This window comes from Carcharodon carcharias, chromosome 39 (genome assembly GCF_017639515.1).
Source record: "Carcharodon carcharias isolate sCarCar2 chromosome 39, sCarCar2.pri, whole genome shotgun sequence".
NCBI lineage: Eukaryota > Metazoa > Chordata > Chondrichthyes > Lamniformes > Lamnidae > Carcharodon > Carcharodon carcharias.
Genome location: NC_054505.1, coordinates 1436923 through 1509011, shown reverse-complemented (window position 1 = coordinate 1509011; position 72089 = coordinate 1436923). Strand labels below are relative to the sequence as shown.

The following is a 72089-nucleotide window of genomic DNA, read 5'->3' as shown; positions in this document are numbered from 1 at the left end:
GTGGCTTCTTCTGCCTGTAACCTGGAATGACCCAATGTTTCTCTTTGTGTCAATTTGCAGGGAGGACAGCTGATTGTCATCTTTATATAATTGGAAAAATTTATCCCGATATGCTTCAGTCACGGTGCAGGTAATGGTGGCCGGCTCTCCCATTAAATACACGCCTGTTGCTTGATCAAGAGACACAGCTGGTTTTGCCTGTGGATCTGTTTTAAAATGTACATTCAAAGCAATTGTAAACGGCTGAGTTAGATAGAATTTTGACTGACAAGGAAGTGAAGAGTAATGGGGAGGGGTAGGAATGTGGAGTTAAGGACACAATAAGATCATCTATGACCTTTCCGAATGACAGAACATTATCGAGCGCCCGGATAGCCTACTTCGAATCTAATTCCTTTTGTTTTAATATTCTGGTGATTGGGATTCTGCCAAAACAATACACATCCCACAAGGATCCCTTCCCAGTGAAGTGAAAAAAGCTTGTGCGGGGAGTGGTGAGGGTGGGCTGGCGAGATGGTGGCAGGTGTGGGGGGGGGGCGGTGAGGCGGAGGAGTACTGGTAGGGGTGGGGTACTTATCGCTCAGGTCGTAAATTCCTCAACTCTTTGGAATCTCCTGTTTCCCTGCCTCTGCTGGCGAGTCCCTACTTGTTATTGCGAGAAACAGCTGCCCTCTGGGCTAATAACTTCACTGAGAAAAGGAATAAGAAGCAGACAATCAATGCCCTTTAGCATTGAGGTCTGCTCCATATTAGCATCTGTTCACAAGATCAAACGCGCTGCTGAGTTTTTGCTTCTTTCTGCTCCCTTCATCTGCTGATAGAATTTCGTGAATTTTTATCAGATGTTAAGACGATTGCTGAATTTCTGACCAATTGCACGATTCCTTTCATCATCAGTGTCAGCGAGATACCAGCCATGCCCAGAGTGAGGAGTGCACCCTCTATGCAGCGGTGAAGCTGTAGAACAATCCCAGAGCTCCTGAGACCTCAGTGAGAAGCCCAGTCCCGATCTGCCTAATGACCATGAAGGAGTCACCCTGTTCCACGATTATGCAAGGAAACTCTTGATTTACAGGTAGTTTTAACGAGAACTCCAAGCTCAGGTGATGTTCTAGCCCACTCACTGAATATATGTCCCTGGGCGCCAGTCCCGTCTGAGATACTTACCAGAATGAAGATGAGGAGATATGGATCAGAAGACGCTTATGGAATGGGACAGATTTCAACCACTGGTACCGATGATGACCTGCCCTTTACCAACTGCCTGATTACTCCCTACCTCCGCCAGATTATCATCTCTGTGCTAAGATTAGGCAAGTTTTCACGCCCAGAAACTAAAGGCCAAAATCCATTTCCATTTCAGAGCGGGGCTTTACTGATGTTGGTTGCTGGGGAAGCGATTTCTGTTATTGCTATAATTAATAAAGATACATTGGAAGCCAGTTTAATTTTATCCCAGTCTGGTTATAAAGCAATCCCGTGCTTTCATTTTCGCAATAAATGTATTAAAATTTGACGACTGACCTTGTCCTGGTTTTACTCCAGTCACTGGAAGAGAGCAATGGGGTTCCATCCGGATCAGCTCTCAGACCAGCGTTTATATTAACGAATTAGATATTTTTGTTTTTAATATTTTTTTCTTAACTGACACGACATGAAATAAGGGGGCAGGGCCCGCACTGATTTGCACCGTAACACATTTCACAGCAGATAAAATAACTGGCAGAGTGGGGCCTGGGGCTCATGTCCAGCCCTCTCCATCCCCCCAGGGCTTAGGGCTCAGAAAACAACCCCCCACCCCCGTCCCCCCCGACCTCTCCAAGGCCTGGGGGACCTACACTTCTCTCTCTCCTCGGAGTGTGGGGCTTATCCAATGCATAGACCCCGTAACCGCTCCCCCACCCCCTCCCCAGGAGTCCCTGAGTCTAATAACCCACCACCCTAGAGCGTGACTGTGACAAGGGTATACTCTCTGAAACAAAATAAGAATGTCATTTTTAAGGAATACTATTCCATTTCAAGTTGACCCCTGATCAGTGAGCAAGCCAGAACAGGGCCTGATGGTGTGGTCAAGGGCTCCAGCCAGTTCTGACCAAACACTTTCCCGCCCGAACCTTTCAGCTCTGTGTCCTGAGGAATTGAGGAAGCGGAGAAGAGGGAAGGGCCAGGCTGAGAGAGAGCGGAAAGAGAGAGTATGTTTATTGGGTTCGAGAGCATCAAAGATCAAATGATGGAAGCATTTTGGAGAACGCGTTTGGGAGAAATGTGTCCAAGGAAAAGGACGCAGATGAACCTGGACTATCGACTCATTTAACCCGCCGAAGCGGGTTGTCCGCTGTTGTCTTCAATTTACATCTAACGCACGTTTAAATTTTGCAGCTGGTAACATAGAGATGCCGAGGATCGAAGCCTGCGAAGCATTCGCTTTACCATAGACCTACAATCCCACATCTCCATGCTTACTTCACTGTAATTTCGAAGTCTACATAGAGGCGGAGAATGTTATTGACCCTTGGAGATGCTTCAGCCACTGAGTCACTGTTTGTGAAAAAACCATTTTATTTTCACTGACAGGCCGTTAGTCTGTGGAATCCTCTTCCCCAGAGAGCAGTGGACGTTGAACATGTTCAAAGCTGATTAAGAGAGCCTGTGTTGTTTATAGGCAATGGATTCGAGGGGTATGTGTGCGGTTGGGGAAGGGTGGAGTGGGGTGCGGTGGGTTCGGGTGGGTGGGGTGGGGCTCAGACAGGGAAGTGGAGTTGAGACCCAAATCAGGTCAGCCATGTTCTTATGGAATGGAGGAACAGGTGTTAGGACAGAACGTCCTGCTCTTGCTCTTAATCCCCCCGGGGTAATTAGGGAACCCAATTAGGAGCCGGAGTAAACCACTCGTTATGTCGAGCCGGCTCTGCAATTCAATCAGATCGCGGATGATCTGATTGATAACCTAAGCCCCAGATTCCCACCAACGCCCAATAAAACCTTTCACCCCTTTGTTAATCAAGAAACTATCCACGTCTGCCTTAAAAAATATTCAAAGTCTCTGCCTCCACTGCCTTTTGAGGAAGAGTGTTCCAAAGTCTCACGGCTCCGGGATAGTGAAAAAACATTTCTCCCCACCTTTGTCTGAAATGGGCGACCCCTTATTTTCTTAGGGTGACCCATAGTTCTAGATTCTCCCTCAAGAGGAAACACCCTCTCCACATCCGCCCTGTCTACACGCCTCAGGACCTCATATGTTTCAATCAAGTCCCCTCTTACTCTTCTAAACTCCAGTGGATGCATGCCAAGCCTGTCCAGCCTTTCCTCATAAGACAACTCACTCATTCCTGGCATTAGTCTCGTAAACCTCCTCTGAACTTCTTCCAACATATTTACACACTTCCATAAATAAGGAGACCAGTACTGTACACAGTACTTCACACGTAGACTCACCAATGCGCTGTTCAACTGAAGTATGACCTCCCCATATTTGTACTCAAATCCCATCGCAATAAATTCTAACATTTTATTCGCTTTCCTAAACACTTGCTGTACCTGCATAAATATTTTTTTGTGTGACTCATGCACCAGAACACCCGGATCTCTCTGCATCTCTCATCATTTCCTAGATCTTTGCCCACTTGCCTGTCCTATCCATAACCCTTTGTTGCCTCCTTATGTCATTATCATCACTTACTTTCCCACCTACTTTTGTGCCAACAGCAAGTTTAGCAACCATTCCTTCGGTCCTTTAATCCCAGCTGTTCCTTTTTTCTCTCTTTTGAGAAATCAAATGAGAGTCAAAACAGATATGATGCGGCGAATGGCCCCTTCCTGTGCTGTAACCACTGTTTATTTCCTATATTTTGTGTCTTCCTGCATTTTAAGGTTAATGGAATGAAACACGTCCTGTGTTCTATCAACAATTTGGATGGCAATTGGAAAGCTTTCGTCCGAAACACCTTCCGCTGCTTCATAAATGACCTTCCTTCCATCATAAGGTCAGGATTGGGGATGTTCGCTGACAATTGCACAATGTACAGCACCATTCATGACTCCTCAGGCACTGAAGCAGTCCATGTCCAAATGCAGCAAGACCTGGGCAATATCAAGGCTTGAGTTGACAAGTGGCAAGTAAGATTCAACCCACAGAAGTGCCAGGCAGTGACCATCTGCAAGAAGAGAGATTATAAACATCGTCCCTTGACGTGCAATAGCATTAGCATCAATGTATCCCCCACTATCAACACCTTGGGGGTAACAATTGACCAGAAAATGAGCTGAAGTAGCCATAAAAGCTCAGGTCAGATGCTGAAAATCCAGCGGCGAGTAACTCACCTCCTGACACTACAAAACCTGTCCACTATCTGTAAGGCACAAGCGAAGAGTGTTGGAGTACTTCCCAATTGCCTGGGTGAGTGCAGATCCAAAAAGACTGAAGCAGCTTGACAACATCCATGTCAAAGCAGCCCGCTAGTTTGGCACCACATCCCGAATCATTCACTCGCTCCAACACCAACAAACACTGGCAACAATGCGTACCACCTACAAAATGATCCACAGAAACACACCAAGGCTCCGTAGACAGCACCTTCCAAACCCACGACCACCACCATCTAGAAGGACAAGGGCAGCAGACACCACCACCTGGAAGCTCCCCTTCAAGCCACTCACCGTTCTGTCTTGGAAATAGATTGGCAGTTCCTTCACTGTCGCTGTGTCAAAATCCAGGAACTCCCTCCCGAACAGCACCCTGGGTGTCCCTACACCGCATGGACTGCAGCGGTCCAAGGAGGCAGCTCACCACCAGCTTCTCAAGGGAAATAAGATTGGGCAATAAATGCTGGGCAGAGTCGGCCACGCCCACATGAGTGACAAAAGCGTGGAGATGGCAGGCCTCCTAAATGTTAAGGATGCGCTCTACCACTGAGCTCAATCCGCACTTACCAACTATACGTTAAAATAACGAATGTAGATAGGGAGATGGACCCTTTAGAGCCCCAGTCTTGTTTCTTCTTCAAATTAGACCATGAATGATTTGCAATCTGAATGCATTTAACCGCCATTGTATCATTTTGCTGGACGAACAGGCAGGGTAAGTTTACCTTTGTCTCAGTGGTGTGACATTTCTGACTGCGATATGGGCCATTTGAAAACATTGGCTGGATGTCCGGAACTCAAGGTGAGTGTGCTAAAAAAAAGTCCAGGATCTCTGGATCTTGATCTGACAATGGGATCTGTGGCCAATGCCTTTGGGTGTGAAGATGAGGGGATTTAAGATCACTGTTTTTTTCCAATTGGCAGCCTGTGGCTGCCTATATTTTGCTGTCATAACGGCACAGCGAGCACTTAGCGAGGCAAATGGTATGTTGGGCTTGAGTGGCAGAGAATTTTCTTTTTGGAGTAGATAAGACTGATGGGAATTGCATCAAATCTTGGAAACATGGGATTTTGGTAAAGTTTTGCTCTCATGACCGATGTGAGGGTTTACGGGACACAGAGGCAGAGCAATGAAAACGGCGATTTGTCGTATGACGAGAGATAGAGGAGAGTGGGCCTGTATTCTCTCGAGTGACAGGTGATCACATCGGTGCACACAACATTCTTACAGGGCTCAACAAGTTCGATGCAGGAAGGACGGTTCCTCTGGTTGGCGGGTCTGGAACCAGGAGACACCGTCTCAGAATAAGGGACAGGCCATTAAAGACTGAGATGTGGAGGGATTCCCTCACTCAGAGGGTGGTGAATATGTACAATCTCTCTCTCCCAGGGGGATGCGGAGGCTCAGTTATCGTGTGTTTTCTAAACAGATTTCAAGATATTTAAAACATCAGGGAACATGCAGATAGTGCAGCGAAATCGTGTTGAGGTACAAGATCAGCCATGAGTTGGAGGCGGTTCAGAGGAGCTTTATTAGATTTTGAGCTGGAATGAGCGGGTTGTCATATGAGGGAAGATTGGACAGACTGGGCTTGTTTCCACTGGAGTTTAGAAGAGTCAGGGGTTGCTTGATTTAAGTGCATCAGATCCTGAATTGTCTGCAAAAGTTGAATGTGGAAGTAATGTTTCTGCTGCTGAGAGAGTCTAGAACCAGGGGGCCCTGTTTTAAACTTTGGGGTCGTCCTTTTAGGGCAGAGATGTGGAGATTATCTTTTTTCTGTCAAAGGGCTGTGAGATGTTGGAACTCTCTGTCTCCGATGGAGGCCGAGGCGGGGTCACTACATACTTTTAAGGCCGAGGTAGATGGAAACTAATTAGCAAGGGAGTCAAAGGTTTTCTGACGTACATGGGAATGTGAAATTCGAAGCACAAACATATCAGTCAGAGCCTTATTTAATTTTATACAGAGGCCGAATGGCCTGCTTCTGCACTTATTTCGTATGATCGTGCGATTTATTTAATAGTGCAACAGGCTTGCTTGCCGAATGACCTCCTCCTGCTCATATTCCCTCTTCTATTCTCTTCTCGCACGTGACAAAATCATGCTCTCTACCCCAGAACCACACCCCAGATGATCCAGCCGCTTACTTTAGTAATAAACATCTGTTGACGTGTATGAGATTGTGAAGAAGAGGAGGCCGTTCAGCCTTTCGAACCTTGCCGACCATGAAATGGCTGCTCTGTGTCCTAACTGCAGGTCTGGCGTTGGCAGTTTCAGGGAGGTTCAGTAACTGGCTGGCTCGGTCTGGGCACAGGCTGATGGGGAGTGAACACTGCAAAGGGGATTGAAGTTTGCAGCGGTCGCTCGGCTGGTGCATTCGACTCTTCATCCCCGGAACAAACATTGGAAACACCCATATTTAATCGAGCGCAATTTACTTTTTACATCTTTACCACCTTTATTCACCCTGTCTCTGTGCCGAGTCAGGAGAGAAGGTTTATACCGACCTTTCCCATGTTGCAGCTCTTGTCCTGTGATCCTGTGGGTTACAGTGATACAGCCAGGCGGGCAGATTTGAAGTGAAAATGCCCCACCTCCACTCTTGACCGCCCCACCCCTACACATATTACACCGCCAGCTCTAAACCTCACCCAAATTCTCTAACAGAATTGTCAGCGAGTCTCCCTTTCGAACACTGGCGTCGACTCAGGTGAAACAGGCGAATCATCCCCCACCGCACAATAAACACACAGAGTCTCATTGATTCCCCTCATTATTTTTGGAGCTGTTAAAGCACCAAATATTATCCCCACATCTTCACCACCCGCCCCCTTCCCCAACCAATAAATGGATTATAAAAAACCCAAATATCATCGCCACACTTTCACCCGTCCCCAGTAAATGAATAAATTGATCATGGGGGAGATGGAAAGTGAAAGTTTAATTCTCCACAGGTTGGAGAAACTTTCCTGGGATGAAAGTGATCCAATGCCACCATCTGCTGGCGGTTCATGGCTACTGCAGGCGTTGCTCTATGCCATTCTCGGAGAGGTTCAGTCATTGTGTGGCTGGATCTGGACACAGGCTGATGGTGTGTGAGTGCTGTAAAGGGCATTGAAATTTGCAGCGGGCGCGCGGCAGGTGCAACCGACTCATTATCCCAGGAACAAACATTGGAAACGCCCACATTTTTTGGGGCGGAATTTATTTTTTTTCATTGTTATCACCTTAATTCACCTTGTGTCTGTGCAGGACAAGGATAGAAGATTTAAACAGACCTTTCCCATTTTACAGCTCTTGCCCTTTCATATTGTGGGTTACAGTAATACTGGCAGACGGGCGGAGTTGCAGTACAAATGTCCCACCTCAACTCCTGACACCCTGCCCCCGCCGATTTACCCCGCCAGTTCTAAACCTCACCCAAAGCCGCTAACAAAATTGTCAGTGAGAATCTCCCTTTGCAAAACTAGCGTCGACTCTGGTGAAGCAGGTGTATCTTTCCCAACGCACTATAAACACGCAGAGTCGCAAAGATACCTCCATTATCTCTGGAGGTGTTAAATCCACAAATATATTCTCCACACACTCATCCAGGGACCAGTAAATGTTTTATCAAAATCCCAAATAAAATCTCCACATATTCACCCGCCCGCCAAATTAATGATGTATTAACGCCTCAAATATAATCTCCACACATGCATCCTCCCCCATTAGATGAAGAAACTGATAATTGGGGAGATGGAATGTGAAAGTTTAATTCTCCACAGGTTGGAGAACCTTTCTGGAGATGATAGTGATCCAATGCCACCATCTGCTGGCGACGCTCAGCTACTGCAGGCGTTGCTCTTTGCCAATCTCAGAGAGGTTCAGTCACTGGTTGGCTACGTCTGGGAACAGGCTGATGGGGTGTGAACGCTGCAAAGGGAATTGGAATTTCTAGCGGACGATCGACTGCTGCATTCGCCCCTTTAGCAGCGAACACTGCCCATGAGCTCAGCTCTTCTTTCCCCATTGCAGATATTGTCTGGAGATGGTGTTTGGGGGATTCTTCCAGGCTGCAATGTGGACGTTTGCTACCGATTACAGACACTGGTCCCAGTGTCAGGATAACTTTGCTGTGCTCTGTAAATCCTCAGAAAGACATTGTCAATGTTTAACCCCATACACTTCATCTTGGTAAATGTTTCTGATGAATATATTCCCAGGATAATTTTCTCAAATTTTCACCCCATTTCTTATCACAGAAACAAGCAGTCGAAAAAACCACATTGAATGGGACGGGATGTAATTTTTACATTTTACCACGTTTATTCACCCTGTGTCTGTGCCGGACCAATAGAGAGGAATAATACAGGCCTTTATGATTTTACAGCTCTGGCCCTGTGAACCTGTGGATTACAACAATACAGCCAGTCGAAATACAAATGCCCCACCTCCACTTCCCGCCCACCTCGCCCCAACATATTCACCCTTCCAGTTCTAAACCTCACCCATAATCTCTAACGGAATTTTCAGCCAGAGTCTCCCTTTCGAAAATCCAGTGTTGACTCTGGTGAAAGACGTGAATCTTCCCCACTGCACAATAAACACACAGTTTTTAGATGATATGTCTATTATTTCAGGAGCTGTAAAAGCCACAAATAAAATTCCACACCTTCACCCCTCCCAGCAGTAAATGTTATATGAAGACGCAAATATAATCTCCATACATTCACCTTTCCCCCCCCCCCCACCCCCCACCCCCAATCCTGAAATTGTTTTAATAAGCCTGAAATGCAATCTCCACACATTCAAGCCTCCAGTAAATATTTTATTAAGCCACAGTTATAAGCTCCACACATTCACCCTCTCACAGTAAATGAATAAATTGGGGAGATGGAAAGTGAAAATTTAACTCTCCACAGGTTGGAGAAACTTTGCTGGGATCAAAATGATCCAATGCCGCCCTCGGCTGGCGGCTCAAAGCAACTACAGGCGCTGCTCTTTGTCAGTCTCAGAGAGGTTCAGTCACTGTGTGGCTGGATCTGGGCACAGGCTGATGGAGGGTGAACGCTGCAAAGGGGATTGAAATTTGCAGCCAGCGCTCGGTAGGTGCAACCGACTCTTTATCCCAGGAATAAACATTGGAAACACCCACATTTTATGGGGCGGAATTTTTTTTTTTCATTTTTATCACCTTAATTCACCATGTGTCAGTGCTGGACCAGGAGGGGCGATTTATTCTGACCTTTCCCATTTTGCAGCCCTTGCCCTTTCATCCTGTGGGTTACAGTGATACTAGCAGACGGGCAGAGTCTAAATACAAATGTCCCACCTGCACTCCTGATAGCCCTGCCCCCGCCCATTTACCCCACCTGTTCTAAATCTTACCAAAGTCTCTAACAGAATTGTCAGTGAGAATCTCCCTTTCGAAGCTTGGTATCGACTCTGGCGAAGCAGCTGAATCTTCCCCACCACACAATAAACATACAGAGTCGCAAAAATACCTCCATTATCTTTGGAGCTGTTAAATCCCCAAATATAATCTCCACACATTCACCCCGGGCCCAGTGCATGTTTTATCAAAATCCCAAATGAAATCTCCACACATTCACCCGCCCGCCAAGTAAATGGTGTTTTAACGTATCAAATATAATCTCCACACATGCATCCTCCCCCATCCCACCCCCACAGTAATTGTTTTATTCAGCCTAAGATACAATCTCCACACATTCAAGCCACCAGTAAATATTTTATTAAGCCACAATTATAAGTTGCACACATTAAGTCTCCCACAGTAAATGACTAAATTGGGGAGATGGAAAGTGAAATTTAACTCTCCATAGATTGGAGAAACTTTCCTGGGATGAAAGTGATACAATGCCACCCTCTGCTGTCGGCTCAAAGCAACTACAGGCGCTGCTCTTTGTCAGTCTCAGAGAGGTTCAGTCATTGTGTGTCTGGGTCTAGGCACAGGCTGATGGAGGGTGAACGCTGCAAAGGAGATTGAAATTTGCAGCGGGGACTCGGCTGTTGCATTCGAACCTTCAGCAGCGGACACTGCCCATGAGCTCTGCTCCTCTTTCCCCACTGGAGTTATTGTCTAGAGATGGTGTCTGGGGGGATTATTTCAGGCTGCAATGTGGACGTTTGGTACAGATTTCAAACACTGCTCCCAGTGTTAGGCTAACGTTGCTGAGATCTCTAAATACCCTGAAAGAAATTGCAATTGTTTAACCACCACGCCCGCACCTCCTCCCTCTCCCCGGCTCCACTGACACACACTGCATCTTGTTAAAGGTTTCCAATGACTACATTCCCAGGATAATTTTCTCCATTTCTCACACTGATTCTTTACCCCAGGAACTAGCATTGGAAACACCCACATTTAATGGGGCAGAATTTAATCTTTACACCTTTACCGCTTTTATTCACCTTGTCTCTTTGCCGGACCTAGAGAGAACATTTAAACAGACCTTTCCCATTTTGCGGCTTCTGTCCTGTGAATCTGTGGATTACAGCGATACAGCCAGACGGGCAGAATCGAAATACAAATGCCCCACTTCCACTTTTGCACCACCACCACCTCCCCACACCCCCGCCCCACTCCCACCCCCCACATCCAGCCCCAACTATTTGCCCCACTAGTTCTAAACCTCATCCAAATTCTCCAACAGAATTGTCAGCGAGAGTCTCACTTTTGAAAACCCAGCGTCGACTCTGGTGAAACAGGTGAATTTTCCCCTCCCCAGAATTAACACAAAGTGTCTCACCGATAACTCCAATAGTTTTGGAGCTGTTAAAGGCTCAAATATAATTCCACACCTTCACCCCACTACCCACCGGTAAATGTTTTGTGAAGACGCAAATGCAATCTCCACACATTCACCCACCCCAGTTATTGTTTTATTTAGCCCCAAATATAATCTCCACACGTTCACCATCCCCAAACCCCTACCGCCCCCCCTCCCCCACCCCCCCCCCAACCCCTGTAAATGTTGAATTTAAACCCCAATTATAATCTCCACACAATCACTGTCGCCCACTACATGCCTAGATTGGGGAGGTGGAAAATGCAAGTTTAACTCCCCACAGGTTGGGGAAACTTCCCTGAGATTAAAGTGTTCCAATGCTGCCATCTGCTGGCGCCTGCCATCCACTACAGGCAACTCATCGACACCCAACACACATCTGGGACCCTCCACCCCGGCCTGTCCCTCCGTCCCCACCCCATCTTCCAATCCCAACCCCAGCCGTGTATTCACTATACCCCTGATCTTCCCCTCTCCGATGCTGAACGTTCAGTGCTCAGCAAAGGACTTAGTTTCATACCCTTACACCCTCACCTCAATGAATTTCGGGCTCGGCATGATGCTGAACTCTTCTTCCGCCGTCTTCGTCTCCGGGCTCACTTCTTTGGGCAGGAAACCTCTCCCAGTTCAACGGATCCTTTTACCCATCTCCAATATTCTCCCTCCACCTGGACCCCTCCCTCTGGATTCTTACCTTCTCTCGATCTTGTCATTGAGAACGGTCGGCGCGACATTAGTCGTCTCAATTTCTCTGCTCCTCTCACCCATTCTAACCTGTCTCTCTCTGAACTTACTGCACTCCATTCTCTCAGGTCCAACCCTGACATTGTCATCAAGCCCTCTGACAAGGGTGGTGCTGTTGTTGTCTGGCGCACTGACCTCTACCTCGCGGAGGCTGAGCGTCAACTCACAGACACTTCCTCCTACCTCTCCCTGGACCATGACCCCACCACTGAACATCAAGCCATTGTTTCCAGAACTGTCACTGACCTCATCTCCTCTGGGGATCTCCCTCCCACAGCTTCCAACCTGATAGTCGCCCAACCTCGGACGGCCCGCTTCTATCTCCTACCCAAAATCCAAAAACAGAACTGTCCCGGTAGACCGATCATCTCAGCTTGCTCCTGCCCCACAGAACTCATTTCTTGTTATCTTGACTCCCTTCTCTCTCCCCTTGTCCAGTCCCTTCCCACCTACATCCGTGATTCCTCTGACACCTTACGTAACATCAACAATTTCCAGTTCCCTGGCCCCAACCGCTTCCTCTTCACTATGGACGTCCAATCCCTCTACACCTCCATCCCCCACCAGGATGGCCTGAGGGCCCTTAGCTTCTTCCTCGAACAGAGGCCCGAACAATCCCCATCCACCACTACTCTCCTCCGTCTGGCTGAACTTGTTCTCACACTGAACAATTTCTCCTTCAACTCCTCTCACTTACTCCAAATAAAAGGTGTGGCTATGGGTACCCGCATGGGCCCCAGCTATGCCTGTCTCTTTATGGGGTATGTGGAACATTCCTTGTTCCAGTCTTACTCCGGCCCCCTTCCACAACTCTTTCTCCGGTACATCGGTGATTACTTCGGTGCCACTTCATGCTCTCGTCGGGACTTGGAAAAATTTATTAATTTTGCTTCCAATCTCCACCCCTCCATCATTTTCACGTGGTCCATCTCTGACACTTCCCTTCCCTTCCTTGACTTCTCTGTCTCAATCTCTGGTGATAGACTGTCCACAAATATCCATTACAAACCCACCGACTCCCACAGCTATCTCGACTACAGCTCCACACACCCCTCTTCCTGTAAGGACTCCATCCCATTCTCTCAGTTCCTTCACCTCTGTCGCATCTGTTCTGATGATGCTACCTTCAAAAACAGTTCCTCTGACATGTCCTCCTTCTTCCTTAACTGAGGTTTTCCACCCACAGTGGTTGACAGGGCCCTCAACCGTGTCCGGCCCATCTCCCGTGCATCCGCCCTCATGCATTCTCCTCCCTCCCAGAAACATGATAGGGTCCCCCTTGTCCTCACTTATCACCCCACCAGCCTCCGCATTCAAAGGATCATCCTCCGCCATTTCCGCCAACTCCAGCATGATGCCACCACCAAACACATCTTCCCTTCACCCCCCCCTATCGGCATTCCGTAGGGATCGCTCCCTCCGGGACACCCTGGTCCACTCCTCCATCACCCCCTACTCCTCAACCCCCTCCTATGGCACCACCCCATGCCCACGCAAAAGATGCAACACCTGCCCCTTCACTTCCTCTCTCCTCACCGTCCAAGGACCCAAACACTCTTTACAAGTGAAGCAGCATTTCACTTGCATTTCCCCCAACTTAGTCTACTGCATTCGTTGCTCCCAATGTGGTCTCCTCTACATTGGAGAGACCAAACGTAAACTGGGCGACTGCTTTGCAGAACACCTGCGGCCTGTCCGCAAGAATGACCCAAACCTCCCTGTTGCTTGCCATTTTAACACTCCACCCTGCTCTCTTGCCCACATGTCTGTCCTTGGCTTGTTGCATTGTTCCAGTGAAGCCCAACGCAAACTGGAGGAACAACACCTCATCTTCCGACTAGGCACTTTACAGCCATCCGGACTGAATACTGAATTCAACAACTTTAGGTCGTGAGCTCCCTCCCCCATCCCACTCCCTTTCTGTTTCCCCCTTCCTTTTCTTTTTTTTTTCCAATAAATTATATAGATTTTCCTTTTCCCACCTATTTCCATTATTTAAAAAACATCTTTTATGCTCTCCCCACCCCCACTAGAGCTATACCTTGAGTGCCCTACCATCCATTCTTAATAAGCACATTTGTTTAGATAATATCACCAACTTTAACTTTAACATCTATGTGTTCTTTTGTACTATTGTTGTTGACATCTTTTGATGATCTGCTTCTATCACTGCTTGTTTGTCCCTACAACCACACCCCCCACTCCACCTCTCTCTCTCTCTCTCTCTCTCTCTCTCCGCCCCCCACACACACACCTTAAACCAGCTTATATTTCAACTCTTTCTTGGACTCGAACTCAAGTTCTGTCGAAGGGTCATGAGGACTCGAAACGTCAACTCTTTTCTTCTCCGCCGATGCTGCCAGACCTGCTGAGTTTTTCCAGGTAATTCTGTTTTTGTTTTTGTTTTGGATTTCCAGCATCCGCAGTTTTTTTGTTTTTATCTCTGCTCTTTGCCAGTTTCGAGGAGGTTCAGTCACTGGGTGGCTGGATCTGGGCACGGGATGATCGAGGGTGAACGCTGCAAAGGGGATTGAAATTTGCAGTGGGCGCACGGCTGGTGCATCCAACTCATTATCCCAGGCAAAAAACATTGGAAACACCCACATTTTATTGGGCGGAATTATTTTTTTATAACTTCAACACCTTTATTCACTCTGTGTCTGCTCCAGACCAGGAGAGACGATTTATTCCGACCTTCCCCGTTTTGCAGTTCTTGCCGTGGAAACCTGTGGATTACAGTAATACAGCAAGGCGGGTAGTTTCGAAGAACAAATGCCCCACCTCCACAGTCTGAACTCCCTCCCTATTAGGACTGTGGGTGTACCTGCACCACATGAACAAAATACTGGAACTCCCTCCCTAACAGCGCCGTGGGGGTACGTACACCACAGGGACAATATCCTGGAACTCCCTCCCTAACAGCACTGTGGGTGTACCTACACCACAGGGACAAAATCCTGGAACTCCCTCCCTAACAGCGCCATGGGTGTACCCACACCACAGGGACAATATCCTGGAACTCCGTCCCTAACAGCACTGTGGTGTACCTACTCCAAATGGACAAAATCCTGGAACTCCCTCCCTAACAGTGCCATGGGTGTACCTACACCACAGGGACAATATCCTGGAACTCCCTCCCTAACAGCACTGTGGGTGTACCTACACCACAGGGACAAAATCCTGGAACTCCCTCCCTAACAGCACCATGGGTGTACCTACACCATATGGACAAAATCCTGGAACTCCCTCCCTAACAGAGCCATGGGAGTACTTACACCACACGGACAAAATCCTGGAACTCCCTCCCTAACAGCGCCTTGGGTGTACCTACACCAAACGGACAAAATCCTGGAACTCCTTCTCTAACAGCGCTGTGGGTGCACCTACACCACACGGACAAAATCCTGGAAATTCCTTCCTAACAGAACCTCGGATTAAACCTGTGCTAATTGAGGAAGAAGTTAACAACTCAGTTCGGTGAATGTTCATCAGGACTTGCAGAAGTTAGAGAATAAACGGGTTCTGTGCAAAATAAAATGAACATTGTTGTACTTGCAGAAAAACTGGAGGGATAATTGTTTGTAAATGTATAACTCTCCAACATCTCCCACTTCTGAGCAAATACAAATTGCTACGTACAGAAGCTACCTGATCTGCTGAGTATTTCCAGCCGTGTTGGTTTTCATTTCCTCTTCCATGTGTAAGATTGTCAGAGTGCGAACCGACAAATAATTCTTAAAGCCCAACTCTGGTACCTAACATCAAGCTTCTCTTTGAATTCGTTTCTGTTTTTTAGTACAGTGGGAAACCTAAGAATTAGTGTGCGGAGCGCAATCGCAGAAAAAAGCGAAACATTGAGGCTGCCTGTCGGAGTTGCTTGTGTGTGTAAATACAACGGATTAGAGTTTCTCAACCCCTCGGGATATGAGAACTTGGAACCTTGAGAGAAGAGACATTCGAACAAAGATGGATGTGAGAAACAGGATGCAATGCTGTGCTGCTCACATGTGAGATGTCTGGGTGGTCCAGGAAACTACGGTCAAACACGGGGAAAACAATGACTGGGAGTGGGAGGAGTTACTTGGATTAGAGCCAGTATAAAGGAAACCCGGGCCTTGCCATTGAGCGGTGGAGAAATCTAGATAGCGAGACAAGAACACATTAGGCAAGAGATAACGGAGAGGGAGAGAGAGGCGAAATGTGAAGACCTGCCCGAAGATCAAGAGCTGCAACCAGAGATCTCATTGTGCGCTCCCCATTCAGACATAAAACAGTAACGATACAGTGCACGTTGGATTGTAACTCGCTGCCGCCCTTTATAGATATAGGTGACCTGAACAGCTTGTAAACCTTTTCCTAACTTGCTCCAATTACATGTGTCGGATGACTGAACGTTTTGCATGTACGATCCCAAAAATTTGGAGGTTCAGAAGCCTCAAAACCAAACTCCAACATTCACAATATACACATTTTTAAAAATTCTATGTCCCACGTTTTTATTTTCTGTCTCATGGGATGTGGCCGTCGCGAGCAAGGCCAGAGTTTGCTGCCCATCCCTAATTGTCTTTGAACCGAATGGATTCCCAGAGCCTTTCGGAGGGCCATTCACAATCAACCACATTGCGGTGGGTCTGGAGTCACATGTAGGCCAGACCGGGTAAGGGCGCCATATTTCCCTCTCTGAAGGGCATTAGCGAACCAGATGTGTTTTTCCAACAATCGGCAATTGCATCAGGGTCACCATATCTGAGATTAAAAACTTGCACACTTTTTTTCGGGTTTTGCCTCATTAAATATGTCACACGAAATTTTACTAGCGCCACCGCCAAAAAAAATTGTGGATCAGAACCCGCAGAAACCAACACCAACTCACGCAATAGTTTTCACTCCGTTATCCGTTCCACATAATCTTAGTTCAGACGATTGATCAGTTGCAACAATTGCTCCTGTTCAATTATTCTCGGAACAATTTTGAAGTTGAATTGCAATTACTTTATCCGATCTGGATAAGCAGAAACGCCGAAACTGAACCGAAGAGATGCCACTTTGAATCACTGAGAGAAATGTTGCTAGTCTTGGTCGCAAGATGTTCCATCCAAACATTAAAAGCTTTGTTTCGCTGTTCACTCCGAAACGCTTTTAACAACACTACAGCCCATACAGAGGGGCGGCCGTTTGCAAAATACACCCGGAGCAGAGGAGCCTCTCTCAACGCTCTGTTCCAAAATACTCTGACATCTTCAGCCCCATTACCAAAGTCGTCACTTATTCTCAGACCCATTTGAATGTACACCTATTAACTCGGCTCAGCTTGAATTCAATTTCCACTTGTGGAGAAGGGGAAAACATCTCTCACAATCGGGCATATCTTTCACAGCCCAATTGGGATGCCGAGAGGCAGCCCTGTGATGAAGGCTGACATCCGCCAATAGCAAAGCGATTCCTGAATTAAATCATCATCTCACAACCATGTGGGTTAAAGATGCTGCTGCTGGCTGCAACAGGAATAGGGTCACTATTAGTTCATCAGCCCAGCGACCTGCATCTTGGGATTCTCATCCTTGTACATAAACAAACACGGAGGTGATATGACTCCTGCTTTATCTGTATCTATAACCACCGCCAGCCCCACAAAACTCCCAGATCTCGGTGCTCCTCTGATCTTAGTGTCGCTCATTTTTCACGATCTCCATTTCTATCGACAACTTTCACAAAGAAATTTGAATTTCCAGGTTCTCGCTGCAAGAATGAGCAGGTCGGGTTTCACGTTATACATGTTCTTACAATAGCAAATTACTAAGAGCAAACAACATTTTCTGTATAGAGGCCTCTTATACTTTAACCTGTAGAGATGACTACACCCACTTTTATGCTAATTATACATCGGACCCCCAACGAATTTCGGTCCTTACAACAATCCACGAATGCCCCCAGCCTCCAATGGGCTCCCGTATTCTCACTTCACAGAGCAGTAACTGAGTGTGACTGCATTTTCCGCAATTCGCGAAGATGCCCTTAAATACAGCACCAGCAGGAAAGACTATTCCAAAGATTCTGATTATACGCGGCCATGACAGGATATTCTCCCGGAATCAATAGAAAGCTGCAGGACGCATCTCTTCAGCTGGGTGCTGTCTCCCTTCCGCTTCTGGCTGTGCTATCTCTGAAAGCCAAATGATCATTTGTCCCTGCTAATCTCACTGAGCTGCTGCATCTCTGCGATAGTCATTGCTTTATAGGGAAGCCTGTAATCTAAAGTTAAAATAATAGCTTATCTCTCTTCCCAGCTGCGAAGCCAAATATATTAAATTTCACATCGAGGTAGAAATGATAATGATCTTTTCTTGACCTCAACTTTCTTTCATCTTCGAAGTAAATGGAGAGTTTAAAGCATTATTGTTTACAACTCTAACTTCAACACTTTTCTTGGAGTTTGGGTGACTTTCAGTCTACTCATTGTTAACTCATCTGTTGCTGTCATTGTCTCTGAGCGTAAATACCTTGTGACTTCTTTCCAGGAAAATAATCCAAGTCTCATTTTCATCGGTAAACATCAAACCAGCCCGGCTTACTGTCAGGCAATCTGCAGAACAGGTCAAACGAACCCCATCACTTACCCTAATTGAAAACTACAATCCTAAAATATTCTAATCCTCTAACATTCACAATTGAAACACACATTTTAATTGCTGCATCATTGGTAACCTTACTGCCTGTTAACCTCGGATTCTAAACTCCGGATTCGACATCATGAACCTCTTTGCACCACAACATTATCATCATTTCAGCCGTTGCTGATTGCCTGAACATTAGAGAAAAACTATTTGGTCAGTACGATAGGTCTTAAATTGCATAGGAGGTGTGGCCGGGAAGCTTTTTGGAATGTTCTGCTTCATTAGGATGTTTGATGAAGGCAAAGTGTCGCTCACGGACAGGTATTCTTCTACACAAAGCATTAGGTGTTCAGTCGTTCAGTACTGTTAGATCCAATACTGGAAATGAAATGGAAACCGTGTCAAACTCCTGCATTTCTTCCACAAAGTTCTCTTCCACTTATCTTCAATAAATGTTCATCTCCGGTGAAATTGCCAAATCGACCACGGAGCTTTTGGCTCTGAGATCAGTTTGTCTTGTATCTAAGTGAAATTTATGACCGAATTTCTTTAATCAAACTCCCAAACTCCAGTCCTTCTCTGCCGGAGATCTGGGCACTCTGTCAATGGCTGGCATGGTTATGCATGGCTCTGGGGAGTGGAACGAGAATGAGGGACAGAACAGTACAGATTTTTCGCCACATCTTCATTCAACTGCTCGGAAATAAACATGATCGGTTTAGCTCCTATCTGTAACTGCGTCAATGCAGTTCACTGGGTGTTTCAGGATAATATTTCGAAATCATTCCAAAACATCATTTCACTTGTAGTTGTAACATGCAAAGGCGTCTATGCTTGATTATAAGTCTGAAAACAAAACGTTGAAAATCTTCAAAACCAGACCTGTGTCAGTTATGATCCATGAAACTTGATAAGCAATAATATTGACCAGCCAACAAGCCATTCCCTCACGTTTCAGATCTGCAAAATTGCCAAAAGAGTTCGATGGAAGAACTTCGGATAGTGTGTTTTCGCTTCCCACAAAGTGCATGCTGCAGAATCGTTCAGCACGTTAAGGGGAAAACACTCAAAATCCGGAATAAAATGCAGTAAAGGGAGCGAGGGAGGGAGAGACACACACAGAAATACAGAGTCTGAGAATTAGTGAGAGAGAGGGAGACGTGTCTCGACCAATCATTGACGCCATCAATCATCGTTAGCTGACGGATTTAAAACACTCTAGGGTCAACCTCAGGACTTCCAAAAATAAAACAATCAAATACAGAACTGAGGGCCTCAACATGAACATCAGTTGAGCTCCCCCTGCTGTTTTGTGCAGTGAATATACACGAGAGTGTGGATTGTGACGGAGAGATTGAGCTGTGTTACAGTCGTTAATCATTTATTTGTGTAATTATAGCACCTTGTCAATCCTGTGTACCCACGAGTTCGAATGAGAGAGCGCTGAATGAAAGAATTGGAAAAGGTTGGGAAAGAGTTTAAACTGCTAACTGAATTTTTTAGGCCTCATCCCCTTATTTCAAAGAACAAAGAAAAGTACAGCACAGGAATAGGCCCTTCGGCCCTCCAAGCCTGCGCCGATCGAGTAGTTTCGGTTCGAAATTGAAAAAAAAAAACAATATGAATTGAAGAAAGTCCATTAGGCGGGAAGGGGTTTCAGTTTAGCTCTGTTCAACTGAGGGAAGCAGGGACGCCGCTAATTAACGTCACCAATATTGCTGTAGCCTTCATTTCTGATAATGGATGAAGGAATGTTGGAGCAAGATGGGAGAAACCCCAAATGAATGATTAACAACTGTTATACAGCTCAAGATCTCCGTCACAACTGACACTCTGGTGTACATTCGCTGCACAAAACAGCAGAGGCTGTTCAATCGATGTTCCTGTTGAGGCCTTCGGTTCCGTTTTTGATTGCTTATTTTGTTATTTTTGCATGTCCTGAGGTTAACTATAGAGAGTTTTAAATCGACAGCCGGGAGATGGATGTGAGGAACTATTCCTCCCAGATTTAGTGCTCCTGAGCATGATGAAAGACAAACTCACAAAAACAGCCAAATGTTTCAGGTCGTTCTTCCTTCTCGATAACCCATTGTAGCCCATTCAACACGTGATCATTGTTTAACTTACAAAGGTTAACATTTTCAATCATGCAGCAATCACATTCATATCTCACTACATGTTGTACAAAAATTAGTTCTGTTGCTTTAACTGTGGTGACCACCTCACTTCCTCCCAGCCTCTATTTCCTCTCTCATTCAACGCTTCCTGGTTTGAAATTCTGAGCCTTTGGTGAAGGGAATCAGCCGCAGTTCCTTCCAGCTCTCATGTCTCGAAGTAGCTCGTACTGGAACATGGAGAGAGGCTTCTCGTTACTGCTCTTTGGTGAGTCGTGAAACAATCTAGTATAGAAGCCACTGGGTTTCTGGTCTGTGTTGTGTCAGTGGGTAGCTCGAACAGTGAGAGTGGGACTGAGGCATGAGGTGTCCGATGTCTGGTAGTTAACAGAATTAAAGCAACAACTGGTTTGCTGTGCATCATATCAGGTTGGATTGTCGGTGTCGAAACTTGACTATGTTGAGAGGAACGGGGTGGGAGTGAATCTGCTTGTACTTAATGGGAGATGATAGCGATTTAGATCAGAGCAGAGAGCAGAGTCTGCTTTTAAGAGGCATGTACTGGCCCCGTTTCAATGCGTCGATAAGTGGATGTCCACTGAGGATACTGTCAGCGCCCTGTTTTACACCTTCTGTCATCAGCTCGTTTCAATAGAAAACAGCAGCCGAGCTCAGACTCCAACCATACCCTTACCACCGAAGGACAAGGCAGAGAGATATTTGCCCTAGAACTGTGTTCAAGGGTAAGTCACCTCTTTCAGTTAAGGGAGAGGACATGATGGAGAAATCAAACAGTAACGCTGCTATTTGTATCCGATTGCGTCCGACCTCGAGATCGGCTAATTAACTTGCAGGATCCCCAGAGGCCTTGAGTTGAGTTGAATAATGTCCGATCCGTAATTATAGAAACGGTGTTTTTTTTTTCTTGAGATGAAGCAATTCAGAGAAGTTGGGAGGCGAGAGAAACTTGTTTTGTTTTGTTTTCCTGTTTTTCCTTCTTTTTAGGGCAGAAAAGGTTCAGGAGGGACCTTGCAGATGTATTCATAATCCTATTTATATTTCATAGAGAGAATAGGGAGAACCTGTTTCATTTCGCAAATGGATCTGTAATTATCATGAATGATTTAACATGTCTGGGTGAGTGAAAATTAGCATGGACATTCTCACATTGAGGGTTGGATTGATCTGGAATGATCTCCTGTAAGAATGGTGCAAGCAGATTCGACCAGAACTTTGAGAATCTATTTGAATGGAACGGATTATTTACGGACATGAAGTTGGGTTATGTGGGGAAAGTTTCAGATCCAGAATATTTAGGATGGTGAATGGCCTCCATCTACCCTGTGAATGTGTCAAACTCCTCTTCTGTACATTAAAGATTCAAGATTCAACATTTACTTTGGGCTGTGTTTGAGATCTCCATCCAGGGGACATGCTGACCCTACCATTGGGCCGATTCCCCGGAGTCACTGACGGGAATCTCGGCCGATATTCACTCTGTTATCCTTTCAGTTTGTTTCTGCTTAGATGCGCGCATGCGCAGTAGGAGGGCGAAGGCCTGCCTCTGTCATCTCTGCTCATCTCAGTTCAAGCAACCCTTTCGGTGTCTGCACTCAAATCATCAGCAAGTAATGCTGTGAGTTGCTGGTGGCGACCGTGGGGTACATCCCCTGTCGGGAATGTGCATCTACAGGAGATATAGAGTAACAAATGGGAGAAGGCACGTGTAAAAGTGAATATTTAGTAAATGTCTTTTGGCACTTTGTTAGCACAGCCCGACGCTCCCCGGCCCAACCGCGCCCCAATTCGACAATATGTCCCACCTTCTTTCAACCTGCGCTTCTCCAAGTTAAAAATACTGACTTCTGCAGTACCAACTTTGGATATTCCTGTTCCTCTTGTGATATCCATTTTCCATATTTCTCTTTCCTTTTCAAAATTGAAGCTGAATTTGAGGCGCTTTATGATATTTGTGATTGCCTGTGGGTAAATGTCTGGACACCACAACGTTTCTTAAAATTAAACAGGAAAGGGCATGTCTTTCAAAGACAGTGTGTCAGATATTTTTCATACCAGGGACAATCCCACAATGGAATAAACTATCAAAGTTAAGAGTAACAACCCCGTCACTTTAAAATTTCAAGATCTATCTTTATAATATTTTCATTGTGAAGTTTTCAGTACCAGGACTGCCATTTCGGTAGGGCATGCCTGTTTTTGCTAGTTCTAGCTCTATGAATGTTGGTGGAATAGAGATATTATTCTGTGATCTTAACACAAGAAAAGCTGAAGCAGAAGCATGATTCAGGCTGGGCATAGTTCTCATAAATTGTCTTCTCTCAGCTTCTCCATTCAGTCTTGTGGAGTTGAGCATATTGTTTAGATATAAATCTTTACTGTGAATGAGCACTAATGTCCTGAAAACTCTGTTCCAACTGCTTTGGGGGCTCAGAGTTCATCTCTGAATCCCCTCATTCCAAAATCTATTTGAAATAATGAAGGGTGCTGTGCTTATAAACTCCATTATCTATTCATTATTCATCCGAATTGTTCCTCCTTCTTTGTAGTTTAGGAGGCATGGGGCGGGGTGGGGGGTGATATTAGATATTTCAACTCTTGGAACATTTCGACAATCCATAATTTTTCTGAGAAAAGGTGAAGAAATTCCATGGCTTCTGCTACAAGTGGTGTGACCCAAAAATAATTAACTGTTGTGAGCTTCGATTGAAAGAATAGCAGTGTTATTCTTACAGTATATTTTAAATCAATCCATTTGGCGCGTCCGTCGTTCTCATCCACTGTTCTTTTTAGTTTCCCGATTTCCATAGAGAGGAGATGCTGGCGCGACCAATCAGCTCATAGCTCCGAATCCACTGAAGGAAGCCAAATATGATGATAGAGCTTCTTAATGCCTGCTCCAAGCAGGGGAGCGAGCATGCGCTGTTGGAGGGATAAGTTCCTCCAGTGTCACCACTGACGTCAGGTCAAGAAACCCACACTGTTTCTGGAAACAAAAATGAACAGATGACTAGAAGAGTATTTTAAACAGGCGCGGGTTTGCATTTGTGAATCAGTGCCCTCGGGAGATGAGAACAAACTGTTTAGAGAATACTTTCACGCAATTAGAAAACATTCTAATCAATTTATTTTGAGCGATTCGTTTGTTTCTGAGTCACCGTCCTAATTAACAGTTGCTCAGATCCTCTTTCTTTGTACTGAAGCTCCTTCGAGTTGAAACCGCTGCCTTCCGCTATGATGCTAAGGGCTATTTCTATCCTCTGCAACACTGAATATTTTCAGCATGTTCGCTGATTTTTCTATCTCGTTTCCATTTGTCATCGAATTCCAGGCGCTTTGTGATATTTTTCAGCGTGTGTATGTTGTTGGTCCATCTCTAGCGGATAATTCAGTCAGCCTCCAGATCAGGGACGTTGATTTAACGTTGCTTCGTCATTCACCCAGCTATGTATGAGCACGTCACTGAGATATGCAACTGTAGGGTGGGCGGATACTAATGTCCATCAGCAAAAACAGGGCTCCAGCTTTCCCCTGTTCTCAGCATCCATCTCACAATCTCCACAACTCACATCCAAATTGCCCCCATCAACAGCTCAATCCGTTCCATAATGGACCTCCGCACCTCCACTGGACATTCTGTTTGGTATTCTCCAAAGAATTTTCATATTTGAATACAAATTCCACCAGGCTGCTTACACGTAACTTTTAGTCAACGATTCACTGAGTCACAAAACTGATGTTTTATTTTTAACTTTTTTTTAACTGCAGGGCTTGTGTAAATAAAATCTCAGAGTGAATAATTGGATTGCTCTTTCAAAGATTCACTCCAGGCGTGGATTGTCTGAATTTCAAAGCGACAGAGAAGCAGGAGGAGGCCATTCAGCTCCTGGAGCCTGCTCTGCCCTTCAATTAGATACTGGTTGAACGTTTAGCTCAGCGCCATTTTCCGCACTGCCCCCATAACCCTTGATATCTTCTGAATCAGTTAATCTATCGATGTCTGCCTTGAAGATGCTCAATGAAAGAGCTTCCACAACCATCTAGGGTAGAGAATTTCAAAGATCCACCATCCTTTGAGTGAAGAATGTCCTCCTTAACCCCGTCCTAAATAGCCAACCGCCCCCCAAACCTCTAATTCTGGGACACTGTTCCTTGCTCCAGACCATCCGGTCAGCAGAAACTTCCTCCCTGCATCTGCCCTTTCAAGCCCCTTAAGGATGTTGTATCTTTGAAAGCGGTCACCTCTCAGCCTCAGAATTTTCTAGAACACAAACACAGTCTCCTCAATGTCTCCTCAGGCGATACTCCTTCGATTTCAGGGATCACTTTAGTGAACATTCGCTGCACTCGCTCGATGACAATTATATCCTTACTCAGATAAGAAGGCCAGGACTGTACATAATGCTCCAGCTTCGGCCTTTCCACGGCTCTAAACAGATGCAGCAACACATTTTATTTTAATTCCTGTGCAAAAATCATTTTGCAATGAAAGCCAACATTCCATTTCCTTTACTAATTGATTGTTGAAACCACATGTTAGCTTTCAGTGACATGTGAACAGGTACACCTCAGTCCCCAGACTTCCCAATCTCTCAGCATTTATGGAATACTCTGCCTTTCTGTTTTTTCTTACAAAGTGTATTCCATTACTTTTTACTTCATTACGTTCCATCTGCCATACTCATGCGCACAGGCTTAGTCTGTCTACGTCCCCTTGAAGCCTCATTGGACCGTCCTCAGAACTCGTATTCCCACCAAACTGTGTGTCAACAGCAAATTTGGAAATGTTACTTTTGCCCCCACACCCAGTTTATTGTTGTAGACTGTGAACAGTTGGACCAAGCACTGATCGGTGCAGCACCTCATTTTAATGACTGTCTGAGAAACTGGGAATGACCCTTTTATAGCTACTTTCTATTTTCCATCTGATAACATTGTCCAATCCATGCTAGTTTATTTACCCCAATGACTGGTTCTGTTTTCTAATCTCTTGTTTCGGGCCTTATCGAAGCATCCAAATAAACCGCATCCACTGGTTTAACCTTTATCTATTCCGCTATTTGCATCCCTCAAACTCACTAACGGTTTTGTCAAACATCATTTCCCTTTCATAAATCCATCTTGGCTTCACTCAACAATGGGTCTTTAATGTTTTTATTCTAACTCTCGTGGTGTTAGAGAAATTCTTGAATAACAAGGCTTAAAACGTACCAAAAGGTTACAGCAATGAATTTAATTTTTATATATTTGGCTCCAGACTTGGCTCTGATGCCCTGTTCATCCTGTCAGGGGTTGAAATAACATATGTCCGAAATGAAGTGTCTCTGAGCTGATATCACAGATTTCTGCTTAAAGCTTTTTCTGAAACTGTTAGCCTTAGCCTGACACATTCTCAGCTTCTTTCTATTGCTCGGGTATTTTTTGTATTAAACACATTTGTTCCTCCCATTCTGATTTCTCACCAACATTCCCAACTTGTCACATCTCTTCTGATAAAATAATTCCCAATCCTCACTGCCACCTTGAGAACAATGTGCTAAACTCCTCATATCTAAGGGGAATCATCCCACCTTCTCCAGTCCCTACACAGGAATGAAGTCTCTAATACCTGGTGATATTGCCTAAACGTCCACTTAAATTCTGTTTTATCTGGAGAACACCCACGACTGCTCTAGTTGCTCCATAGAGCTGAAGAAATGATGATTAATGACATCCGTTCAGTTGCATTTGCTGCATTCCACTATTCCCCTGCTCCCCACTTTTAGCCTCCTTGGGGCTCTCTCCTCTCTGAAATCTGATGTTCAGACTTGAAGGTATAACCCAATGCCCTCACACACATGCCCATCGTGGGAGTAGTTTTCCAGTGATAACCATCACCTCCTTCCTTGCCCTCATTCTCAGTGAACAACTGGCAATCTGCACTGGCTCTCAGAGGTTGAAGCAGCTGAAATAATGACTTGCCAGTCTGTTCTAGTACGGTTATACCTTACAGAATTGCTTTGTGCCTGACAGGACCCTTCAATTTAACCAATTTAATCTATTTGTTGCGCCAAATTGCATCCAGTAATTGAGATGTTAGAAAATGCTTGTACAATATCAAACTTGTTTCTCTATTTAGCAGGCTGAATTCAGTTTTGAGATAAATGAATGCCTGAGAAGCAGAAGCTGCTGCTATTGCTCTCACAGTGGCCATCTTCATAGAACAACTTAATATTATTTATGCCTGAAGTCAAGTAAAAAAATTGAACCATATGCTTGTACTCAGCGTGTTCGAACAGACTATTCACTCTGATGCACTGTTCATGCAATGAGGTTTAAATTTCACTTGATGAAAATTGAAGGGTTCCGACGTTGAACACAGAGATTTCGAATTATTACATTTTCTGTCACTTCACGCCTAATATCCATTCACCAGGTACTTGATTCCCATCATTAACTCGCCAGTCTCCACCTCTCAGAGGCCAATGCACATTTTGGCTTCTGGCTTCCTTTTCACGTACTTGATGAAACTTTTTTTCAGTCTGTAAATAGATGATTACATGGCGCTCGAATCACAACATGTTGGCATAATGCACCGTCTCTGCTTATTAATAACTTCTGAGCTGCTTTGTTGAACGTTTAATGGCTGCTTTGTATTTGAAGCAGCTTGCATTTAATAGTGTGAATAATTAAGTGCAGGGTGAATCAGTCTGTTTGTCTGCACCACTGGCAGTTTTGTAATGCGGAATTAGTTGTTTAAGCTATTCAAAGTAGTTAGAAAAATTGTCACCATGTATTTTCTTTCAATGTGATTTAACACACGCCTGTCTCTGGGTCATTGTTTCTACTGTCAAGGGTTAAATTGTTTTGTGCCTGAGATGAAGTGTTTCTGCTGTGAAACCACAGCTTTCCATTACACACGTTCACCGACTCTGTAAAATTCAGACAGTTACATTTCCAAATATTTCACCTATTAATATTTTGTTTTTCTTTCACTATCCATTTAGTTGAAATGCGAGGTATCATGCATGTGACAGTTAATAAACTATTCTTGTTATGGTGATTTGAAACACTGCTCGGTTCTTATTATTTAGTCAGCACCTTCTCCTTTACAGGGCTGGAGTTGGTCACATCATTGAGATATAGATCTGTACAGGGGCGGAGACTAATGTCCTTAAATATACGCCTTACAGCAGCTGCTCTTTCTCGTCAAATTTTATCATACACCTACTGAGGTGTTTTTCTTCAACTTCAAATGCTGCTGCTAATGTATGAATTAATTTCTTAATGGGGCTCGCCGACAGAGAAAGACTTAGACAGAGGCAGACTCGCAGACATAGGCAGAGACATACATAGAGTCAGGCACATAGACAGAGATCGTCGCATCGAGTCAGAAACACACAGAGACACAGACAGAGAGAGAGGCACATGCAGATACAGACACACAGCTAGAGACTGCCACGCAGACAGAAAGAAGGAAATTTAGAGAGACAATCAAATGCACAGGCATACAGGGAGACGCACTCTCGGGCAGGGGCAGACACACAGACAGAAAGAGAAATAGGGAATCATACGCACACAAAGAGGCATACACACAGATGCAAGCAGCGACAGATAGACAGACAGAGACCGACACAGAGAGACAGACACACAGAGACATGCACACTGAAAGACTCATACGCACACAGAGAGGAAGATACAGATACAGAAAATGACAGATACTCAGAAAGAGACATGTATACAAACATTGCTTAACCACAGAGAAAATGTTAAGATTCTCCAGGTCCTCATTCACTGTTTCTTCTCTGTGAGTTCCACCGTCTCCTGTGACAGATGAATCCTGAGGGTAAATGCTAAATGATGAGAACCGAGAAATAGAGACGGGGCTGAATCTGGTGGCAAAGATCACCTTCATTCTGTGTCCTTCTCACAAACCAACATGAGTTGCAACGGAATGCTGTGCCATTTAATAAAATCATGGCTGACTAGAACGTTACGTCATGTGAATCTCTCCTAACCCGATATCCTATCAGCCCCTTGCTTACCAAGAATCGATCCACCTCTGCCTTAAAAATATTCAAACACTGACATTACCCTTCATTTCAACCCATTCAGTTTGTGTGATGCGCCCAAATGCATCCAGACATTGAGATGTTTGAAGATACTGGCGCAATATTAAATTAGTTTCTGTAATTAACAGTCTTGAATTCAGTTTTGATGATAAATGAATGCTTGAGAACGAGCAGCGGCTGCTGTTGTTCTCACAGTTCTGATGCTCTTAGAAAGGCAGAATAGTATTTAAGGCTGAAGTCTTGTGAAAAATATTGTCACAACATCTTTGTATTCAGTGTGTTCAAACAGAATCTTCACTCTGATGTACTGCTCTTGCTGTGAGAGTTAAATTTCACTTGATCAGGGGTGAAGGGCTTCGATGCTGAACACAGTCATTTTCAGTTAGTGCATTTTTTTGTCGCTTCATGCCTAATGTCCATTGAAATTATTTGCATTAAAAGCAGAGAAAGACATCATTCGGTCCAAGAGCTCTATGCTGTTATTGATGCTCTACACCATCCTCCTGCCACCCTGGTTTATGCAATGTAATCACCACTTCCTCATAATGTTTATCACCCACAAGTTTCCAAACATATTTCCTCTGCTATATATCAATTACATAGTCCTCAACTAATCCACGAGCTGCAATGTCCCATATTCTGCCCATTGCCTGGGTCAAGAGATATCTCGTAGATACCACATTGCACATGTTGAAGTAGATTCTGATCTCACGGTTTTAACGCTAGATGTTGGCTCTGTGATATGACTTGAAGGATAGTAAATTTAATTTTCGCAATGGGAGCCTGTTTGACTGCCCATGATCTCGGCAGAGCCGATAATCTGCTTAACAAAAACAGAAATATCTGGAAAAACTCAGCAGTCTGGCAGCATCGGCTGAGAAGAACAAGGCTTCTCCCCGCCTCCACACCCCACCCCCCCAACCCCCACCCAAACACACGCACACCCCTTAAACCAGCTTATATTTCACCCTTTTCCTACTTCTAATTAGTTCTGCTGAAGGGTCATGAGGACTCGAAACGTCAATTTTGCTCTTCTCCGCCGATGCTGCCAGACCTGCTGAGTTTTTCCAGTTAATTCTGTTTTTGTTTTGGATTTCCAGCATCCGCAATTTTTTGTTTTTATATTGATAATCTACTTAGTTCTGTTGTCTTATGTGACTACCAGTTAGCTCAATGCTCCAAAGCCAAAGAAAGGGAGCAATGGTCAAATTTTGTGACACAGCAGCCGATTATTTTGAAATTTGTTCCATGCTGCTAAGCGGGCATGCGAGGAACGAGGGTGAAGGAAATATGGCCACCTTACGTTGGCTGGTCGACATGTGACTCCAGGCACACAACAATGTACTTGACTCTTAAAAATGTCGCCCCAGTGATGGGACTTATGGATGGGCAAATAATGGCTGCCTAGCTAGCCATACACACACCCTCTGAACAAACAAAAACAATGTTAGAAACGTTTCAAAGGCCTATAGGCCTTTAACTCCGCTATTATCTGGGGGGCTCATGATCAAATCAATATATGCTTTCAGTCTGGATCAGATAATGTGATGGGTTATTCTCCGTGGACGGGATCATTCATCAGCGAGAGTCATCGGGAGATTTGGAAAGTTAAATTGAGGAAAAAACTTGAACACAATTAGGGAACATTTTGATGAATTTATTTTCGGCTATTCTGTTAACTCTAATTCAATGTCGTTACTGACAGAAGCTGATTTTCTGTTTCGTTGAACTCAGGCCCCATCAGGTTGAAACCATTCCCTTCTGCTCTAACGCCTAAGCGCTTTCACAATCATCTTTAATAATAACAAACTTCACTATGTTTGCTTATGTTTCAATCATGTTCCCAGACTTCAGCTGCTTTCAATATGCCTTCTGTTAGCTTTGAGCGGGTCTATTTACGAACTGTACAACTAAACTGTTCTATTGAATAATTCAGGCAGTGTTTAAATTTGGAAACTTCAATTAACTCCACTTTCTCTTTCAGCTGCTAGAGCTGAGCACATCACTGAGATAAAGATCTGCAGGGTGGACGGAGACTAATGACCAACAATGCGGCAGACTAACTTTGTGTTCAGGATTGAGCTCTCAATTACTATAATCCATTGTTTCAATTCCACTGTCAATGCCTCCACCTGTTCCAAGTTGGAGCTCTGACACACTCACATTATCTTCCTTGGTCAGTACACATGTGGGGATCTGCAAAGATGCTCTGTGTTTGCAGACACACTGCACCCAGCAGCTCTCCTTTTACTTTCACTGATGCTTCCAAGAGTTCAGTGAATGAGCCTTTAGTGAATGTTTTAATTTATTTCAATTGATTTCTGCCCTGAAGGAAAAGTGTATATGTTGACGAATTCCATTAATTGTTGATAATGGTTGCAAATGGAAACCCAGTACAACAACTATAACAAGAAGTATAGATATCTTATACCAGAGGAGGTCATTAGGCCCGTCCTTTCAGTGCTGGATTTTTAAAGTGCTGATAAATGTGGTACAATACCCCAGTTTTTAATTTCGCACAAATACAAGTTAGTGCTGTTGAATTGTAACTCTTTTAGAGTTAAAACAATTAAACTAAATTAACAAAATTAGGGATAAATCAAGCACAGCCCCTAATTCAGGTCAGCTGAAAAACTAAGGACAAAGTTTAAAGGAACCTTACAAACTTTAAACCAAAATGTGATTAAATGGGGTCGATAAAGCACCCCTGCTATTGAATTGTATGTGCAGTGGTCTTTGGATAGTTCAAATGGAATCAATTCGCACCACAGTTTCAATGCTCCCCTTACAAAGTTAAACATTCCATTCATTTTTAAACCCTTATATAAGATCATACGATCATTAGTTCATTAGAAATGGGAGCAGGTGTAGGCGATTCAGAACCTCGATCCTGCTCCACCATTCAATGAGATCAAGACTGTTGTAATTGTGGCCTTCCTTTTCTGGCCCGCATGCACCTTGACGTCCTCGTAGATCACAGCCGTGGATATATTAAATGTCCCAGCCTCCACTGCTCCCTGATGAGGAAAGCTCCCGTGGAAACAAATTCCTCTTCGGCTCCATTCCACTGGTTGAATCGTTCTTCCTAAACTCTGCCTCCTAGTTCTCATTCACCCAACGGGGTGAACATTCTCCTAGTGTCCAGTCTGCAAAAGACCCTGGTTACCATGTATAATTCTATAAGTCCAACACTCAGGTTTCAAGTGCGATTGAGTATAGATCCAATCTTCTCAGCCTTTCCTGAACTATTCAGACAAGCTTTCAGTGAAACTTGTGTGAACTGCTCCTAACTATAGAGTAACAGACGCGCAGACATAGGCAGATCATACACAGAATCAGGCACATAGAAGGAGATAGGCACATAGAGTCAGAAACACTGACAGATACAAAGACACACATACAGGGGGAGAGACACACGCAGATACAGACACACAGGCAGGAGCAGGAGAAGGCCATTCGGCCCCTTCAGCCTGTTCCGCCATTTATTAAAATCATGGCTGATCTGTTGGTTACGTCATCTGAATCTCTCATATCCCCTGTAACCCCTTGCTTACCAAGAATCTACACACCTCTGCCTTAAAAAAATAGTCAAACACTGACAGTACCCTTCATTTTAACCCACTTAATTTGTGTGATGCGCCCAAATGTATCCAGGCATTGAGATGCTAAGGAATGCTGGTGAAATATTAAATGGGTTTCTGTAGTTTTCAGTCTTGAATTCAGTTTTGATGATCAATGAATACCTGAGAGCCGTCAGCTGCTACTGCTCCTCTCACAGTACTGTCGCATTTATTAAGGCTTAATACTATTTAAGGCTGAGGTCATGTCGAAAATATTGTCAAAATATGTTTCTATTCAGTGTGTTCAAACAAAATCTTCACTCCGATGTTCTGTTCTTGCTGTGATGGTTAAATTTCACTATATCAGAAGGGAAGGGCTTCGATGCTGAACACAGTCATTTTCAGTTAGTGCCTTTTTTGTCGCTTCATGCCTAATATCCGTTGAAATTATTTGTTTTCAAAGCAGAGAAATACCTCACTTGGCATATCAGCCCTATGCTGCAATTGATGCTCCACACCATCCTCCTTCCACTCTGGTTCATCCAAAGTAATCATCACTTCCTCATAATGTTTATCGCCTACATGTTTCCGAACATATTTCCCCTGAAAAACATCAATTCTATGGCCCTCATCTGCTCATGAGTTGCAGTTTCCCATATTCTGCCCTGTCCCTGGGTCAAGAGGTATCTCCCGAATTCCACATTGCACATGTTGAAGTAAATTCTATGATCGGCTTTATAGTAACATGATTGCTCTGTGACGTGATTTGGAGAAGAGTGAATTTATCCTTTGGAAATAGGAGTCTTTCTGCCCAAAACCTCAGCAGGGCCGATTGTCTGCTTGGTCATGGTTGTTCGGTCTGACTTCAAGTCATCTCAGTGCTCCAAAGCCACAGAAGGGGAACATCGGAAAAGTGTTGTGACACAGCTGCTGATTATTCGGTGATATTTGTTCTGTGCTGCGAAGTGGGCATGGGCGGAAGGAGGGTGAAATACGTTTAAGGGAGTAAACCTGCCGTCGTTCTCTGGTCTGTCCTACATGTGAGTCCAGATCACAGAAATGTGGTTGACTCTTAAAATTGTCCTTGCAATGAGGGGAATTAGGGATGGGCAATAAACACCGGCCTAGCCAACGATGTCCACATCCCTGAATGAACATAAAAAAGTTAGAAACAATTCAAAAGATTTATAGGACTTTAACACCATAATTGTCTGGGGGGCTCGTGATCTCATCAAGATCTTATGTGAATCTGGGTCCGATAATGTGATGAGGAATCCAGCATTGACGGGATCATTCATCAGCGAGCGCCATTGGGAGATTTGGAAAGTTAATTTGGAGTAAAACACTTGAACACAATTAGGGAACATTCTGGTAAATTTTATGTGCGGATATTCTGTTAAATATAACCCAATGTCGTTACTGACAGACGCAAAGTTCCTCTTTCTTTGCACTGAAAAGCCATGAACTTGAAAACGCTCATTTCCGCTCTAACGCCTAAGTGTCATTCCTATGATCTTTAATAATGTCCACTTTCACTCCGTCTGCTTATTTTTCCGTCATGTCCCCAGCCTTCAGCTGCTTTCAGTATACCTTCTGTTAGCTTTAAGCTGGTGTCTGTACCAACTTTACAACTAAACAGCTCTGATGAATAATTCAGACAGCGTTTCCACTTGGAATCCGGAATTAACTCCACTTCCTCATTTAGCCTGGGAGAGCTGAACACATCACTGAGAGAGAGAGACCTGCAAGGTGGGCGGAGACTAATGAACAAAAATGCTGCAGTCTATCTGTGTGTTGAGAATTCAGCTCTCAATTACCATATTCATTTTTTTCAATTCCACTGTCAATGCTTCCAACTGTTCCATATTGGAGCTCTGGCACATTCACATGATGTTTCTTGGTTTGGACACATTTGGGGTTCTGCAAACATGCTCAGTGTTTGCACACACACGACACCCAGCTGCTATCCTTTGACATTCAAAGAAGCTTTTCTTCGGTCAGTAAATGGATCTTTAGTGAATGTTTAAACTTATTTCTATTGGGTTATGTCCTTAAGACAAAGAACATACACTGATGACAGCCATTGATTATTAACAGTGTTTCCAAATGGAGACCGAATACAACAAATATGATTAGATTTACCGATACAAATATAGGAGTTCATTCGTCCCTTCCTTCCTGTGCTGGATAATTTATTTGCGGCTAGATATGATAAAAAGGCCCAATTAAATTTTGTTAAATATTCAAGTTAATCCTTTTGTGATACATGTACAGTATTTGTTGTGATTTTCATATGGATTCATATTGCACCAGAATTTCAATGCCCCTCTGACAAACTTAACTATTCCCTACATTTCAAGCCTTTACGTGAGATCATCAATTCGTTAATTTAATCGAAATATGAGCTGGTGTAGGCCATCCAACCCCTAGTGCCCACTCCGCCGTTCAATGCGATCATTGCTGATCAAATGGCGGTCTTCACTCCAGTTTCTTGCCATCCCCCATGCACCTGGCTGTCCTTGTGTATCACAGCCTTGAATGTATTAAATTTCCAAGCCTTCACTGCTGCCTGGTGGAGATAACTCCAGGGAAAACAAATGTCTTTTCAACGCCGTTTATCTGTGCGAATCCTTATTAGTAAACTGCGGGCCGTAATTCTCAGTCAGCCCACGGGGAGAGAATTAGCCTATTATCGAGTCTGTCATACACGCTTAGAGCCTCGTTTGCTTCTCTAAGCCCAACTCTCAGATTTCTAAGCGCCATTGTGCACAGGCCCAATCTGCTCAGCCTTTCCTGAAGGCTATCGCTTCAACCGAGGTATCAGTGAAACTTGTGTGAGTTGCTCCTAAAGCAAGAATATCCTTCCTTGTGCCTGGAGAACAAGGTTTTAGACACAACTCCTGCTATATTCTCACCAATGCTCTGTAAAATTGCGGTGAGGTTCCCCACAGTTAAAGTCAAACTCCTTTGCAACAAAATGTCCATATTTCTATTTTTTCCATCGATTTTTGTTGTGCCTTCATTGTACTTCTCTGTGATTCATGTCCAAGGGCACTCAGGGCCCTCTCTAGAAGAACATTTTGCAGACTCTCCCCATTGTAATTAATATCCGATTTTTTTTGCCATTTGGAAAATTTCATATTTTCCCAGATTATACTCCAACTGTCAAATTGATGGCCAATCATTCATTTGATTTATCCTTTGCACACTCGCCGTATCCTCCTCATAACTTGCTTTCCTGCCCATTTTTCTGTCATTGCAAATGTGGCTACTATTCAGCCCAATCCCTTCATCCAAACATTCATGTTGTTGATAAATGGTTGTAGTTCCTGCACCGATCCCTGTGACACTCCATTTGTTACAGTGTTCCAAACTAAATGTGTTCCATTTCCCCCTCATCTCCATTTGCAGTTAGTTTCCCAGTCCTTTGTCCTTGCCCTTATTTCATCCATAATACCATGAGCTCTCATTTAGTGCTGCGTTATCATTTAACGTGGTTGCTTATCGAATAGCATTTGTAAATCCAATTACACTAGATCTACAGGCTCCCCACTGTCGAGCGTCTTTGTTGCATGCTCAAATGAAACATACATTTAGCAAACTCCATTTCAATTCCACAGGAACATGTTCACTCTGCCTGATTAAAGTATGAATTTATATGTGCCCTGCTACTACATTCTTCATAATGAATTGTGCCATTTTCACAACGTCAGGTGCTTATCTAACAGGTATATAGTTCACTGTTCTTTCTTGAAATGTATTTTTCTAGAATTTAGGCGCTACAGCAACGATTTTCCAAGCAGATGGAAGTTTTCCAGAATTAGGGAATATTGGATGATTGCAACCAATGTACCCAATACTCCTGCTGCGCCTTCCATTAGGACCCCAGGATGCAGGCCATGGATTCCCGGAGCCATTTCAGCCTTTAGTTCAATTTGCCTTCCCAGCACTTTTTCTCCAGTGACCCTGCTTGTATTAGCTTGTCCCTCCCTTTTTTATTTCGAGGCTTTGGAAGGTGTGTGTGTGTGTGCGCGCGCGCGCGCGCGCGTGTGTGTGTGTGGACTACTTCGAAGACAGAAGTTTTAAAACTTGCGCAAATAATTTGTCATTTCCTTGTTCCCCATTAGTAATTTGGCAATCTATCCCTCCATGAGACCAGTTCTCACTTTGGCTATGTATATAATTTGCTTTTTAATATTCTTCTTGAGATTTTTTATTTCCTGTCCGTTTTTATAATGTTATATTCTGTTCAAATGCTAAATTTGTTGGCAACATTTGATGTGCATTTGTGTTAACAGATTCAAAGATGTTATGTGGAATAATTAGTGATTTAATTGTATAGGAGGTAACTTGAATATTATTATATGAACAAATCAGTTCAGGGAGATTCAGTATGGAAGACCGCAAAAATTAATTATCCATTAATTAACTAATATGTCTTTAAAATATTTAATTTATGGTTTTCACAATATACTTTTATGCATTGTGTTTGATCACGTGTCTCTCTCTTTAGCATTGCTTTTCCAGTAAACGCTCAAATGCTTTGTCTGAGATGATGTGTTTCTGATCTGAAACCCCAGGTTTCTCTTCCATACCCTTGCTGTCACTCTGAAATTCAGCTAGATACTTTATCATTTTTTTATCGATTGATGTTTAATTTTCTTCCACTGCCCATTAAGTTCATACACGAAGTGTGACCTTATTGAAAGTTAATAAACTACACTTGCAACCGTGAATTGTAACAATAATCGGTCTAATTTTCTAGTTGGCAGTTTTTCCTTTGGTCTTCTTGGATTGATTACATCCTTGAGATTGAGATCTCTACAGAGGGCGATAAATAATGTCCTTCAGTTAACACATTGCAGCAGTTGCCTTTCATGGTCGATATTTTCCTTTTAAATTGACTTGTTACCTTAACTTGCTGTTAAAGCTGCAAATCATGCCATCTTGGGGCAGAGAGACTGAAGCAAATACAATGGCAGGCACACATTCAAGACAGGAACACAGACAGTTGCAAGCACACAGGGGCCGAGGCATAGACAGTGAGAAATAAAAGGTGGAGACAGACAAACAGGCAGTGTCAGACAAACAGACAGTGACAGAAAAATAAAGAGAAAAGCAAATACAGAGACAGACATACAAACATTGACAGAGACAAATAAAGTGATACACACAAATTCAAGATAAAAACGCAGACAGTTTCAGGCTTACAGAGAGAGAGACACAGACAGTGACAGAGACATAGGCAGAGACAGGCTCTTAGTCAGTGACAGGGACACATAGTGAAAGGCATACAGGTAGTGAGAGACAAACGGGCGTTGACAAATGCTCCCAGTGACAGACACGCAGACAGAGACAAAAACACAGGCAGGGACAGAATCATTGTCAAGGAGAGAAACACAGTTATTCGTGGCAAAGATGTACGGACAGGCAAGCGCTGAGTGACACTCACAAAAAGAGAGAGAGACACACAGACAAAAAGAGCTACTGAAACAGAGACAGACTCAAAGAAAGTCACATGTGCACAGAAAGTGACAGACACACTGACAGAGATAGGTAAGCAGACAGGGACAGTCACACAGACACAGGCTGTGGCACGCATACAGGTCTTATTAAACGCAAAGGCAGAGGCAGGCACACAGGCAGACGCGCAGAAACATAGGCAGGGACGCTAAAGAGTCAGAGACTGGCACAACAACAGTAAGAAGCAGATACAGACAGACGTGTACACAGAGACAGTCATACAAATAGAGATAGGCACAAAGACATAAACAGCTACAAGACAAGAGAGAGATTCACAGACAGTGACAACTAAACAGACAGAGACAGACACACAGAAAGAGACTGTCACAAAGACAGAGAGAGCCACGTAGAAAAAGAATGACACACAATTTGAGGCATACAGAGTAAAATAGGAAAATAAATGGAGAGACACAGAGCGAGACAGGCAGACAGAGTGATGCAGATACTAAGGTAGAGGCATTCACACAGACATGATACAGAGAACTAGACAGAGGCAATCACACACACTGTGGCATTTTCAAAAGTCCTTATCCATAGAGGAACTTTTTCTGACCAGGCCTTCGTTCACAGTGTCATTTTCTTCAAATTTGCCGCCCTTTATACCGTGGAGTATCCACGGGAACGATGAGGCCTGAAGGTAAACGGTGATTATGGTTCATGGAGAGATAAGAAGAGCTCTGCATGTTAAAACATTCATCACACAGTTCCTGCGGATGGCCCACCTTTCAAACCCCCGGACTGGGATTGTAAAACTGAAGATACTTATCCCTGGTATAATTTTCGACAAACTGCATTTAAACGTTGCAAAGACCTGGAAATCGTTTCTAAAATGCTTGGCTCAGACATGGTCAGAATAAATTAGCTGTGGCCTAACCGGTGATTCAATTATGTTTTTGTGAATCAGCTCTTTCGATTGTTCTTTTTGGTTTTTCCTCTCACAACTAGATACCCAGTCAGATATTTTGTCACCCGCTCTCAGGGACCAATTCTCACTTTGGCTGTCACCATCCTTTTCATATTCTTGTTGAAGATTTTTTTTAAATTCCCGTCTGTATATGATATGGCGCTCGAATCCTCAACATGTTGCAATAATGTAACGTGTCTGCTTATTAACAACTTCTGAGCATCTTTGCAGCATTTCAATAACTGCTATGTATTTAAAGTAAATTACATTGAATTGTTTGAATAATTAAGTGCAGGGTGATTCAGTCAGTATATCCACACCACTGCTGGTGATTTATTGCAGGATGAATTATTTAATCTGATCAAAGAATTTACACAAATTTTCAAACTGTATTTTCATTCAATGTGTTTCAAAACATGTCAGCCCCTGAATCATTATTTCCAGTCCCAAGGATTAAATTGTTTTGAGGTTGAAATGATTTGTCTCTGCTGTAAAGCCACAGGTTTCTGTTGTAAACAGTGCCTCTGACAAATTCAGAGAGTCAAATTTCCAAATGTTTCACCTGTTGATATTTAATTTTCATTCTTTATCCATTTAGTTGATATGCGAAGTGTGATGCTTGTGGAAGTTAATCAACTACTCTTGTTATTGTAAATCGAAACACTGCTCGGATTTTATTATATAGACATCACCTCATCTTTTAATCGGCTGTAGTTGGTCACATCATTGAGATAAAGATCTGTATATCGGCGGAGACTAACGTCCTTTAAGAAACACATTGGAGCAGCTGCCCTTTCTGCTTAATTTTAATAAGTACCTACCTGATTTTTTTTTCAAACTCAAAGGTTACTATGAATGCATGGATTCATTCCATAAAGGTGCTCGCCAGCAGAGATAGAGACTCAGACAGAAGCAGGCATTCAGACAGAGAAAGACGCATACACATAGTCAGACTTTAGACAGAGATAGGCTCACAGAGTCAGATATACCGAGGCTCAGAGAAACACATCCAGGGAGAGAGACACATACGGGGACAGGCAACTGGTAGAGGCTGTCACACAGACAGAGACAAACAAACATTGGGAAACATTTAAACACACAGACATACAGAGAGATACACTCTCACAGACAGAGACAGGCGCACAGACAGCGACAGACACAGAGATAGACTCATGTGTACACAGAGATTTCCACACAGACAGTGACAGATACTCGGGCAGTGAAATTTATACCAAGATTCCTTAACTATGGAGAAAAAAGAAATATTCTCCAGATCCTCATGCACTGCCTCTTCTCTCTAAGTTCAGCGGCCTTGTGTGACAGCTGAAGACAGGAGGTCAGTGCAACATGTTAAAATCAAGCGATAGAAAGGGGGTTGAATCTGGGGAAATAAATCACTCTCATCCTGCGTCCTTCTCCCGAAACCAAACTGAGTGGGCTCGGAATTCCAGAGGAGCCTTGACCTCACAATCCAACCTCTGCAGACTCCAATCCCGCTTGATCACATATCAAGGAAGCACCACGTTTCCCCAGCTTTCCCCCAGCTTTCTCCTTATTCCATCAGTCAAAACCTTCGGACATTTGGAAACCTCCAGCATGTGTCCTCATAGCCTTTTCTGTTCTGCATCAGTCTGTGTGTCTGCCTCAGTACGGGTTTCTGAATCTGTGTGTTCCCTTATTGAATAGCTCGCAATTAGGAGAACGATACCAGCTTTTCCTATCTCTCCGCATCACTGAAGCCTCCTCATCGCTGGAACCAATGTGACATTATCCTCTCCATGCTGTCAAAGTCTTTGACATGCTCCCTAAAGTGGATACCAAAATTGGACAGCATATTCCAGATGAGGCCTAGCCGATGATTTATGCATATTTGAGAATCGCTTCCTGTTTTTTTTATTGTTTGCGTTTATTTGTAGAACCACAATTCCAGCAAGATTGTTTTATTTGCCCCAGATTCTTCAACGTTTACTTACGAACATACGATAAAGGAGCAGGAGTAGGCCATTCGGCCCGTCCATCCTGCCCTGTCATTTAATAAAATCATGGCTGATCTAATTGTTATCGCAGCTGCACTCCTTTTACAAAGGTAATCTATCAGCCCCTTGCTTGCCAAGAATCTATTCATCTCTGCTTGAAAATATCAAACACTCTGCTTCCAACGTGTTTTCAGGAAGAGAGTTCCAAAGGTTCATGACTCCCTGAGTGGAAAAACACATCCTCATGTTGGTTTTAAACGTTCTAGATTCTCCCAAAAGAGGAAAATCCTCTCCACATCCACCCTCTCAAGGCTCATCGGGTTCTTATGTGGTTCAATGAAGTCGCCCCTTACTCTTCTAAATTCCAGCTGATACAAGCCTAGTCTGTCCAGCCTTTCCTCATAAGACAACCCACCCATTCCAGGTATCAGTCTGGTCAACCTTCTCTAAACTGCTTCAAACTTGTTTCGCCATCTTGAAATATTGGTGTACGTGACCTCTCTTCCTGCACTCTTCAGAACTTTTTCAATTTTCTTCAACTTGCCATTCTCCTGAGTCATCTCTGAATGCATCACCTCACAATTATCGTCAAAAATTATCCACATTTCACCAGGCTGCATATTTCCACCTGAAATCTGCTTCTATGCTCCACACTCATTACTATAATTTCTATGTCACTACATTTTCAGCTGGCGCAGAAGGTGGCAGGTTTGGCTTAGAAAATAAAGACTAGGAAACTGAACAGGATATAAGAAAATCAACAGGTCATTTAACACTTCAAGTCTTTGATACCATTAAATTAGATCACAGCCACGCAGCCAGTAGGAAGTGGTGACGTAGTAGTGTATCACAGGACTAATGATACACAGTAATGGTTTATGGATCTGTGATCGAATCCCAAGTGGAGGAATAAGCATGAAACCAGTGTGGATTATTCTAAAATGCCAGTTGCCTGTATCCACGTCACCAAATAATTTGCAAAGTCAAATGAATGTAAATACAAGCTGAGGCAGTGATGCCCCATGAGAGAATTCAAGAGGAATGGTACATGCCATTCTCTGATTGATATCAAAAAACACTGTTAATTATGAAATACATAAACCATTGACATGGCCTTTGGCAGGAGCTATTTCCAATTTTACGCCACCCTAGTTTCCTAAGTTCACTCCTGAAAGCTAGGACTGTATCGTCTTGCCTGCACCTCCCTGTCCCACACTGCAGATGTGTCTGGAGAGTGGAAACTCTGAGCTTCTTCTGCTGGGAGTAGAAAGGTATCAGCGGAGAATTGAGGGAGGTGTTCAAAATCACGATGGATTTTGATGGATTGGAAATGGAGCAAGTAATTCCAGTGGTGGTAACCAGAGGACACACAATTGAACATACTTGGCGAAAGAACAAAAGGGGGCATGATGGGGACAAATTTATTTACAAACAGCAAATTGTTGTGATCTGGAATGCACCTCCTGAAATTGTATTATGAGCATTTGAAATTGAATTGGATTAGTAGCTGCGTGCAAAATGGAATCCATGGCTATTGGGGAAAGCAGGGTGCTGGCTCAAGTGCAAAACACCACAAAGGAGCTGACAAATGTGAAATGAGAGGAATAGCCTTCTCTGTACTGTAATGTATCGTTCCCCGATTCTTGGGAATAAGGGAACGTTCTGGTCTACATTTAATCAATTCATTTTCTCTCTTTTCAGTGGCCTTTGCGGTTCAGTGGAGTGTGGCTCAATGTAAGTATTGACATTTCTCTCTAAAATCCTGACAGTGAATAATTAATTCCCACACTGGTAAATCAATCAGTTTGCTTTAATCGATATGAACTTGGTTGCTATAACCCATAGTGTTGTCGCAGTGATAGCTTCAATGCAGCATGTATTCTGACAGTTGTCATTACGAAGGCGTTATGTGTAATGCCCTTTTTTGACAATTTATCCCATTTCCTTTCTTGCTGAGAATGACGAGGCAGCAATCCCGTATTCCAAATCGTCACAGACCAAAGTTCTATTGAATTTTAAAATGACCTCAAAGTTGATTTTAATTTTTCATTCCAAGTCCTCACATTTGTTATCATGGCAAAGGAGGCCATTCTTTCCTTTATGTCTGTTCTACCTTTGAATGCCAGCGTGACTGACCTATCTCTTCCCTCCTTCTATACACCCTGGTTACATAATCTTTAAAAACCTAAACTAACAAACATGTTATCAACTTACCAAGGCTCTGGAGTTATCCTGCAGTACCAGATTCAAGCCACTGCTCGCCTCAGTGAGTTCTTGTCTACATCGTCATTGGAAGGGTTAGTTTTATTTTCTTGTCTTTCTCTGTTCATTCTGGACTCGGAAACGAGTGGCATAAAATCTGTCTATCTCGACCAGGAAACAGTTAATTTACCTGAAACACCTCAATTTCATCAATTTGTGTTAAAAACTTAGCATTTCTCATGCAGTCTGTTGTCATAATTCACAACATGTCGCCCAGAAATGATTCTCTAACACTGCAGAGGCCCAATCTCACAAATATCTTCCCTGTCCACTGAACCCAGCCTGGACCACCACCTAGAACTCTTCAATTGATCAAATAGAGCAACTATTGATTTCCATCTCGAACAATGATTAAATAAAATAAAAGAAACATGTTACTCATGGAGTTGTATCTGTCATTGTGTTTTCATAGTAGCTTTGACTAAGGCCATGTTCAGTACAGTCGCATCCCCACATCCTGGTGGAATCCTCTCCCTGCCCCACCAGAGATGTTTCGGCGGCAATGTAGCACTAACTCTGAGAGTAGACTTTCCCCTAGCTCCTCTGTCCTTCCCCTCAACCCAACAACATTAACCGCCGGTAACTATGCATAATCTGCAGTTTCCCCCAAAAAACCAGGCTGCTGTGACAGCTTCGTCGCTACCACAATTTGCATTTATATAGCGCCTTTAATGCTGTAACACATCCCAATGTGCTTCATGGGAACCATTATGAAACGAAATTTGACACTGCTTAATAGGAAGAGGTTTTAGTGCCGATTGCCAAAATGTATGCCGAACAGGCAGGAATGAAGGGGTGTACTAAAAAAAAGGCAGATAATGATGCCAAAGAGCAGCGGTGGAATTCCAGAGTTTCGGATCCCCAGACAGCTGAAGACACCAATTGTGGAGCGATGGAAATTTCAATAAGCCGGTATGAGAAGAGCGCAGAGATGTTGGAGGAGTCTTGGGATTGGGGAAGTTTGCACAGTTAGATAGGCCTCGAGGGCCATGGGGAAGGTTGAGGGGGCGGGGTGGGGGTGGGGGGGGGTGGTGCTGTGTGTGCTGAGGTGGGGATTGATGTTGTGTTGCATTGACATCAAGAATGAGATTATTGTGAAATCTATGTATTCCTTCATGGGCTGGTGACGTGGGAAGAATGTATTTTTTTGAGAACAGGAGTCATTGGCCAACGGATTTTGGTGTGAATGAAGAAAGAGGGCAGCAGAGATTTAGTTAACTTCGATTTTATGCCTGGTGGAAAATGCGCGTTTCACCAGGATGCAGGTGGAATAGATATGCCTGGAGGTAACAACAGTAGATGAACACGGGCAGAGGTCGAGTCAGGTGATGCCACTGAGGCGGATATAGGTGGCCATGAAGATAGAGTTCATAAGACCAACTCAAAGTCAAAAGTCGCACTTACTTTATCAAGAAATTCCTACAGGGGCAGGAAGCTTCCAGGGAGTGGGATGGAGTTGGTGCCTAGGGATAGGAGCTCTGGAGTTGGGGGATGGGAGGGGTGGGGGGGGGGGGTGTCTTGGGGTCCAAACCCATGTCCTGCTTCCAATCAGCATATCGGTTTTACCAACAAATCGTGGCCTGCATCGTTTGAGAGACACTCATCATCAGATTCTCAAAGGCAATTAGAATGGACAAGGAATTCAGCCCGGCCAGAAGCACTCACCTCCGGAATGAATGCATAATACTTCCAGTGTACAAGCGCAACTCCAGTGTTTGAAAAGCAAATCGACACTGTTTCAAGTTACATTTTCACCTCGACCAGATAAGCTAGAAGTGTCGAATGCACAATAAACAATTTCCTCCATTCCCTCGTAAACCACAGTCACATTTCTGATCCGACGTCTAACTTGAAAGACACCTCCAGCTCTTTAGCACGGCCATATTATTGCCTGTATTACCGAAGTAGCTGGACTTCACATATGCGTCAGTGGCCAAAAAGCCGTTTTTAAAGCACAGAGTTACTGAAATACATTGTTCAACTTCAAATTCTTCACTCTTTCTCAGTTAACAAATCCCTAAACAACATCTTGTTCCAACTCATTTCCAATGGATGCATCTTCCCTCAACAGGAATTGAGTTATCAACTTCCACTGCACCTGAAGCCTGGGAGATCCATTCTTAACAGACCATTCCCTTTCTTCTTCTGCAGATGCATTAACACAGCCAGAGATATCACTTGACCAACCAACTGGAGTTTACTTGGAAACAGAGAATATCACCATTAAATGCACTGCGCTGGCAAACTATTATGATAAAAGATTCCTCATTTACAAGGATAATAATGTCCTCAGCCTTTTACTAGCTTCCAAACAGCATGAATTTGTAATGTTCTCGATTCCTGCTTTAAACCAGGGAGGGCGGTACCAATGCAGGTACAGGTTTTTGGTTCTCCAGTCCCGTTCTCCAGCGAGCGAAACAGTGATGGTGACTATAGAAGCCAAGTGAAAAGGAACAGAGATTGTTAACAATGACTTTATTCATAGCAGTTGCGACTTACAAATCTGGATGTGTTTTTAGTCTAAGAAAATAGGACTTTAGGTATTAGGAGTGAGGGGTGTAATGGAATGACCTTGGAATTCATGGCGTAACTCCTGCTCGATGTCAGGAAAGACTGACGCCTGAATGCATCAATCGTGATTGTAGGGGCTGAGGGAACCAGAGGAGTTAGGCAGCAGGAGCACCGTGTGAGTGTACAGTCAAAAGCTGAAACATTCTGTCCCTCGTGAAGTGACCAATTATTTTTTGACGTCACACCGTATCCAGGGATACGGCTGGGCCGCTAATGATGTCAAACTGGACTCGAATGTTTGCATCCGAATACTGATGACATCACAGGGTCCTCCATGCCCCCATGCGGTGGGGAAGCCAAATCACCCAGTCATGGCCTCCACCCATTGTCTCTCATCTCCACATAGAAATTGGCAGAACTCTCCCTTGTGTTGGACTCCACCCATTGACACTCTCTTTAACTGGTTTGTTAGCAATTTCATCTGACTCAGTAGGCACTGGCTTCAATTTCCAATTCAGCGATTTGAGTTCCCTTATCCAGTCCGGCACACCCCCGGTGCACAATTTAGTGTGTGCTGCACTGCCGAAGTTAGATGTATATAGTCCAGGACTTGAGCCCCATAATCGAGGTCGAGGCGCTGAGGGACTGCTGCTCTACCGGAAGCACATGCACTTGCTCTGAAGGCCGCAGGCCTTGATCTCCATAATCCAGTCTATACACTGTGTTAGCCCTGAAAGAGTACTGCACTATCAGAGGGGGTTTTATCTGATGAGACGTTATGAACATTTCAGGTGAAGGCAAATTACATCATGGGCTGTATTTCGCACAAGGTCATTGAGCTGTTCTCAGTAGTGTCTTGAGGTCAATAGATATCCCGCATCCAATGACGCCTTCATTATCTCAATATTTTTCCTGCAATATTGCTCTGTGTAAGTTGTTACAGTTTAACAGTCGCAATAATTCAATATTAGTTCAGTTTTGGGAAAGCTCTCTGGGACATGCTGGGTTGCTAAGAAAGGCGTTGAAATATATTTTGATGTCTTCGTTTCCTTTCTAACCAAAACCGAACTCCCCGCCTGTGGAATCTGAGTCCCGGATGCAAACACTTCCCTTCCACACAGATCAATGGATAATGAGTTAGTAACGTTCTACTTATACATGGTATCCCCCTGATCCAATGCTCATTGTTCTTTCATTTATTTCACGACAGCTCCACCATCAAATCCAGTGATAAGTCTTGATCAACAGACCGGGGTTTATGTTGTCGGAGAGAGGGTCACCATTACCTGCACTGTGACTGGAGATGATCGTGATAAAACCTTCCAGTTTTACAGAGGGCACCGGATACTCTCCTCCTCACAGCTCTTCTCAAAGAACAACATTGGAACAGCTCATGTTATCGCTGGAACAAATGGAGATCAATACAGCTGCGCATATAGCGTTTCTGTCAACGGTAGGCGGATAGATTCCCCGATGAGCCAGCATGTGATGGTGACTATAACAGGTCAGTGACCGGGAACAAGGCTATAAAACACTTTTTGTATTTTTTACATATCAATGTTTTAATCATTGCATTAAAATGTAATGTTCAATGATCGGTGGGAGTATTGTAAGTGAATGAACTTTTACTTCATTTCTCAACTGTTGACAGTTTCCCTGAATGAATGAGACCTGAATGCACCCGCAGTGCATCGGCTGTGATGGCAGGGTCTGACTATGGCAGGGCAGAAAGGCTGGAGGAGAGGGTGACGGGACATGCAGCTGCTGAATTTTTCTGTTCCTGGGGAGAGCTGGCGTTCATGCATTGTGCTGTGAGGTCGCAGTCCACCTCACGATTGGGTTATTTTCATTCTGCCATCAAAGTGCCCCAGAATGTACGTCCGTGAACATTGATGTTGTCACAGCGAATGCCACAAACCCGCCCGATCCTCAGAGACCTTGACAGGGTGCATGTGGAGGGGATGTTTCCTTTTATGGAATAATCTAGAACTCAGGGGCTCGGATTAAAATTAAATGGTCACATATTTTAGACGGAGCTGAGTGGGTATTTTTCTTTCTCTCAGAGGATCTTTAGTCTTGGAACTCTGTTCCTGAAAGTTGAATGCAATGTATCTGAGACGTTTGAAGGCACAACGAGATAGATTCGTTATTAACGAGGATTTCAATGGTTCTTGGGAATAGTCAGGAATATGTGGCTGAGGTGACGCCAAATCAGCCATGATCCGATTGAATGGCTGGGGGCGGGGTGGGGGGATGGTGGAGGGTTGGGGGGGTGCGGGGTGAGGGGGTGGGGGGGTGCCTCGGGGATGGGTGCCGAGTGGCCTAAACCTGGTCCGAATTTGTATATGTGTACGTTAATACATTCGAGATTCTGCATCCTCAATTGAACGGTTATTGCCACATTTTGGCTCCCATTCCCTTGAAACTGCGACTACAACCCATCACCTTGGAATATCTCAGTTAGGCAGCCCGTAACGAATTTGGTATCGCACTTTCCTGAAAAGGAAATACCTGGCCTTTGCTCCCACTCAAAAAAACTTTAGCTTCACAAATCAGACCGATATTCCCCCCGGCGCCAATTTACATTTAGCACTGCAAAGTCGGAGGTACTTGAATATACTCTAGGACTTGATCTGCTTAATCCAGACCTACACTCCCCCCAATAATAATAGAGAGAGCGCTCCGCAGTCGGAGTTAGATGGAAATACTCCAGGACTTGAGCTCCATAATCCAGGCCGACACTCCCCCGGTGTCAGTACTGAGGTAGTGCTGCGCTCTCGGAGGTACAAATATAAACTTTAGTGCTTGAGGTCGAGAATCCAGGCGACTCTCTGCCGAGTCCATTTCCCCATTTCAATCAGTTTGTTGATAGTCCCCGCTTGACTTTCGAGCACGGTAGCCAGGCTTTGGATTAACCATGTCATGTCCTGGTCTGTATTTAATTGGGTGTTATGAACTCTCTGTCCCCGCATTAGAATCTCTTTAAGCTTAAAGCTCAGGCTCCGGGTCTTCTGGTCAACAGTTGCCAGGTTCTGACTTAACACCTCATGTCCCTATATTAAATACTGTAGCGGCATCATTTATCAGGCTGCACTTAACGGTGTTCCGTCCTAAGCCTGATCGCATCTCGCCTTTGACCTGAGATGCTTCAGTCATCAACTGGCCCATTCGAGCCGTATATAGTGCCCGAATATGGGTTGAGCACCACTGCGGGGTGGCAATTCCGGATATGTTCAAGACAACGGGTAAAGCTCGTGGTGTAATTATTATACAAAACCTCTGGTTAACCAGTCGGCCCTGGATGCATAGTTGGACAAGGTGGATCAGTCGGTGTGCTTGGAGGGGCTTAAATAATCTCTACTCGGACTATGGAATTAGACGTGGAAGGTGGCTGGGTAGTAGCGGGCCTCCCAGCCCGATCTGAAGAAAACCCTTACTACAATTCCAAAGCACTTGATCTCCTACTGTTACATTTATCATTCCCCGTTGGGTGTCGCATTTGGCACTGTCCGTGCTGTACCAAGGTTCCTCCTGCGGTCCGAGATGAGCAGTGATGATCCCCTACCTTGTTTGCCAATACTGATACGCCCACGACCAGGATCGTACCTCTGTGGAGACATTAACATCGCCTCCCGTTGTCCGGGTTACCGATTGGTCACTTGTCATGTGTCTTTAACTGTGTGTAATGCCTCCATTTACTTCCCGTTTTCAAAGCTACAATTGTGCATGTATCATCCATCATAAGTACCTCGTATGGTACATGCATGTTCGCTCCGGGCTCACCTTGACCATCACCTTTTTCCCCACTTGGGGGCCAGGGGTCCCTTGTTGCTGTTTGGATTTGCATGTTTCCATCTCCTTAATCACCTGTCTGTCTCTGACTTCCTTCTTAAACTCATGCAATTGCTTACTTATTTCCACCACATAGTCTTGCATCCTTCCTTTTAGTGGTCCTACATCTCCCACTCCTACTATGATTCCGTTGGGTATCTGCATTGTTCTCCTTTTCATTATTTCAAACGGGGTGAACCCAACGGTCCTGCTTGGGGTGGCCCCTAAGGCACATTAGAATATTGGGCTGTCCTCTGCCTTTTGAATTGCTTTTTGATTGATTGTTTTTTTTTTAAGTTCAGTTCATTCTTTCCACCATCCCTGGGCTCTGTGGTTGGTAGGGAATCTGGATGTTTTTTTAAATATTTCAATTTATACATTTCTTTAATGGCTCTTCCTGTGAAATGAGTTCCCTGATCTGAATCCATCTGGATAGGCTCCCTCCACTACTTCCAATCTGCTGTCTCCTTCTGCCGTCCCACGCAGGGGCTCAATTCCTTTAAATTACCGACATAACTCTACAATGCACCTTCTTATCCAATCTTTCAATATCTCATTATCTTCACTTCCAGTGATGGTTCTCTCTGTGCGCTGCTTAACTCTGTCTGCCATCATCGTGTTCATCCTGTGGCCTTACTTTTTGTACTTCGCAGGCACATCAATACACTCAGTAATATATCTATTTAGCATTTTTTCCAGCTTTCCCTTTACCTGTATCCATCTTGTAGTAAATTGTTTTTAAGTATTATTTCTCCTTACATTTCAATACCTGAACTACATTTTCCACGTAGATTTACCTCTATTTTTTTTTTACCAGGACCAGGATCAGCCTAAGGTTCTCTTGATGTCAGTTTCTCTATTGTCTTGATTGTTTATAATGTGTCCTTGCTCTTTAGGTTGTATTAATGGTTCCGTGTCAATGAGGATCTCTCTTTCTAGATTTTTGCTGATCTCCCACTGTGTGTTTCCAATGTCTCAGTTGATGGTCAGATTGTCAAATTCACTTGGCTTAAAAAGTTTGTACATTGTGCCCTCTTTCCCTAACTCTTTCTCCTGCATGCCTCATACCATCTTGCACATGCAACAGCTACCATCTTCTCTTGTTCAGGTTGCCTGGAGAAACTTATAAATAAATAAAATATTCTCATAACAGTTTTAAAAACAGTAATCAGGCGTTGACATGGTTTGCGTCCTTATCTTCTTCTCCAAAATTTTATTGTCTCAAGAGTAAACAACTAAATTGTGTTTGAATCGATTCTTTTAGAATTTTCCCAGATTCATTAACACGGCCAAAAATTGGATTTCTGCCAAACTTTTTCAAGGTCATAAGCTTAGCTTCATGTTTTGGGAACAGACTTAAAAATACAAAAGCTTGCAGCATTTTAATTAGTGCCAATTGTTGTCAAACCTTTCAAAATGAAAATTCCTTTTTGAGAAATTATAAGGAACCAAACCTCAAATTCTAAACTTTGTAGGAAATGTAATTTATGCTATCAAAATGAAAACTAACTCTTCCTTATGTGTATTGATTTGTTTCCAAGTTATAATTCCCGTATGTTTATCGATACATTATTTATCTTAGATTGCACCCTAGTGATTCAAATGTAATCTTTTAAACTACACTGGACTTTAAACCTCAAGCTTTGTCCCAACTTCAAATAACAGTGCTGTTGGGCTGCAGATTTCCTGTCATATTTAATTCATTTCTTCAACAGAAACCCCTTTTTATCCTTTGGATCAACCTAGAACGTGTGTTTATTCCTTTTGCTTTTCCTAGAATCCCTTGAACTTCAGGTACATTTTCCCTTCTGAATTTTACAATAAAAACTCGTATGAGTTAATGCAACTCGTATGCATCAATCCCATTTAGCTTGGAAGCTGGTAATACTAGTTTCCAAGGGGGTGGTTCATCTAATCCTGTTTAACGACTTAAAACTCTCATATTCCAAACGAATCTTCAAATAGCATTGGGGGGAATAAAGGGATCTTGAAGGCTCCACCTGTAGGGACAATCAAAGTGACGAAAGCTCAAATTTCCATTGCTACTGCCTGTCAGTGCTTATTGACGCCCCTAAGTGTACCCCCTTTTTTCTCTCTCTCTATGTCTCCCTCTCGCTTTCTCTCTCATCAGCACAAGCAGCTCTTTTAGCTGAAACAAAAACAGAATTACCTGGAAAAACTCAGCAGGTCTGGCAGCATCGGCGGAGAAGAAAAGAGTTGACGTTTCGAGTCCTCATGACCCTTCGACAGAACTAGGTGAATCCCCAAATCCATCATAGGTTTCTCCTTCGGAGCTCTCCCCCTCTTGATCAGTATAACTACAAGCTGCCGCTACTGCTGTGATCTGTCCTGAATCTAACCACTAAATGGACTAATTTAGTTTGATCACACTCACATCTTTGTCAGAAGGAAACCCATTCAAGCCAACTCCTGCAATTTCGAGCTCCATAATCTATCCATCACTACCCCACCGCCACACCACCCCCCCCAACCCCACACCGCCCCACGTGCCCATCCCTAAGTGCCTCTGTGAAAGTGACTACCTGCAGCCTTCCAAAGCCTATGGGCATCCGATGTATCGGAAGAGAGTTCCAAGGATTTTGTTCCTATCTTTCTGATAAAACGTTAAAAAAGACGCTCACCTTCAGCGTACCACTTGGACATAAAATATCCAAGGGCCAAAACCTCGACGGAATGACAGTGGGTAATTCACCTCAAAATTCCTCAGCCAAATATTTAACTTTGAACCAACATCCCTGCCACAAAAGTAAACATTGTTCTGGCACAGGAAGTTAGGAACATTGGAGAAGTCGTGGGTCATTCGGCCAGTCGAGCCTGTTCCTTCATTCAGTTACATCCTTGCTGATAATCTACTTGAACGCCACTTTCCCACGCTCTTCCCATAGCACTAGATGTCATCACTATTCATAAATCCAATATTCTCTCACACACTCACTGGTGTTTGTTACAACTTGCTGGGTACAATATTTCCTGCTAATGTTTGCACATTACAGCAGTGACTGCACTTCCATAGCTGCTGCTGGCGTTATCAGTTTCTGAAATACGTCTTGAAGTGATTTTTTTCTTCATAATTTTGGAATCAAGCCCCCACCTCTCCCTTTGTGGAATCTCAGATGCGAATGTATACATTGTCTTTCGACAATGATGTTGCTGTTACTAACATTGAGGCTACATAAGATTCTCTGGCCCATTTACAATTGTTTTGCACATTTAATTTACCACAGATCGGCTAAGAAAGCCAAGGATAAATCTTAATCAATGGACAGGGGTGTATGTAATAGGAGAGACGGTCGACATGACATGCACTGTAACTGGAGATGATCGGTCGAAAACGTTCTCTTTTTACAAAGATGATGCACTGCAGAACCCTTGGGAAATTGACACAGAAGGCAATATGAGAACATTCCCGGCTGCTGTTGAAAGTAGCGAAGGCCTATACCAATGTGAATATACAATTTCCATCAGAGGTCGGCATTTAACATCCCCAAAGAGCGAGGCTATGACCTTGACGACCACAGGTGAGTGGCAGGGAACAAATAATGTTAATGTGTCTATTCACCGGGATTGACATATTCACAAATTCAGATTCCTTCCTCAAAATTAAACGGCCAGTGTTTGGGGAGAGGAAATTATGCGAAAACCAGGGACTTTATCGTTCAAGCCCTGACATTTTCCCTCAAAGAATGGGCCCTGAATTCACCCGCTGGGCATCAGCTATCACTGCAAGTGTTGAAATGGGAAGGGGGCAAGCAGGAGGAGGATGTGAGGGGAGAGTCAGCAGCTGAAGGATTCTGTCACTGAGGCAGGGGCTGTCCATTGGTCAGTGAGGTCACGCTCTACCTCGTTATTGGGTTCTGCTCTATCTGACGTCATACTGGGACCGAGTGTCCAACGCCGACCACTGAGGCGGTCAACCAAGAGAAAATCCCCATTCTAAAACCCACATGCTGTAGGGAATCACGTACCGCCCAAGCCTTTCAGCATTTGACTTTCATTCTCCACATTGGTATTAACAGTAAGTGCCTTTATCATTGACGATCTTCATTCATGTCTTTACCAAGGCTGTAAGACGCTACGCTAAGTCAGAAGGTTGTGTGATCAACTCCCACTCCAGTTTGGGCCGAAACACACATCCTTAGAACAAGATCACTGAAGGAAGAATCACGTTGATTGTCCCGTCGTTAGTTGATTTCAGTTAATAGGATCTTGTTCTTCTTAATCTACTGGTGCGAATCGTCGATTACCATAATAAATACAGTTCCGTCGTACTTATCAGCTGCGGAGCTGTTAGAGAAGGCCCGATCTCCTGATTGACGTTTAGAATAGGGTTTATTTACTTCATCATCAAATTCTGATCCCTACATTTGTGAATTCTCAAACACTTGTAAACACGTTGTCCAGACACTAATCAATTAATGTGTTTCCAACCGCCTGCTGCTCATAGACTGACGCTGATCCATTTCTAATTGTTCCTTAAATTAATTTTACCACAGAAACGCTGAAAACCCCAGTTATATCACTTGATCAAACTGGCCCTGAATTAACCCGCTGGGCATGAAGCAATAGTGTATGTGTTGAGATGAGAAGGGGAGGAAAGCAGGAGAAGGGTGTGAGGGGACAGTCAACAGCGTAAGGATTCTGTCATTAGGGGAGGGGCTGTCCATTGTTGGGTGACGTCACGGTCTACCACGGTATTGGGTGATGCACTTTCTAATATCGCAGTGGGACCGAGTGTCCAACGCCGACCACTGAGGCGGTCAAAAAAGAGACACTCCCCATCCCAAAACCCACATGTCGTGAGGCATATTGTACCGTCCAACTCGTTCACAGTTTGCCTTACATCTTCCATGTTGATGCGGAAACTACGAGCAATCGTCCTCTTCCCTCATGTCCTTACAGGGAATGTTGCACGCTACCCTAAATCAGAAGGCTGTGTGATAAACCACAACTCCAGATTTAATTCCATAATCCAGGATGTCTCTTATGCACTGTGTCAGTACTGAGGGGATGCTGCACTGTCGACGGCAGATCTATATACTCTAGGAGTTGAGCTCCGTAATCCAGGCCAACTCTCACCGGCAGCCAGTACTGAGGGACTGTCCGAACTCTGCTATTTGTAATGTTCCGCTCAGCAATTTCATTTTGAGTTAATACAGACAGCGGAATTATTGCCAGTGACATCAGTAGGAACTTCGCTTCAGTATCCATGGGCCAAACACACAACCATAAAACAACATCACTGAAGGAAAAATCACGTTGATTGTCCCGTCAGCAATTAATTTCAGTTCATTGGATCTTGCTCTGCCCAAATCTGCCGGTACGAATTGGCGATTACCATAACGAATACGTTTCAGTCGGGCTTTATCAGCTGCAGAGTTGTTAGGGAAGGCCCGAATCACTGATTGGCGTTTAAAAATGCATTTTCTTATCCTCCTTGTTTCATAATCAAATTCTGATCTTTACATTCGTGAATTTTCAAACACTTTAAACACCTTGACTCGACACAAATCAATTAATGTGTTTATAATCTACTGCTGTACATAGAATGACTCTGATCCATTTCTAATTGTTCCTTCAATTTATTTTACCACAGATCCGCTAAAATCCCCAGTGATATCTCTTGATCAAACCTCAGGGGTGTATAAAGCAGGAGAGAGGATCACCATGACCTGTACCGAGACTGGAGATAATCGCGAGAAAACGTTTTATTTTTTTATTGTGCGTCATCAACTGCGACTTAGTCCAACTAAACCACATAGCAACACGTTAACATTCCAGAATTCCCGTCCAAGCCACAGCGGACAATACCAATGTCAATACAGAGTTACCGTCCAGAACAGGCAGTTCTACCTCAAACAGAGTCAGGCTGTAAAGGTAGCTATAGCAGGTGAGAGACAGGGAACAGGTATTTGAACATTTCTATTTACGATCTTACCATTCTCGAATAGTCGATATTTTATTCACTGTAACAATATGAATCATTCTAAATAGACGGCGGCGCCAAGGGGCAAAGGTGGTGCCGGGAGGTTCAGATGTTCTGAGTTTTCATTCCACAATTGTGAATGTTGGGGACTGGATTCACCCGCTGTACATCGAATGTGATTGTAGAGGATGGGGTGAGCAGGAGGTTACTGTGAGCCGCTGAAGTTCTCGACACAGGGGAAAGCTGGTGTCCATTGGCTGGAGATGTTACAGTCTTAGTTGGGATTTGGTTTGGTCCATTATGACATCAGAGATGCCTTCCACACCTCGGTGCGGAACAATGCCTTCATTTCGATGCATTGCTTTTATTTCCATACATTGACAACTTCCGTGTGGTTGTACTATTTCAACACAAATGAACGCCTTTACTTCGGTAACACTCTCGCCAGAATTACCAAGCAATGGAATGAAATTTCACTTCAGCTCGTGAACACCAAAAATGCAGCCCGACACTCCCCGCGAAGCCAGTACTGAGGGAGTGCTGCACTTTCGGAGGTAGATGCGTGTAATCCAGGGCTTGTGCTCCATAATCCAGACCGACGCTCCCCCAGCACTGCGGGACTGCCCGAACTTTGCTATTTACAATTTGTATTTAAACGAGGTACCTCTCTGCAATTTTCTGTTGAGGTAAAATAGACAGCGGCATTATTGCCAGTCAAATCAGCAGGAACTCCGCTTCGGTATCCATGGGCCAAACACACAGCAATAAATCAACATCACTGGAGGGAAAATCATGTTGATTCTCCCGTCCAGAATTGATTCATGTTAATGGGACCTTGCTCAGCTCAAATCTGCTGGAAAGAATCGTCGATTACGATAACTAATGCACTTCAGCCGTAATTTATCAGCTCGAGATCTGTTAGGGAAGGCGCCCGTCCCTGATTGGCGTTTAGAAATGTGTTTGCTTCTCCTCCTTCCTTCGTTATCTACATTTTGGTCTCTACATTGGTGAATTTTCAAACAGTTGGAAACTCGTTGTCCCGATACGGATCAATTAATGTGTTTATGACGTACTGCTTTTCATGGAATGACACTGATCCATTTCTAATTATTCCTTTTACCACAGATCCGCTAAAAACCCCAGTGATATCTCTTGATCAAACTACAGGGGTGTATACAGTAGGAGAGAGGATCACCATGACCTGTACCGTGACTGGAGATAATCGCGAGAAAACGTTTTATTTTTATAATGGACATCAACAGCTCTCAGCTAGTCCAATCATCAGAAATACCAACACTTTGACATTCCAGAATTCCCGTCCAAGGCTCAGCGGACAATATCAATGTCAATACAGAGTTACCTTCCAGAGCAGGCAGTTCGATTCCAAACAGAGCCAGGCAGTAACGGTGACTATAGCAGGTGAGGGACAGCGAAAAAACCATTTCAACATTTCTATATATGGCGTGGATATTCTCAAATAATCAATGTTTTACTCACTGTAACAATATGACTCGTTTCAAGTAATCCGGGAAGGAGCCCAAATGACCTGCGATCTCATTCCGCAATTGTGAATGATGGGGGCTGAATTCACCCACTGTACACTGACTGTGATTGCAGGGGCTGGCGTGAGCAGGCAGGAGTGTGGTGTGAGGGGACAGTCAGCAGCTCAAGTGAGCTGTCACTGTGGGAAGCTAGTGCCCATTGGCGGGAGATCTCAGATTCTTAATTGTGATTGAGTTAGGCCCGTAATGAGATCAAAGATACCTTCCATATCTCGGTGCTGAATGATACCTTCATGCCTCTGCATTGGCTTCGTTTACATAAGTTGAAACATTCGATGTAGTTGGACTATCTCAACTGAAAAAAATACTTATCTATTTTGGTAGCACTCTCACTCTTGCCTGATTTATCAGGCAATAGGGTCAAATTTCACAGCAGCTCATGAGCTCCACAAATGTAGTCCAGCTCTCCGCGCAGTGCCAGTTCTGAGGGAGCGCTGCGCTGTCGGATGTGGATGTATATATTGTAGGCCTTGATCTCCATTATCCAGGAAGACACTCCCTCCGGTGCCAGTGCGAAGGGAGTGGTGCACTGTCGGAGGTAGATTCATATGCTTCAGAACTTGAGTTCGATAATCCAAGCCTATTCAGTCAACCTTGGTAAGTGAAAAAAACGTGTTTCACATTGTTTACCAGTCAAAGAGAGGGACTTTTTGTTCATCTCTTGCCAAATCCTCATCAGACACACTGACCCATTACGGCAAGTGTCTCCATTAATCACAGAATCACAAAAAGGAACACCAGAGATTGAAATCGCTCAGCCCATCCTCTCTGTTCTGTCTCTTTGAAAGAGCTGTCAACTTTTTATGCATTCTTTACTGAGATGTTATAATAGCTGGCAAGGGGAACATTTGTTTCCGATTCATAGTTACCCTTTAGAAGGTAAGGAGCAGTTCCATATACTGGCAGGAGAGTTTCTAACCAGGGAACACAGACAAAAGGTAATTTCATTCATTTGTAAGCAAAGAGTTTTTTGTTTTCTGCAGCACTGTGGAATAGGATGCTGCAGTTTCCAATACTTAAATCAAAATCATATTGGATAATGTTACAGAGCGATGAAGAATGTGCGACTGGGATTGGATAGTATGAAAAATTGACCCTGTACATCAGGTTCTTGGCACAGGCATGAGGGCCGATAGTCCCCTCCCCTGCCGGTTTATTTTATGACTCGCACTTCATATCTCCCTCTCTGTCTTTGTTTTCTATGGCATCCTAGCCCCAATTGTTGTCCTGCATAAGTTGCAGATTATTCCCTTTGTTGTAGAAGCTGTTCATTAATACTGCCCTGCTCTCCCCCTTTACCTAATCCAGAAAAGAAACATGTTGCCCTGGCTGTTGGTGTCGCTTCTGCTGTGGGCCTGATTCTTCTCCTTGCTCTCTTGAGTGTCTGCCTCTGGACGAAAGGTAGGTCATTACAGATGAATAGGCAAATGTAACAGTCGACTCTTGGTGGCCAATATGATCCAATTCCTTATACCAACCAAACCCCAAACCCCAACATTAAGTGTAGGGTGATCCAGTTATGAAGGGTGAAATAGCCCATCGCAAAGGAATGGGTTGAAGTTAATCTTGGGCCGACTGGTAAGACTGGGAACGTCACAACTCCGCCCAACATCCAGCGGCATTGATTTCACAAGAGCTGAACAGATGGCTGGTTCATGATGTGGACGTCAGTCATACTGCTGCCTTTGGGCAGCCTTCCAGGACATATCACCGGGTTAGAATTGTTCCTTGGCTGGGGACAGAATAAGCAGAATTGCATTGTAAAATCCAAAACATTCAAAAGGCAGCCCCATCTCTCTGAGGATAAGAAGAATGGAGCGACATCTCAAGTTAGTGATTTTATACAAGTTGTTCAGAGAGTACATGGTATGGGATCTAGAACATGGCGCAGGAAATGAGGGTTAGACAAATGGATGCAATCTCCAGCCACTGTAAAGTAAACTGGTTCAGATATAAGAAAGATCTTCAAGAGCAATCAGGCTAAGAAATAACACCTGCTACTATTCTGATGTCGAACGTCTTCGAATAATTGGCAAAACACGTTGATGTTGCAATGGGATTGGGGTACTGTGCACACATTGTGGATGATGTGTGAAGCTTCATTGAGTGACCTTCCTTATCTGGAAGGCTCTTGTCTTTGAATGTCAGCGAAAACCCATTTCCCCATGTGACCCTTCACTCCACTCTGCTTCCTAGCCCCCTGCCATTGGCCCCTTGGGTACCCCTCCTGATATTAATTGTAATTTTGGCGTCCCTCCACACCCCCATCACATTGCTCCCCACCCCCACCCATCGCCGTCCATCACCGTTAATTTCATCCACTTCATAAGTCTCTCTAACTGATCAACGTGCACTTATCAAAAATAAATGCCTCCACACTCAAGCTCCTTTACTCACGTCCCTCTGTACCAACACACGGGTCATGAATTCACTCAGTCGATGCACTTGTCAATACAACTGCTTTGTGGAAATGGTCTGTCTTTTTCCAGCCCTCCGCATCTAAATTCAGCGTCTTCAATAAAGTGTTTAAAGGTGATGATCTTCTCCATATATACCCCAATTGCTCCCTAAACATCATGTTCAAACACTTCTAAACAAGCTTCCCTTCAACCAATAGAACAGACTATTCTGGTTTGAGTGTTACAGTGACTTGTTAGCAAACAATACATCCCTGGATCTCTCCATTCATTAACGTGTATGTCATTGCTCAGATCGCTGTACTGTATAAAACTTCCCCCTGGAACTGCTCTCTCCTATTGCCTTTCCAACCCTGATCAAAACATTGATTCCAATGAATTTATGTCCCTTGGGTGCACGGCCGCCTCTGCAACAATGTGATTGTTTTTTATTATTCCATTCAGCGAAGTGGGCGAAGCTCTCTAGGCCAATAATTATTAACCATATCCAATTGCCGATAAGAAGATGGGAGAAACTGGCTTTCTTCAACCGCTGCAGTCCATTTGGTTGAGCTACACCTACAGTGCTGTTGGGGAGGCAATTCCAGGATTTTGACCCAGCGACAGTGAAGAAGCGGCAGATCTATTCCCAAGTCAGGATGGTTAGAACCTCGAGGCGAACTCCCACGTGATGGCATTCCCATGTGTCTGCTGTCCATCTCCCTCTAGCTGGCAGTGCTCGTGCGTTTGGAAGACACTGTCAAAGGAACCCTGGTGAATTCCTGCAGTGAATCTTGTAGATGCTACACACTGCTGTTACTGCTCGTCAATGGTAGAGAGAGTGTTTGTGGATGGTGCCAATCAAGTGGGTTGCTTTGTCATGGTTGGTAGAACTTGGTTGCGTATTGTTGGAGCTGCACTCATCCACACAAGTGGAGAGAATTCCATCACACTCCTGACTTTGAGTGTTGTCGATGTTGGATAGGCTTTGGGGAGTAAGGAGGTGAGTTATTCACCGCAGGATTCCTAGCCTCTGACCTGCTCTTCTGGACACAGTATTTATGTGGCTAGCCCAGCTAAGTTTTGTGTCAACGTTAACCCCTAGGACGTTGATAGTGGGTGATTGAGCGCGGATAATGTCATTCTGTCCTTTAACATGCTCTGCATCATTACCCCATATCTTAATGACAGTGTTGAGAAATATAGAGTAAAGATTCCTATTTATAATGACCACAAGCTGCCCCATCCATCGATACCTCAGCTGTAACCACTCGCTGATTTGGACTAACAGACATTGATGCACTTTGAGTAGTTCCTAAATGTACCAGTGTGGTGCTCATCTCTCTTGGTTCGGAATGTCAGGAGGTTCGACGCAAACATGCGTGTTTCACACCTGAATTTTTTTCATAGAATCATTTTTTTTTTAGTTATTACTTCATTGGGTTTGGCCATCACTCGCAAAACCAGCATTTATTGACTATCACTCATTGTCCTTACTGACTCCCAGGTGGTATTTTACTATCCAGACCATCACAGTGGGCTCTGCAGTTGCTTTTCACCTTGGCACGGAAGCAGGTTGAATTACAGAAAGGGCTTTCTCGAACAAGATGGTTCATTGATGGTGGCTCTTGGTCATCATTACAAATTCTAACTTCTCTTTTAATCCAATTGTGTTTCATTAACTGAATTCAAAGTGCCCAGCTCCCGGGGTGGGATATTAACTCATGATTCCCGACCCTTACCCCAGGATTCTTAATTAGGAGCTCAGTCAGCCAACCAGTATGTCACCATTCACATTACAATGGGAAATGAGGAGCACAAAGGCATTCGCTGCTCTGTGACTTGTGTCTCAAGCTCCTATTCTGCTCTCGGCTTCTAATCCTTATGTTTACTTCTCAGGAAAGAAGCAAAGCAATATGGAAAACAGGTGAGACCATTAAGTGTTGCATTTCAATGACATGTGACCAACATAATGATCAGAAGCCAATGTTCAGCCAATTTGTATTCCAGATAAACATTGTGTCTTTTGAAATTGAGAAACGCGGTCTGTAGCTAACATTCTCAATACAAAGGACAGACCAGCAAACAGATACACACATAAAGTGACACGTGCACACACTCAAGGAATCATACCAGAAGGCACGCAGAGATACTGGAGCAGTGACACACTCACAAGCGCACTGTTTCCCTCTCTCTCACATACGCAGTCGATTTCTCTCGCTCTCTCTATTTCACGCTGTGTGTGCTTTATTAACATATCACACTCGTTTAAAATATGCAACGCACAACATGGTGATGTAGGGGATCTAAACCGAGACTGCATACATGCGAAACGCACCTTCTCCCACTAAGCTACTTGACCGCCTGCACCGATTTGGTCCACTGCACTGTTAAAGCTAATGCAGAGGCGTAGAAAGGAGTTGGCCCTTCGAGATGTATCTGCTATTGAGTCCCTATTGTGAACCAGTTCCATTTTTACCTCTCAGGGGGTCATTAGTCGTTGGAATCATCTTGGCCAGAGAGTAGTGGATGTTGAACATGCTCAAAGCTGGGTTAGAGATTGTGTGTTATTCAAAGGCAAAGAAGTCGAGGGTTATGTTGGGGCGGGAGAGCGATGGGGCAGACAGGAAAATGGAGTTGAGAGCACAATCAGGTCAGCCATGCTCATATGGAGTTGCGAGCAAGTTCCAGGCCCGAAAGGCCTGCTCTTGCTATTGAACCGCGCCCCCCCCCCACCCCCAACCCCCAGCGTAATTAGGGAAACGAGTTAGGAGCAGCAGTGGGCCACTCTGCCCCTCGAGCATGTTGCGCCATTCAGTAGGATAATGGATGATCCGATTGTAATCTCAACCCCTCATCCCCGCCCACCCCGGACAACCTTTCATCCCCTTGTTAATCCGGTGTTTTATCAATCCCTGGTTTAAAAACATTAAAGACTATACCCTCTGGCCTTTTGACGCCGCTTCCTGCGCGGCCTCTCTCCTGCTGCGTGCGCGGGCTCACACGGACTGCGTGCGCGTGCTCCATCGCGCTGCGTGCGCGTGCACCCTCTCTTTCACCCATGTGCTGGTTTCATTCCCTTCAAAAATTCTGCCTTAATTATCTGTAATAATCATGGGTTTGAAACTGTTTCATAGAAACATGCTCCTGGTCACCCAAACAGGAAAGCTTTTACACTTAGCACGGGAATCGCGGCTGCAGTAATGTCAATATTGCCTCAAATGCTTCATGACATGGGTCATATCAGATGAAGTGACTAACTGATCATTTCTGTTGTTTGAAGGAATGCGGTGCCCCCTGGAGACCTAATCAACGAAAATCTTACATGTGAGTTCAGATAAATATTCCGACAGCCATCATTGTCCTATGTGTTCAGAGGTTTGTCAGCGCTTCATGAATAACCAGCAGCACGACATTATAAGAAGGTTGTAGAAAAAATTGAAAATGAAAGTTTAAAAGTTGTAGAATTGCAAATATATATTTGTATGTGATTTCAGTTATTCAAATTGCTAAATGAAGCGATGCAAGTTAACAGTCCTTTCGAAATCCAATTAAGTGATTACTAAAGGGGTAGAATTGAAAAGTAAAAAAGTTAAGCGGAACCTGTGACAAACCTTGATTCCACCAATTAGTACTGGGAGCAATGCTGCTCAGCTGAGCATAAAAAACACATGCACAGAGACGCTTGAGTGGGTGTAACATATTTACAAGAATGATCGAAGGAGCTGCAACTTTCAGCAGGGATTTAGTATTGCTGGGTCTCGCTACTTATGAAAAAGGAGAATGAGGGAGTATCTAATAGAGTTCTTTGAAACATATAATAAAGTTTCTAGTCGTGGGGAGAGCAAAACCAGAGGTGGTGAATATGGTATCTCCTTAATAAACCAATAATGTATTCTGAAGTTCTAATTTGAAATAAGAAGTAAAAAAAAGTCTTGCATTTATATAACAGCTTACACCACATATGGACGCCTTCAACGCGTTTTGCAAGTGTTGAGGACATGGTTATAACCACAGGGTTCTCATTAGAATCATTGAACTGTATTTACAAGCTGCAGCTGCAGTTACAAGCTTTCATCAAGCTCCTCAACTAGAAGAAAACTCCCACTCTAAGGTCTCCTGCGCTTACAGTTGATTCGTTCACACTGTCACGCGATGCTGTTCAACACAATGAGTCTTAAAGCTACATTCAACACATTCCTTAAAGCTGCAATTACTGCAGCAATAAACTTGATGTTTGAAGTTTTCAACTGTATCAGAAGCGGGCGCCATTATGCGCAAGTCACACTCCCACAAACAACAATTTGCCAAACGTCAGCCTTTTCATTTGGTGATGTTGATTGTTGGGTAAAAATTGTCCAGGATATCAAAAATCATTCCCCGACTCTTCTGCGAAACGCCTTTCCGGGATTATTTTCATCCGCCAAGCCAGCAGATGGAGCCTTTCTTTGCAGTCCATTCCAGCAGTGCAGCGCCCCCTCAGTACTGCACTGGAATATCCGTTTTGTTTTCTTATCATGAAGCGCGGGAGTGGGTCTTAAACTAGGAATGCTTACACAGAAATGCTGAGATTATAGATCATGCCACCACTGGGAGTGGCCGTTCCGAATGATTTAAAAGCTTTAAAGAATAGGCTGGATGAAGTATGAAGGATAAGTTAGGGTTTTACTGACTGACCAACTTGAAACATAGAAACTTGGAAAATCGGAGCAGGAGGAGGCCATTCGTCCCTTCGAGCCTGGTTCACCATTCAGTGGGACCTTTATCTCAATACTCCCACCATTACACCATACTCCCGCACTCTCCCCATACCTGTTGATGCCTTGAGCCTATAAAACTATTTCCTCCTGAAATATATTCAGTGAATTGGCCTCCACAGCCCTCTGTAGTAGAGAATTCCATTGTTCCATCTCACCCTGAGATATGTTTCACCTCATATCAGCCATAAATGTTCTACCCCGTTTCGTGACAATAAGACACTCCAATGTTGCATGTGTGATGTTGGTAACCATAAAGAGCCACACAATGTAAATCTGCTCCCCAATCTCGTGAAAAATCCCTGCTCAATCCATTTCTAGATTGAAGAAGAAATTGGGAATGAAACGCTAATTTTGGAACTGTATTCGCTCCCTCGCGAGCAGTCAAAGGCCTCGGTGTGTCGGTTGACCAATAGGTGCTCCTAACTCTTGGCAGTAACGGTAACTTAATGAAGCATTTTCGAGAAAACGGGCCTACCATTGACATCAAACTCTTCGCTGAAAGGGACGAATGTTGCCAGCACTTACTCATCAGTATGTGATTTTTAATATGCTGTTGTTTCATTTAGACGCTGTTCTTAACCTACAAACAATGCCGAAGAGACATGTAAGTTGCAATTCGGCATGTCGGGGTGGGGGTGTGTGCGGGGCAAGGGGGTGTGCGCGTGAGCGGGTTTGCGGTTTAGGGGCTGTGCGGGTGAGGCGCGAGCGGATGAGGTGCTTTGCGGGTGAGGCTCTGTGAGGGTGAGGAGGCTGTGCGGGTGAGGCGCTGTGCGGCGGAAGGGGCTGAGCAGGTAGGAGGCCGTGTGGGTGAGGGGGTTTACGAGTGAGGGTCTGTGCAGGTGAGGGACTGTGCGGGTGTGGAGTCTGTATGGGTGTAGGGCATCCTGGTGTCTGAGGTGCGGAGAGGGGTGTACTGTGCGGGTGAGGGTCATTGCGTGTGAAGGGCTGTGCGGCTGGGGAGACATGCGGGTAATGGAGGTCACTTGCAGTAGGCGTGGAGTGGGCGGGCGCGGTGGGGTCTGTGCTAGTGAGGGGGCTGTTTGAATATCCTCGGATGCTCTCTTTTATTTTGCTCATTCAGACTCCTGCAGGAATGTGTGCAAAATATTCCTGCATTCACCCGCTTCATCCTTTTTCTGTTTTTCAACGTCATAATCCTCTTGTCCGTTAATGAATTTTTATTCGAACAATTGCATTTTCAATCTCGTTTTTAGCGTGTTTAAAATTGCCACCGAAATGCATGCGGGGAAGAGAATCCAACTGATCAATGTTTCTTTTAGCGGATTGAACAGCCGATTCTCAGTAGGACATGAATGTTTCAAACTGAAGTGAAGATTTGCTCCCTCTGCAGGGCATGAAGTGAATTGAAAATTCGCCTGACGCTATTGCTGCTGAACATCTTAAATACACTACCAAAGAAGCGGAAATAGCACTGTACAGCAATTATTGTTTCACTTGTGGTTTGTGAGCTGAATACAAGAAACATTATTATCGAAAAAAATCATATTTCTATTCTCTAGGCTGAACAAGCGTGAAATGCCAATGTCCGAGTTCAGCCATTATTATATTCAAGCCTGAATGTTGAGTTGCCTCTATTATTGGTGCTTTGTTGATGAACACTGAACAATTTACCTGGGGGTAAATTTGTAGCTGCACAGAGCACTGGTGCGAGTACGCGTGTACTGCTCTGCTTTTCATACTAGAAGCGGGACAGACTTGCATTGGAAGCAGCTCATAGAAAGTTCACTAGGCTGAAGGGATTATCTGATTAGGAAAGTTGCGCATTGACACTTTTGGGTTCAGACGAATGAGAGGTGATCGTTTTGAAACCCAGAAGATACTAGGAGGTGTAGGGAGAGTGACACGGTAGATACTCTGAGGATCCCTCCCCTCCTGTGTGAATCTAGGCCTGGAGGCGAGTGCACAGATTAAAAAAGAGTGCCTCCTTTTGAAAACGGAGATGAGAACCAAGTTCTTCCCTCAGACGATAGTTTGCCTGTGGAATTATCCCCACCACCAACCACCAACCACCCCGCCCCCCCCCCCCCCCCCCGCGCCCTCCCTCCCCACCCTACACCTCCCCGCCCCAGAGAGCAGTGGTGGCTGTGACATTGAATATATTGAAGACACAGATAGAAATTTGGCCGGCAAGGGAGTTAAGGATTAAGGGGCGAGGGTGGGGGAGTGGGAGGCAAGAAGATGCATTTCAGGACCCCATCAGGTCAGCCATGACCTTGTCGAATGGCAGGGCAAGGTCGAGAGGCCGAATGGCCTACTCCTGATCCTATTCCATGTGTTGGTATATTCTTCTGCTGATCGGGATTCGGCCAAACAATGTACATCCGCAAGATTCCCTTCCCATTGAAGTCAATTGAACATTTGCAGATGACAGCGTATCGCCTGCGTTCAGGTCAAAAGTTGCTCCCTTATTTGGAATCCCCTGTTTCCATGCCTTTTCTGGCGAGTCCCTTCTTGCTAATACGAGAAACAACACCCGCCTGTGCTAATAGCTTCACTGTGAAAAGTAACCTTGAGCAGACAGTCGATGCCCTTTAGCATTAAGGCCTGCTCCCCATTAGCAAATGTTTAATAGACCAATCCCTCTGTTGAGCGTTTGCCTCTTTTTCCCACGCTTCAACTGCTGATAGAATTTCGTGATAATTTATCAGATTATAAAACGATTGTTTGAATTCCTGACCAATTGCACCATTGATTTCAGTGTCAGCGTCAGCGAGACACCGGCCAAGACCAGAGTGAGGACTTCACCATCTACGCAGGGGTGAAGCTGTAGAACAATTCCAGGAATCCCGGCCCCACAGCGAGAAGTCCAGCGCCGATCAGCCCAATGACCATGAACATGTCTCCCATTTCACTATTATGCAAGGAAACCCTTTGTTTACGAGAGCTTTCCTGAGGACCGGAAGCTACTAGCGAAGCACTGCCTCACTCCTGGTATTGAGTTTACATTACGTGCCAGGTGAACTAACATCTTGAAACATAGGAGAAAGGGGAAGACTATTCGCCCCTCTAGCTTGCTGTTGGCGAATTACATCGTGACTCTTCTGTAGCTACTCATTTCACTGTTTTTTTCTCCAAATGATCTATGACAGCCCCTGTAAAAAAGGAAGGAGTTCCCAATTTCTAATTGGCGCTCGCTGATATTATTCCTTAACTTTCTCGCCTTATTTTAACATCTATGTCTTCTGCTGTCTGGGGTCTCTGATCACTGCCTCTGCTTTATTAAATTTGTTAAACGTTGCAACATCTTAACCTGATGACCCATCAATATTCGGTCCTCAAGGGAACAGGAATCGAGCCTATTCTCATTATTTAACACGTTGAGCAAGGTTTCAACTGTGGTTCACCCACTTCAAGGACAATGTCCCAACCCCGCAGTGTGGTGAACAGAACGGAACAGTTATTCCAGATGGAACCTTACTGTGTATCTGTGCACCTGACGCTTAACGTCGACCCCTGTTGCATTCCCAACCTCTTTGAGAGAACTTGGACTGCTTTGCTGCTCCCGCACCGCTCAGGTGCAAATTGCGAACTTGCCAGATTTACATCTCTGTGCTAAGGCGAGCAAATTCTTAACGCGGAGGAACTAAAGGCCAAAATCAATTGCCATTTCAGAGCGGGATTTTAGTGATGTTTATTGTTGTGGAAGCTCCCTTTTTTAATGTCATAGTTAGTTAAGCTTTGGTAGCTTTATAATGTTATCCCAGTTTCGTTATAAAGCAATCCCGCGCTTTCAGTTTCTCAATAAATACATTAACATTTGACAAATGAGCTGGTTCTTGTTTTACTCCAGTCACTAGAAGAAACAAATGGGATTCCATCCGCAACAGCTCTCAGACCAACAGTTAGATTAACGATTTGGACCTTGTTGCTATACAGGACATGAGACTACATGAAATTGGGAGGGAAGGTGCGCACTGATTTGCACCAGGGGACTTACTGCGACATATCAATAAACTGGCAGAGAGGCATATAACAGGAGAATGGGCATCAACAGAGAGGCAGCCGCCCCATTACAGTTTCGTAAGAAAAATAAAACTCATCGAGACATTGAAACAGGAGCAAGGGTAGACAATTCCGCCTATCGAGCCTGAGCTGATTTTCATCGCGGGAGCTGAGGCTGGTGCCCACTATATTCCCTCCACCCAGGGCATGGGGCTCAAACAACATCTCTCTCACCAAGGCCTGGGAGGCATAAACTTCTCTCCCTCCGTCGGAAACTGGGGCTTATCTCCCCCCTGCACCACCGCCAACCCGAGTCGAGAGGTATGGGGGCAGGCAAGTAAAAGGATTTGAGGACCCAAGCAGATGAGCCATGTTCTTGTAGAATGGTGGAGCAGGTTCGAGTGCCGAATGGCGTACTATCGCTCTTAAGCCCCTCCCCTGGGTCATTATGGATGCGATTTAGAAGCAGGGGTAGGCCACTCGGGCGCTAGAGCTGGCTCCGCTACTTAATATGATCATGGGTGTTCTGATTGTAACCTCAACTCCACATTCTCTCCGACTCCAGATAACCATTCAACCCCTTGTTAATCAACAATCTATCCCATTCTGCCGTAAAAATATTCAATGTCTCTGCTTCCACCTGCTTTAGAGGAAGAGAGTTCCAAAGACCCACTGGCCTTTGAGGTGAAAAACAATCTCCTCATCACGGTCTTAAATGAGTGAAGTGTTATTTTCAAAGAGTGAGCCCTAGTTCTATTGGAAACATCCTCTGCACATCCATCCTGTCTAGGCCCCTCAGGATCTTATATGTTTCAATCAAGTCGCCTCTTCTAAACTCCACTGGATACAAGCCTAACCTGTCTAACCATTCCTCATAAGACAGCCTGCCAATTCCTCGTATTAGTCTGGTAAACCTTCTCTGAACTGTTCCCAACGCATTTGCATCCTTCCATAAAGAAGGTGACCAATACTGTACACAGTACCACAGATGCAGTATCAACAATGCCCTGTTCAACTGAAGCATAACCCCAGCCCCTTCTTTTGTAGTCAACCCCCTCTCAATAAATGACACTTTTTTTTTAGTTTTCCTAATTTCTTGCTTTACCTGCACAATAGATTTTTGCGATTGATGCACTAAAACATCCGGATCCCTCTGTAACTCTCACTATTTGTTATATATTTGCTCACTCGCCTGACCTCTCCGTAATCCTTTGTAGCCTCATTATGTCCACTTCATAACTTACCTTCCCATTTACCTTTGGGCCAGCAGTAAATTTAGCCATCATTCTTTCGGCCCTTTCACCCAAGCTGTTCTTTTATTTGCACTTTTCTGAGAAGTCAAATGAAAACCAACACAGATATGATGGGATGATTGGTCTCTTCCTGTGCTGTACCAATTGTTACTTTCCTATATTTTTCATGCTCGTATACTTGATGGTGAGTGGAACGATAAAGTACATTTGTTCTATCCAAAAGTTGGAGAGCATTTGACAAGCCCTCGCCAGATCATCTTCTGCTGCTTCATCAATGAACTTCCTTTCATCATAAGGTCAGGAGTGGGGATGTACGCTGATAGTTGCACAATGTTCAGCACCATTTGTGACTCCTCAGATACTGAAGAAGCCCATGTCCAAATGCAGGAAGACCTGGACAATATCCAGGCTTGTGTTAACTAGTGGCAAGTAACATTCAGGCCACACAAGTGCCAGGCATGACAATCTCCAACAAGGGAGACGCTACCCATCGCCACCTGACGTTCAATGGCTTTGCCACCACTGGACTCCCAATATCAATATCCTGGGTGGTTACCATGTACCAGACACGGAGCTGGACTGCTCATAAGATCTCAGATGCGAGGCAAGAATGATGCCCCTCACCTCCTGACTCCCAGAAAACTGTCCAACATCTAAAAGGCAACATGTCAGGAGTGGGATGGATAAGTCTCCGCTTGGCTGGTTGAGTTCAGTTCCAACAACACTGAAGAAGCTCAATATCATCCAGGACAAAGGAGAGCGCTTGCTTGGCACTTGTTCTATCAACAATGACAAGCCCAACACCGACGCACAGTGGCAGCAATCTGTGCCATCCACAAGATTCACTGCAGGAACTCACCAAGGCTCCTTAGATAACGCCTTCAAAACCGACGACCGCAAACATCTAGATGGACAAGGGCAGAAGATATGTGGACAGCAGACACATGGAATCTCTCCTCCAACCAACTCACCATTCTGAGTTGGAAATATATCGACCGTTCCTTTACTGCTGTTGGATCAACATCCTGGAATTATTTTCCTCACAACACTGTCGGTGTATGGACACCAAACTGACCGGAGCGGATCCAGGAAGCAGCTCAGCACCACCTTCCCATGGAAAATTAGGAATGGATAACAAATGCTGGCGAGAGGCATTGACGCCCACCTCCCGCGAATAAATAAGAAACCAAGGGAGATGTCAGGGAAGGAACCTAAGGCCTCACACAATGAAGACGAGAAGTCTCTCATTGCGGAGGCTGAGTGACGAAAACAGTGAAGACATCGTGGTGACGATTCTTCGATGGTGCTATGGTGCACAGCAGAGGAGGGCAGTTTTGACTGAGAGGGTTGGGACAAACTGAGATACTCTCTGAAGGAGAAAGTGCGGGAGAAGTGAAAGAAAATATTAGGGAGTGATATGATTATAATTAACAGACTGGTGCTCTGACAGCCTGTTCTAGATGGAAGGAAGAGTGAGACGGCTTGGGGGAGGGGTGGTGGGGTGGGCGATGGGCCTGGTCTGGGCGAGTTCATTCACGAGGTGGACACCATCAATCTTTATCCGGGTTTCCATTTAGGCCGTGGTGTGCAGGTCATCATTCACAATAAACATAAGGCTCCCAAGGGCCTTTTAGTCGTTCAGCCGCTGGAGGAGTGGTGGATATTGTATTCATTCTGCCAACTCGGCCTCGAACCCCTCAAGGTTTTGAACCGCTCTATCAAATATCCTGTCAACCTTCTCTCCCCCACGGATAATAATCCCATCTTCTGCAATGTACCCACATGACCCGAGTCCCTCATTCCGGTCAGCCATCCTGTGAATGGTATCTACCGCATCCCTAAAGTCAGAATTGGATTCGATGTTACAGTTGATTGGTCACCTCTCTGGAAGAATCTGCACATTTCCAGTAATTTCCAGATTTGACAGAGAATAATTTGTCGAGGCCTGGTACATAGAGGGATATTATCGCGACGCATTGTGTCCCATTTCATTGCTACAGACACAGTAAGGTGCACACCAACTGGGTTCAAGCTACAGGTCTGTATCAGTTTAACAGAAGTAGCGTGGCCCTTGAAACGTGAACGTTTTTGATCAGGTCATTCTGTTCGCTTTCGTTAATCGTAAGGGGACCACAGTTTCATCAACGAACAAAGCGAGACGATCGCAATGATGGCGTTTGTTCGAGATGTGGAATGGTCGAGAATCGAACCTGAGTCTCACACATACAGACCGCCACGCTCTAACACTCGGAGACGTTCTCATCAGTTGCAACGTATTTGGCATACAAACGGGATAAGGAGGCCATTTTGACCTTCGACCTTGTTGTATCGTTAAACTTCCCAATTGTCACTTGAATCCATTTTTTCTGCCTAGGTCCCATTTTGTAGATTTATCCGAGTCATTTAATGCACGTTCCTGATTTGCCGACTTTCCATGGAGCAGAATCCCAGTTGGAAAGATTGAAACAAGGAAATTCAGCAATGTTGGAAACCTGTTTGCGAGCTGGTCCATGGAGAAGAAATGACTCCTGGAGATGTGGGCAGCGGTTTGTAATCGGAGGTTTGACGAGATGTTATTTTTGAGAAGGGGATTGATGGAAGCAGTTTTGAAGGAAAGGACCGTGATAGGAAATAGAGATAGTTTAAGCTCATTATGTGAGCAGTTGTAGGTGTTTTGAATGAGTTTCAGCTTTAATAGTTAATTTTGAATTTCATGTCTTCATCTGTGTGCTAAGATGAGGTCAAGTTGAGATTTGGTTTCACTTTCCAAGGTGCTTGCATTTGAGGTTTTTTACGACTGTTGCAGCTAAGAGTGGAAGAATTGGGCTGTTGCATAGCAACAGGGGTCCAAGTGTGTCACGCCCCTACCACAGACGGACACACAGTCAAACTAGAAACATTAGTTTGATTAGGAAGCTGCTGGAGTTCAGTTGGTTTCAAGGCAGCAGC

The 72089-nt window shown here is 44.3% G+C and overlaps 1 protein-coding gene across 2 annotated transcripts; it reads left to right on the top strand.

The window, feature by feature from the left end:
- Positions 1 to 20792: 20792 nt before the first annotated feature.
- On the top strand, positions 20793 to 67690 carry LOC121273090 (basement membrane-specific heparan sulfate proteoglycan core protein-like). Of its 2 annotated transcripts, XM_041180055.1 has the most exons (11): positions 20793 to 20894; positions 42360 to 42392; positions 46642 to 46935; positions 52508 to 52801; positions 54877 to 55170; positions 56332 to 56625; positions 58077 to 58169; positions 61064 to 61091; positions 62448 to 62491; positions 64491 to 64528; positions 66644 to 67690. In XM_041180055.1, the coding sequence occupies exons 1-11, from the start codon at positions 20837 to 20839 to the stop codon at positions 66713 to 66715; spliced, it is 1542 nt and encodes a 513-aa protein (XP_041035989.1). In that variant the 5' UTR covers positions 20793 to 20836; the 3' UTR covers positions 66716 to 67690. The 2 variants fall into 2 exon arrangements, with proteins under 2 accessions (XP_041035989.1, XP_041035990.1); XM_041180056.1 differs by lacking the exon at positions 64491 to 64528 and having other exon boundaries at positions 62448 to 62542.
- Positions 67691 to 72089: the final 4399 nt, after the last annotated feature.

Coding starts and splice junctions, on each gene's coding strand:
- LOC121273090 (XM_041180055.1), top strand. CDS start 20,837: ATGTCTCGAAGTAGCTCGTACTGGAACATGGAGAGAGGCTTCTCGTTA. Junction 52,802..54,876: donor TATGACCTTGACGACCACAG/GTGAGTGGCAGG, acceptor ATTTTACCACAG/ATCCGCTAAAATCCCCAGTG. Junction 58,170..61,063: donor TGTCTGCCTCTGGACGAAAG/GTAGGTCATTAC, acceptor TTTACTTCTCAG/GAAAGAAGCAAAGCAATATG.